Below are 72089 nucleotides of genomic sequence, written 5' to 3'. Positions count from 1 at the left end.
GTTTCATATTATTAATTTGATATATATAATTCTAGATTAGGTTTTACATAATACACAATCGTAAATTAACAACGTATACATCTGTATCATATTTGTAGATATTTGAAGTTATTATTCTAATAATAAAACAAATTGGAAAACCAACCAAGGGAGGTAAATCTCCCAAACCTACTGACTTCATTTTTAAGGGAGGTAACTCCAGTTCGACTCTGTCGACTATCTGAAATACAATTATCTGTAAAAAAAAAAAACGGAAAAATAAAACAAAAGATACATACGATTGTAAAATCGGATAATGAAGATTGAAGATATTTTGTAATATCTTATCTCACCCCATATAAATTTGATGTACAACAGGAGACTTCCCCGAACACCAACTCTGGTTAGGGCGGGGTGTTTAGACAGGAGTTAAGGTGTGTTGATAGGGAGTTATAGTCTAACACTGGTAAATTAACTCAGGTAAATCAACTCACCTGTTAGGTGATCAGAAAATCATCATACTTTGCTTTGATATTTGAATTATCAACATCTTGGCATACATATTTACTTACTGAATCTTGACTTGTAAAACAATTGTATCGCTTTGAACCATATTTTCTGTTAAAAGCTTGATCAAACTTAACATTTTGTTAAATGTGTCATATTGATTGTATAATGTAGGCTATAGCTAGGTCTAATGTCAATAGCGAGGGCGCTATATGTGACACAGGTCATTATAATATTTTAATTAATTGATTCTCGTTAACTTCTAGTAAACTAATCTCAGATGACTATACTGAGTATACGATTGATATATTGGTAATAAATTAGATTCACTAACACTGATATATAAATTCCTTAATGAGTCAGTTTTAGTTTGTTAACTTTGTACAGTCATGCGTATCCTAAGTTAATTATAAGTTTTACCACACCTAAGTTTCTTTCATTTGGACAGAATTATCAAACTTAGGACATGTCAACATTTGTTTTAACTTTCTAGGTTGTCGTCTACTGTGTAAAATTGTATTGTTATCAGAAATGTTCCTAAACCTTATCATGAGGCCATATAATAAAACAACCATCAAGAAATCTGAAAAGTTTGTTTTTCTTTTAGAAATTCAGTAAAAGTTTCTTTAAACCTCGCTTCAACTTTATAACGAAGAGGTTTATCTACGTATCTTAAAGCCAGGATAGCATTAGTAATATTAAAAGTAACATTGTGACTGGTATTTTCTAACATTGATTTAGTGAAATACTTTCAAATGAGCATGTAATTTAAAAAAAAAAAAGTATGTGGGAATCACAACAACAACAACAACAACAAAAACCCACAAAAAAAAATAAAACAAAAAACAAACAAACAAAACGAAACAAACAAAAATACTCTGTTAATTATATGAGCTTTTCTATATACAAACTATGAATGCTGTCCCTGGGTGATGGTTCTAGTCAAACTCACTAATTGATATGACTAGTCATTACGTGGTAGGGAACGCAATCAATCGGTCGGTTAAAGTGGGACAAAGAAAAATCCGAAGACCTGTTTCATTTGAAGAAATTTTAGCTCGCCCCGCAGGAACCATCAGCATCAGAAACAAGTCAGAATGGTAAACCTGATGAAACAAAGCTCCCTGGTGGTTGTCAGAATTACAAAACTACATAGATTAATAGATAAGTTTGATGTACATATAGTTTAAATTACAAAATGCATCAGCATAATGTTATGGGTCGCCAATTTTTTAAAGTTGTCTTTGTGTTACAGCTAGCAAACCTTTATTATATCTAAAATTAATTGATCTAACAATGAAAACTCCTAACTGTTTCCAAAAGCATTTAAAAAATTCAACTGTAAAACCATCTGTACCCGGACTCTTATTTCTTTTCATGTTAATTAATTAAATTTCTCACTGGATATATGAAAGTTACAACTGTACCATCCTATAGTGTAGAACATGGTTAGTCTCCAACCCTCATATATACAAAATACAAGATATTACTTTCAGGAGAATTAAACATACTATAACAATGCTGTTGGTATATATTTCCTGCATTTGTACGTATTAAAAATGGTAGCTGCTAATATAAGCTATCAGAAATGCTATCCATTATCATTGATATCTACAATGATTAAAATCTATCGATTATCATTTTATCAATATCACACTTATTTTGAGGTTCAGAGACTAACATTAGTCTGTAATGGTATTATCAGGCAACATACATCAGCCTTGAATTAAGTAAATTCCATAATTGTACCGTATATCAACGAGCAAATTGCTCAACTTAGTAATTAATTAATTCCACAAAAACTATCATGTAGTGTAGAACATAGTTAGTCTCTGGCTAACCCTCATATATTACAGCATACAAGATATTACTTTTAGAAGAATTAAACATACCAGGGTTCACGCAGTATGATACATATACTTTAACAATGCTATTGGCATATTTTTCCTGCGATTGTACATGTTAAAAATGGTAGATGCTAGAAAATGTGGCTCTGCACTCTGCAATATACAATTTAACTTTTCTGTATCACTCATATTATCAAAAGAGCCATTTTCCAACTGCATTTTGGTAAAAAGGCTATGCCTGATATCTGAATAAAAATCACAGCTTATTAAAAAATGTTTTTCATCCTCCACCAACCCTTTTTTACAATATATACATAATCGTTGGCATAGAGGGGTTATCGGTTTGGTATATCTGCCAGTTTCAACTGCCAGTGGTAAGTTACCACATCTATACGAGGCTAGAATGCGACGGTGGTTTCTTGGAATATTACATTCTACATATTTTTCACGTGACAATACATGTACCTGTTGCTGGCTACTAAAACTCACCTGGCACAGTTCTCAGGTGTGTCAGGACAGAGTCAGTCATGTGTAACGCAGTTGCGTTCCGCTCGTTTATTTTTGGACTCGTTTCGGAAAATTGTAACATCCGGTTACGTAAGATACCCGTGCTGCTGTGGGGTCAATGACTGTTCGTCCGGGTGTCAGCAGGGTAAGTGGTGTTGACTTTTAATCTGTGAAATTAATTAGATAACCGTCGCCCATCCTTTCCTAAATTTCATATTAATTCGTCTGCTGGATATTATTTGCCACTATTGTACATGTATTTTTATTTTCACGTGTAGTATTTTGATGTATTTTCGATGTATAGAACTTTGTTTAATTTGAGTCTCGCGTGCCTGTGTCATGTCGGAAGTCAGGTTGTTGCTTGAAGGAATTATTCCATTTTGAGAGCACTCGCGGAGTGGCTAGTGAATATTTCCGCCTCTCGGGCTGTTTCTATACCGGTTAAGCGAGTGTTGTCACGCTGTGAGAGGGGTGAATTTGGGCCTATGGGGGAAAAACATAAGGCCAGCTTCAATGTACGTGTCGACCATGTTTATTTTCTTCCTCTCTATCCTCTAAACAACAAAACATAGGCCGGACGGACTAATTCCGGAATCAAGTACAAACTAATAAAATAATAATGAAATGGAACTAAAATATCCGGAAAAAGAGTTATCTACCCTTTGACCGTACATGAAATAGATAGAGATCTCACCGACCAGTATTAGCATAAACATAACATGCCCCCCCCCCCCCCCCCCCCCCCCCCCTTTAAAAAATTGAACCCAGTGAAATTTAAACTGGTCGTGAGAAATCTAACCATTACATGTCATCAATCATAACAGTAGACTATAAAGAAGACAATGTTCATACAATGACAAATCAAAATTTAGAACCTGGAAATGTTCTGATAAATGTACATGATAACTATAAATTGGCAATACATAATGATGAAGCAAAGAAAAATTGCTTTCCCTTGATTCATTGCAAATACAATTTGATCAAAATCAGTAAATGAACATTCAAGAAAAATTTGGAAGGTAGGATTAGAAAAATGTAAAATATTGTATTGAATCCTTTCATACAATTCTATTTTAATTAGTAAAATATCTAACACTCGCACACCCACTTCCCATTGAGCTCATAATGGATCATACATTTAACTTTTATACAAAATAGCAAATACTGAAAATATCTCTACAAGTTATAGAATGAAAAGACTGTTGGAATAAGCATATTAAGAAAACATGGAAGTTTGTTTTCTGCATTATAAATGGTATTCATTATTAATATAGCTCACTTGTTCAAATCAATGCTACACCATGTTCTGACAGAGTAAAATAATTATGCATTACATCATTACTTAAGGCATTATATTATCAATTCAAATATGAACCTCACTAAATTACAATATGTTACCAGCTCAGAATATCATATATGGTAACAACCTAGCAAGTTCCAGATTTAATCTATGTCAATAAACAACAATGGTAAATGTGTTTAGGCAATACTCAACTTATAGTGCTTATAAAATAAACAGTATCATCATGCTGTGTCAATATGACCATGTGATTGCAATTTATATATGTTGAGTATTAAACCTTCACTAAACTTAGATATAGCTTTACAATGCAAAAATTTACTGCATTTGGATCTCCAAAAATAAATCTTCATTGTAAGACAAAAAAAATGAAATTATTCACTACAAAATTACAAATCAATTATGACATCATACAAACATAACCCTTGATCCATTTGGCAACACTATTCAATTTCCATTACTTGTTCATCAACAGAAACATCAGCAGAGATTGCGCTCTTTATTATTAGTGTATTTCTGACATATTACTCTGAAAAACCTTCTTAAGATTAGGAAAACACTGATGTTTTGCAATGTAACAAGTATAGTCAACCAAAAACATAACTGGAGGATTATAAACAAAGTGCATACAATATACAATAGTCAACCTCAATACAAAGATTATGCCAAAATATTCCTTATGGAAAACAGTTCAATTCCACAATGATATAAAATTGTAGACACAAACATTCATGATAATGCTGAGTTATTTTAAAAGTACCATCATAGAAAAACATAAATGAAGTTATTGATCAAATGAATGCATGGCAAGTCTGTAACCCCTATGGTAGAACAAGTTATATATTTGAATACATATTATGAGATGAAAGGTGGCGGCTTGCGTTTGATAACCAACTTAGTCTTCGCATCTATTTTCGAAAGTGGAAGCCACAGTGCATTTTGGGCAGGTTCCCCAACAAGATGAACCAAAAATTCACATTTGTTGTCCTGGTTACGTTTAGCCAACACCCGCTTTACTTTCTGACAACTCGAGTCTGTTGAAGACAGCAAAGGAGTAATATGGTCGTTGTCCCGAAAACGAACAGGCCGCTGGATAACACGATGTGGACGGTTAAGGTTAGATGGTAAAGTTGGGAAAAAATTCTGAATCCGGCTATGGCCTGGGGGCTCATGGTTGGATTTGGGAATTGAGTTAGTGTGTTCATCCGTAGTCTCATCGTTGTCTGTGCCATCAACCTCTGTGGTTTTATCAAAGACCGATAATTGATCTTCTACAGAATGGTCCGTTGGTGCCTGGTCAGAGGGTGTTTCAGTATCCAGGACAGTGGAGTTTGCAAAAACGGACTCCTCTTGACCTGTGTCCATCTCTGTAGTAACGTCAAAAAGGTTAGGATCTCCGACTGGATGATTGTCATTTGTAGTAACTGGACCCATGAAATAATCTGTAGGTTCAGGCATGAATGTATGCCAGCTTAAGGCGATTCAAATGTACCGGGCGATGTAATGTTTTCCCGGAAACTTTGTTCCTAAGGATAACTGTGTGTGGCGTAGGGCAACTATCAATGACAAATGGACCAGTGTATTGATTTTGCAATTTCTGACCCTTGCCGGTAGGTTCAGTTTGTAAGTAAACATAGTCACCTGGTCCAACGTCCAGTGGGTTCAAATTGGTGTTCATCCGTTCCAGCATAGAACGTTTTGCATGTTCTGCATTTTTGGTCACCTCCTGGCGAATCACATCAAGGCGTTTGCTGAAGTCCTTGATATATTGGTGAATACATGTAGGAAGTCTTGGATAGTCGGTGTCTTCAACGTGGTTCGAGAGTGGGAACCGAGGTCTGTAACCATACACAATTTCATACGGGGAATACCGTAGGGTTCCGTTCACAGTATTGTTCATCGAGAAGATCACAGATGGTAGGACATCATCCCAGTATGATCCTTTCTGTACGAATGGTGTCATACGTTCTGCCAATGTGCGATGTGTTCTCTCCACTGATCCTAAACAGTGGTGGACAAAACTTGGGGTGTATTGTTGTTTGATGTCAAGCTGTCGACAAACTTCCTGAATACATCGCGAAATGAATTCCGAACCTTGGTCCGATATTAGGGTTATGCACACTCCATATGTTGTAAACAGTGTATATAGCGCATGTGATACAGTTATTGCATCTTTGTTCGGAATTGGTAATGCAAACAACAATTTGCTGAATTGATCTACTGCAGTGAAAATATATCTATTACCCTTCTTTGTGATGGGTATCGGTCCATATAGATCTACTTGCCAAACATCGAAAGGTTTGGACGGTGTAGGGTATGCCACAATACTGGATTTAGTATGAGCTCGTGTTGTTTTTCTTTCCTGGCATTGAGGGCAAGATCGAACATAATCCGCAACTACAGTGGCCAACCGAGGAAAGTAATAATGATCCTTTATTGAGTCGACCGTATGTTGAATGCCTCCATGACCTCCCATGGGTGTGTCATGATACAGCTCAATGACCGTTTTGATCATTACGTCTGGTAGAACAAGTTGGTAGTTGTTCAAGGACTTGGTTTTTGTAGAATTCGCTTTGCGCGAGTGAAACAACAGCCGGTCAATTATTAGGAAATCAGCACTTTCTATCAAAATCCTTCTCGAGTCTTTTTGAGATTTTGGCAGTAATCCGTGCTCCAGATAGTCAACCATTGATTTACACCGAATATCTAAATGCTGAAGAGCAGAAATGGTTTCTGGATCAAAATGTCCCCGGGAAAACAAATCAATAGATTTTATGTTGGCTTTTGCCGAATCAATTTCAACAGAGCTTGAAGTAGAATCATTAATTTCGGTGTTTGAAACAGTCAAAATAGTCAGCGCTGTGTCCTTTCCATTTTTGGCATCCCCAACAGAAAAGTCATCAGTTGCGAAATCAACTGGTTGTGAAATGGTTTCTGAAGAAATATCTGTTGAACCAAGTTTTGGTGATGACAGCAAAATATCAGATTCCTCATAATTGTTCTGGTCGGAGCTCAAAATTTGTGGTGGTTTAATTGTTAAATCCACAGTTTGGTTCTTGAACGGTGTCTGATCAGCTTTCAATTTGTTGTCCTCATTGAAACAGGAACAATGTTGGTGTCTTGAATGTGAGCGTCTTTTTCGCACTAGCTTTGGTAGTGTTCCGAACATGTCTTCAGAGTCACCATCATATCCGTCATCATGATTGTCCAAAAGTAACATAGAATTTTGAGATAGATCAGGCAACAAAGAAATAGCAGGACGTTGAAACTGGACATTATTGACTTCCTTAAGAGCAACACAGTCAGATGAAGAGTCTGCAAACACATTTTGTAATGTTTGTCCATCTGGAAGTTTTATAGTGACAGGTTCCTCCTTTGTGTATGGGAAGTAAATGTCGTCTTCATCTGGACTGTGGAAGGTTGTCTTGGAGTTGTCAGGGTTACATCTCGACAAAGCATCTGGTACTACCATTTGTGTCGCTGGTTTGTAACGCAGTTCAAAATTAAACTGTTGCAAAATTGCGATCCATCGTTCATAAATGGCACCCTTAAGTTGCTTTTGAAAGAGCGGCCGGAGCGCTTGGTGATCACACTCAACTACAAATGGTCGTCCTTGTAGGTATGTCTTGCAATCTAAAATGGCTGTTACCATACCTAAAAGCTCAAGTTTTGTTGGTCCATAGGACCTCTGGTATCTGCTGAGTGATTTGGACCCGAACCGGACAACTCGTGCAACAGCGTCCATATTGCTGTCGTCAGTTTGATGTTTCTGATATAACATATATCCGATCCCATGAGATGATGTATCAACAGCCAAATAAAATGTTTGTTGATAGTTCGGGAATGCCAGTACATCTGAATGCACCAAGAGATGTTTAAGTTTTTGGAAAGAATCTTCCTGATGTTTGGTCCAATGAAAACGTTCACCTTTCCGTGTTAGTCTAATTAACGGTTCGGCAACCGTGCTGAACATGGGAATAAATTTCCTGAACCAATTAAACATTCCAAGTGTCCGTCTCAGTGATTTGAGATCTATAGGAGCAGACATTTCCTCAATAGCTTGAACTCTGTCAGGAGGTGGGGCGATCCCATCTTTGGATATGTGATGGCCTAAGAAAATGCAGGAAGTTTGTGCAAATGCACACTTCTTTGGGCCAAGTTTCAGACCGGCTTTCTCGAGTCGTTGTAGTACCTCTGCAAGATCTGTCATATGTTGCTGAAAACTACTTGAAAAGACTAGAATGTCATCAAGGTAACACAAACATGATGCAAATGTGAGGCCGTGGAGTATATCTTGTCCATCAGGAGCTGGAATGTGCTGGGTGAACTACTCAAACCCATAGGTAGTCGATGAAATTTGTAAGTCCCAAAACAGGTGTTAAATGCTGTATGTCTTGCTGATTCTGGGTCAATTTTCATTTGAAAAAATCCTGAGCTCAAATCAATAGATGTAAAGTATTTTGGAGAAGATTCCGAAAATGATTCTGTAAGTTCCTGTAAATTTGGAATCTCATATTGGAAATGTTGTGTCTGCGTGTTGAGGTATCTGAAATCAACGCAGAAACGGAATTGTGATAAACTGGACTCCTTGGTTATAGGCTGGCTAGGTGTACTACTTTGTGACCGCTTTGTTACAAGTACCACAGGGCTAGTAATCAGAATTTCTTCTGCTTCACTAACGGGCGCAATAATGCCTTGACGAAGCAACTCATCAAGTTGGTGTCGTAGTACCTCACGTTTATCCGGTGGCATGCGGTATGGGCGTTGATACTTGGGCTTAGCATCATGCTTCAGCAAGATCTTGTGCTGTACTAGATCTGTAAAACCAAGATCAGGATTATCTTTTGTCACAAATAAATTTGCATGTTGAAGTAGCAAAGATTTCAGTGAACCTTGTTCCTCCTCAGTCAAATGGTTTGGGATACTAATATGTTCAAAGAGAGACTTGCTAGATCTAAAATCAGCCGACTTGGATTGTTTGTTGGTGTCCGATTTGAGTTCCACATTTTGTACGAAATAGTCTGAAACATCAGTAGCTTCATGGTCCACAGACGTGTATTCAAACTGGGCTATGTTTCTCCCTGGAAGGATGGTAATGGCAGCATTAGTAGGGTTCAGTAATTTCAGTGGTACAGTGTTCTCGCGCGAGACAGTTACAAGACTCTTGGCGACAAGAAGATGTTGATGTAGGGTGTAACTACTACCAGAACAAATACCTTGTGATCCATATAAAACATGTTTTGGGAGTTTGCCCCAAACAATCTGTTCTGAATTGGCCTGAATGACAGTTCGGTGTGTACATTTCACTCCAATTGATCCAAAAGTATATGAATGATCAGAAAAATTCAGAATCACTCCATTTTCTTTCAGGTATTGAGTTCCTAAAATCAAGGGATGTGAAGTGTTAGGTAAAATATGGACTGGAACTCTGCGTATTTCCACAAACAGTTATCTTAACAACAGCAGTACCAATAATAGAAATAGTTTGATTATTTGCCAGGACCACATTTTCATCTGTCAAGCTTTGAAATGAAAATTTTGCAAAATTTGGGACATTTGAATAAAATTCCTCACTTATGATGTTCAATGAACTGCCTGTGTCAATGAGAGCTGATAATTTGGTTGAATGAATCTGTACCGGTAGGAATAGAAATTGTTGTTTACTCTGTTCAATGGCTTTGCTCTCTATGTTACCATTTGAAGCAGATCCCGTGTTGATTGAAGTTACTGGTGTCCTGAGGGGAAGGGTCCTTGGCTCCTCAGGTGAAAAGCGTTTCCCTGGTTTGGTGGTGGGTGTTGTGCCAATAAACGGCATGAAAGTGCAGGGTGCCCAAATTGAAAACAAAGCTGGCATTTTAGAAAGGATAGGGATTCGCCAATTCCATTCCAATTACAATCTCTACGCATGTGTCCTTCTGCTCGACAGGAGTGACAGATGATGTTATTATTTTGAACTTGCTTCTGGAAAGGAGGCTGTGCTTGGTACTGAGGTTGCCTTGGCGACTGTTGTTGTCTTTTCCTCGCCTGGGGATTTTGCTGTGAATCTGAGCTGTTATGGTTAACAGATAACCTAGAAACAACATCTGTTAGTTGTTGTATCTGTTGTTTGATGTCAGTAAGTTCAGATTTTTGTGGTTGTGGGTGTAGAGTACTAGTGGCACTAGCACACATCTCGGCGGACTGTTGAGTTGAGAAGGGAACAGTGTCAGTCCGAAAACCATTTGCTTCTCCAATTTTAGCAGCTGTAAGTGCTGTATCGAGATCTCGTGGTAAACCAGCACGTACAAAAAATGATAAGCCACGAGGTAATCCTGCTAAAAACCTTGCCAAGACTTCATGTTCCGCTTTATGTATGAGTTGTCCCTTTTCAACAAGCTGGCAATGATAATCCTCAATTGGCTGGTTTTGCTGAAGAGATATTTTCTGAAAGTTCTCATTCTCTAGCATCATTTGTGGGCTATGCCAGTCAAGGGAGACAAATCGTTCGCAAAATAATTTCTTCAGGCACTCCCAGGTTGTTTTGGCACCAGTGTCTGATATACTGTTGAACCATGTTAATGCCGGTCCTTGAAGATGTAAATGAAACGCTGCTATTTTTCTGTTATCATTGTCAGCTTTCAGTAAAATTGCATAAGATTCAAATTCTGACAAAAACTTGTGTCCATCTTCATGAGGGTATCCAGAAAACTATTTACATGTTAATTTTGCCATGGTGTGAAGATCATCAGTAGCTGAATCTGTTAATGGTTCATAATCAGAAATACCAGCACTGGAAAAAATACTTGGGACATCAGGCAGAGTTATATTGTCTGGAAAGTCTGTAAAAGATACTGGATTAGACCTAGAGTTTTTATATGGTACAAAACTGAATTCATGTAAAGCATTCGTTGCTAAAAAGTGTTCATCAAAAATGTGTAAATCATCATTGTCATCAGAACTTAGGCTGTTATCAGTAATTTCACTCAGAATGTCTATAGAAGTACTGGTACTAATTTGACGAGTTGACATATGTTGGCCGGGTGGATCAGCAATATAGAATTAGTAGATAGACAGGACATTTCATACATATGTTGGCCGGGGGGCTTTACAACATAAATTGTACATGTATGACCTGTTAATATGACTTGCAGAGTCTGTATACATCCTGTATAATGAAATACAAATATGTCGGCCGGGGGGCTTTACAACATTATTTGTATACATATATATAAACATACATCACACATTGTTCATAAGTTGCCAACATCCCACATATTATAATTCTCAGAACATAAGTTAATGACACTGTAAGATGATTAGATACAAATAAGTCGGCCGGGGGGCTTTACAACATTATCTGTATACACATATCACAATTAATGTTTATAATACACATGTTAAGCTCATGACAGAGTTATATGACACCATTTACAAATATGTCGGCCGGGGGGCTTTACAACAATATTTGTATTTTTGTGAACCAGGCCATCTTCAACCTTTGGTCTGGATGAATTCCATCTCCCATTGCGCCATAGAAGAAACGAGATGTCCTGCCTCTAGATCTATGTACCCGCATGTCTGTGTGTAAAGGAAGATGCTGGCCTGTGTAGGTTTCATTGAAATTGTGAATGAAGTCATTGTTGATTCGCATAACAAATTTTTCAAATGCTTTCTGATGATCAAAAGTAATATTGTTTATGTGTAAATTTGATTTATGAGGAAAGGTGCTCGCACATTCATACAGATGTTTAGGGGCAATTGTTCCAATAACAATGCGAGCAGATGGAGACACAGCAGAAATTAATCTATGAAAATCATTTGTAATTTTTCTATACAGCCGATCTAAAACATGTGGGGGAAGATCGAAAATATTGTCAGGTACATCATTGATTCCAAGGCATATAATACATAATTTAACTGAAAACTGGCTGGTATGATTTGTAATATAAGTCAAATGAGAAGAAATCTTGGATCCTGGTACAATATTGCAAAAAACATTCGGTTTAACAACAGTTTTATTTAGTCCACGAAGACGCGAGTCTCCCAAAATGACTGTAGTCATAACGAGAAAAAAAAATGTCACATGGCATTACATGGCGCGAAAAAAAACCGAAAATGGATCAGCTAACACACGTACAACTTAAATTAAAAGAGAATCCAAAGCACTGTAAAGTTACCACTTTCCGTCTCGCTGTCCTCAATTTAGATTCTCCACCATGTTGTCACGCTGTGAGAGGGGTGAATTTGGGCCTATGGGGGGAAAACATAAGGCCAGCTTCAATGTACGTGTCGACCATGTTTATTTTCTTCCTCTCTATCCTCTAAACAACAAAACATAGGCCGGACGGACTAATTCCGGAATCAAGTACAAACTAATAAAATAATAATGAAATGGAACTAAAATATCCGGAAAAAGAGTTATCTACCCTTTGACCGTACATGAAATAGATAGAGATCTCACCGACCAGTATTAGCATAAACATAACACGAGGGATGGTTGTTGGTAACCTCGTAAGTAGATACGGGAGAAAAGACGGGTGGTTAGCAAATGTTGAATTCTGACCGGTGTCATGCATAATATGTACCTCCTGCATAATAAGTATCCGGATACTTTTTATTCTGCATAAAAAGTAACCGGATACTTTTTATACCCCTACCAAAACGTACCCCCCTTGCATAAAAAGTACCCCCCTACCAAAAATCTTTAATTTTGACTTTATCAATCTGAAATTGGGAAGATATGATAAGAGGACCCAAGGGATGTCATTTTCAATGTTTCTCACCCCATCCCACCAAATCCCCACCCCAGGGGCAAAAAAATGAAAAAAAAATTTTTTTGCTTAAACTTCCAAATATGACTAAGGATCAACATAGGAAACCTTCAAATGCATATAAAAGACAATTCGCAAATTCCCCACCCCCCGGATACTTTTTATTCTTCTGCATAAAATGTACCCCCCGGATACTTTTTATTCTCCTGCATAAAAAGTACCCCCCTACCAAAAATCTTTAATTTTGACTTTATCAATCTGAAATTGGGAAGATTTGATAAGAGGACCCAAGGGATGTCATTTTCAATGTTTCTCACCCCATCCCACCAAATCCCCACCCCAGGGGCAAAAAAATTTAAAAAATTTTTTTTTGCTTAAACTTCCAAATATGACTAAGGATCAACATAGGAAACCTTCAAATGCATATAAAATACAATTCGCAAATTCCCCACCCCCCCCCCCCCCCCCCCCCCCCCCCCCCCGGATACTTTTTATTCTTCTGCATAAAATGTACCCCCCGGATACTTTTTATTCTCCTGCATAAAAAGTACCCCCCTACCAAAAATCTTTAATTTTGACTTTATCAATCTGAAATTGGGAAGATATGATAAGAGAACCCAGGGGATGTCATTTTCAATGTTTCTCACCCCAAAAAAAGTGTCCTTTTAAAAATGTAGTTTTTTGGCTATATCTAGTCATCAGTCCTTTTTTGTTTCAGGAGAAATAAATGAAACCTTAATATGTATTAAATTCCACAACATCCCAGGTGTTCTTTATTCTCTTAAAGTAATATAAAAGGTTGTCATGACAGCACTTATTGAAAGAAATTAAATCAATTGTACAGTACCTCTCTGGAGTACCATGGTAATTGCATGTCACACTGGTAATGAGTGACATCAATTAGGGTAGAGACGAGAAGTCTCCCCAGGTAAGGACCAGGTAGTTGACTGGACTGACAAATAGTTGAATCCTATTTACCTATAGATTGATATACAATTAAAATGACATGAAGTGCTATTGTCTAAGAGTTGCCCTAAGACAGGGAATTTGGCCGTAATTACTAGAATTGTTATTTTTTAAATATCCATGTTCTATTGAATTTTTTTTTATCTTAGAATAAGCATATAATGTTATGATATTTCTGGTTATAATTATAGGCACTATCAGAAATTCTTCATATCCAGAAATTAAAATACTGACAAATATCGATAAATAATGTACATTATTTTTTTTATCTGAATTATAGATGACACATTTAAGATTAATATGAGTCACTATCTGTTTACTCTGAAGTTACAGGTGATAACCATAGCAAGTTAATTTTTCCAAACTTGCTCAAAGATCAATATTGTAAAAAAAAAATAAATAAATAAATAAATAAAAAATAAGAAAAAAAAAATTTCTTTTATTTACACTAGGAAAAGTTTAAATAATATCAGTATATATGAGATATCATGTTATTCTGAAGTAAATGTCATTCTTGATATTCAGTCTTCTTTTTAAAGTACATATTTATTCTCAGTTTTTGAACATGATAAACAATATATATAATGTTCTTATATAGTACTATTGTACCACACTTTTACTACATTTCCTTTCTTACATGTATAACAGTTGGCGGTATCTAAAACTGATGATTAAAAAATGGCTATCGATTGTTCAATTTTAATTGTTTGCATTTTTTAATATTTATATCAAGTAATAAACTAAATGTATTTACTAGTTTCTAAACTTAATATCTTTAGAACAATGAAATAAAGGCATTACAAGTTAATACTGTTTCTTTTAATACCTGATGATCAATTTTCGACTGTGTATCAAATGACTCATATCCATCATTTCAGGTCACAATATCATAGCAATTAATACACTTTGTAAAAAATTTCAACAATAAACTTTAATAACATAACCAGGTATTAATAAATGTATTAGTTTAATTAATTTCAGATATCCTTATGTAAACTCTACAAATCAGTACATCACTAAATTATGTTAAATAGGATACTAGAAACTATGTAAATATAGGAACAATGCTATATATCGTGATCACATTTTAGATATTATGGATACATTTGATCTTGTAGATATCAGGCGAGAATAAATCGAGAAGTACATTTATAAACTTGGCATATGGTCCAAATAATAAACAAGCAATGTTAACTTATTTTTTAGTATATTCAGATTTGGCTCCATTAGATAATATATGTGACAAAGAGATAAGTTACAAGTCAGATAGTCCAGAGACCTATTTACTTATAAGTATAAATCTATATGCAGAAAATCCAGAAATAGATAATAAGGACTTATTAAATTTTAGAATCAGCAACTCTTTACTAATTTATTATAAGAATTCAGTGTTAGGTGAATGACTATTGCTTATAATATGTATGGCACAGAAAAAAAGAGATAGGTGAAGGAATTTTAGGAGAAGCAGTTAGAATCCAGATATAGACAAGTAGAACATATACAGTAATTAGAAAATGAATTAAAATTACTAAGAGAAAAGAAAATTAATGGTACATATTATCCAAAAGTAAAAGCAAGATGGAAGGTTGATAAAAGTACTAAATATTTTTGTGATTGAGAGAAAAGACAGAAAAAACTAATTCTAAAAATCATAACAGATGTCTTACTTGAACACAAATTCTAATATGAAAAAATATAAATGATTGATATGATTAAAATAAACTGTTTTTAAAAGAATTGGAACTTTTTTCCATTTTTTATCATTTGACCTCAGTGATCTTAAACAAAATTAAGTCAAGATAAAATTTAAGGAAAAGCAATAAGTTTTGTAGGCCACAAACATGGTGTCACTGTGCCAAATATCACTTTAATATTGTTTATTTGGTCACATATCGAAGGACATATAATTTTGAAGATGTATGAAACGTTTCAAGGCCGCATCATCAAAAATAACATAAATAAAAATGTTAATATCATAATAATACATGATACCGAACATTGTGCTGTTCATATTACACCAACATTTTGGTGATCATTAAAAATTATTTCAAAGATCAGTGTCACAGATCCAAAAACAGATTTAAAAAAATGTTTTTTGAACAACCATAACCTTGTCAACGTTTGTGCTATTTCATGCATGCTAATATGTGTCCACTACAGGTGTCCCCAAACTCCCCTGCAGTGGTAATGGTATTAATGTTCAGCATATATACCCCACACCCCATATATTAATTGTTGTTCATCATATCTCATAACCCCTAATTTTTAGCTCAACTGGTCCGAAGGACCAAGTTGATCGCCGCCAGCTTAATGCCAGTACCGTGGCGTCCGTCGTCCGTCTTCATAACCCCAGATCGGAATTTGACCAAATTTGGTCAAAAGCATCCCTATGGGGTGGGGACTCAAAATTGTACAAATGGTAGGCTGACCCCCTGAGGTCTTAGGGGCAGGGCCAAAAGGGGTTGATTTGGCTAAATTGATATAAACGACTTCCCCTCTAAAACTAAGCAATGGATATTGCTCATATTTGCCTGGTTGCATCTCGGGGTAGGGATTCAAAATTGTACAAATGGTGGGGCTTACCCCCTGGGGTCTTAGGGGCAGGGCCAAAAGGGGTTGATTTGGCTAAATTGATATAAACAACTTCTCCTCTAAAACTCAGCAATGCTGTGGATATTGCTCATATTTGCCTGGTTGCATCTCGGGGTAGGGATTCAAAATTGTACAAATGGTGGGGCTTACCCCCTGGGGGTCTTAGGGGCGGGGCCAAAAGGGGTCAATTTGGCTAAATTGATATTAACAACTTCTCTGAAACTAAGCAATGGATATTGCTCATATTTGCCTGGTTGCATCTCGGGGTAGGGATTCAAAATTGTACAAATGGTGGGGCTTACCCCCTGGGGTCTTAGGGGCAGGGCCAAAAGGGGTTGATTTGGCTAAATTGATATTAACAACTTCTTCTCTGAATCTAAGCAATGGATATCAATCATATTCGCCTGGTAGCATCCCCTTTGGGTAGGGGCTGACCCCCCAGGGGGCTGAGGAGGCCAAAAGGGATCAATTTGACTACATTGACATTTTTAGAATTACAATAAAACCAATGTTCATGTACCCATATAAAATGCTTATGATATATTGACATAGCAATACCAGTGACAAATATAGTTCTTGTTTCATATCTCATGAAACTAAGTGAGCGATACAGGCCCTATGAGCCTCTTGTTATCTTAATCTGAAAATATCTAGATTTTGGCCAATCAATGGCCTCTGTTTTGTTACCATTGTAACCAAAGATGTTTCCATGTTGTTCGGCATAACTCATAACTCCTATGTACCAATTTTCACCTTAAACAGACGATATCTAAATTTCGACCAATCAGGGTCCTCAATTTGGTCACTGTGGCATCCAATCTTTCTGAAAATGTAACCACGTTATTCGACATCCCTAAAAGCTCCTATGTACCAATTTTACAAAAACATGAAGACTTAAATCAAAAACACGAAAAGGGCTCTGGCGGCCATCTTTGATTTCCAACCATGAAAAACTCAAATGTGTGCACACACCCGCCCCTAATAAGTACGTATGTCTCTGAATTTTCAGAAGATCCTCCCAGTAGTTTTTTAGGTCACCTGAGACCAAGTCTCAAGTGACCTATTCTAATCCCCTTTTGTCCGTCGTCGTCCGTCGTGTGCCTTCCGTCCGTAAACAATTTACATTTTCGACTTCTTCTCCAAAACCCCTTAACCAAATTCAATGAATTTTTTTTTCATTTTTTTGGCCCTGGGGTGGGGATTTGGTGGGATGGGGTGAGAAACATTGAAAATGACATCCCCTGGGTCCTCTTAACATATCTTCCCAATATCAGATTGATAAAGTCAAAATTAAAGATTTTTGGTAGGGGGGTACTTTTTATGCAGGAGAATAAAAAGTATCCGGGGGGTACATTTTATGCAGGGGAATAAAATGTATCCGGGGGGTGGGGAAGTTGCGAGATGTTTTTTCTATGCATATGAAGGTTTCCAGTGTCGATTCCAAGTCATATTTGGAAGTTTGTGCAAAAAATGTTTTTTCATTTTTTTGGCCCTGGGGTGGGGATTGGGTGAGATGGGGTGAGAAACATTAAAAATGACATCCCCTGGGTCCTCTTATCATATCTCCACGATTTCAGATTGATAAAGTCACAATTTAAAAAAATTTGGTAGGGGGGTACTTTTTATGCAGGAGAATAAAAAGTATCCGGGGGTACATTTTATGCAGGGGAATAAAAAGTATCCGGGGGGTGGGGAAGTTGCGAGATGTTTTTTCTATGCATATGAAGGTTTCCAGTGTCGATTCCAAGTCATATTTGGAAGTTTGAGCAAAAAAAATTTTTTCATTTTTTTGGCCCTGGGGTGGGGATTTGGTGAGGTGGGGTGAGAAACATTAAAAATGACATCCCCTGGGTCCTCTTAACATATCTTCCCAATATCAGATTGATAAAGTCAAAATTAAAGATTTTTGGTAGGGGGGTACTTTTTATGCAGGAGAATAAAAAGTATCCAGGGGGTACATTTTATGCAGGGGAATAAAAAGTATCCGGGGGGTGGGGATGTTGCGAGATGTTTTTTCTATGCATATGAAGGTTTCCAGTGTCGATTCCAAGTCATATTTGGAAGTTTGAGCAAAAAAATTTTTTTTAATTTTTTTGGCCCTGGGGTGGGGATTTGGTGAGGTGGGGTGAGAAACATTAAAAATGACATCCCCTGGGTCCTCTTAACATATCTTCCCAATATCAGATTGATAAAGTCAAAATTAAAGATTTTTGGTAGGGGGGTACTTTTTATGCAGGAGAATAAAAAGTATCCGGGGGGTACATTTTATGCAGGGGAATAAAATGTATCCGGGGGGGTGGGGAAGTTGCGAGATGTTTTTTCTATGCATATGAAGGTTTCCAGTGTCGATTCCAAGTCATATTTGGAAGTTTGAGCAAAAAAAATTTTTTTCATTTTTTTTGGCCCTGGGGTGGGGATTTGGTGGGATGGGGTGAGAAACATTGAAAATGACATCCTCTGGGTCCTCTTATCATATCTTCACAATTTCAGATTGATGAAGTCAAATTTTAAAAAAATTGGTAGGGGGGTACTTTTTATGCAAGGGGGGTACGTTTTATGCAGGAATAAAAAGTATCCGGATACCTTTTGGTAGGGGGGTACATATTATGCATGACACCGGACATGCCACGTGCTTGAGACTCGGGGTAAACTACATTTATTTCATTTATATGGTTAGTTGTGATTAAACGATGGTTGGCATATGTTTTAGGCTAGACGTATATAACCGTAAACTCCTCACTGTGTCTCTCGGGTGTTATTTTGGTACTTTGTTATTTTTACACATGTTAATAAATTGTTGAACTTTATATGACGAGTCTATTTTCCTTCTCACCAGTTTACTAAATATTGTCTATTACTTGAAAATTCCTTTGTATTTGGAATCTGCAAGCGAAAGCGGCAGTCGAACCCTGGGCAAAAACTTGGTAGCAGTCCGACACACGTGGCACCCCTGCGGTACACGTGCTGCGCGTTACAATTGGAACCTCCAGCGGGACTGGTTTATTTTTGTGATATTGCGGTCACCGTTTTTTTTTAAAGTAGAGCGGTAGTTTTTTAAGTAATAACTTTGGAAGTAATATTGTAATATTGAGCTTGCCGGGATAATTTTGTTAAAAAAAAAACTGGTGAGAATGGAAGGTTCTGAAAGGATGGGCGACGGATTTATCGAGGGGAAGCCACTCGTTAGTAGGGGGGTGGGGGTAATATAGATAATCCTTTGGAACTTAAGCCGGAGTTTGCATTTATTGGGATACCCAGCCCCTCGGGCCGGGGGACGTCGGAGGCGTCCGCCCGACTGGATGAGGTCTGGGGCCTATGACCTCACCTAATTAGAATTTTCACTTCCTGTAGTGTAGGATATTTATCATGTGAGAGAATGTTTTAAGTCATAATTATACAACTAATAGATTGTTTGTTATTTACTTTCATGTAAAATCCTGTGTTGCTGGCACCCCCTCTGACCTGGGGGAGGGAACCATGGAAGAGGACCCAGGCCCCTGTGACCATATGGAGCTCCAACACCACTGCATGCAGTAGACCTGCCCGGACATAGACACTCAGCTTCCAGAGGTACCATGATCATGACCTTAGACAGCACATGGCGTTTGATCAACTGATGGTGCATGTGAAATAAACACATAGGAATTGCATACAAACTTTTGCAAAATACCTTGTGCGGCCGCCAGGGTTGAGCTGTATGGTGATGGATGTGAACACAGGACATTGGGGTAGTCAACTTTGCCCCCTGGTTGACCGTGACCCCCAACCGCGCAGTGCTTTATATATATATGTGACTGGAAGGTCCATCCGAAGACGTCTGGAGGAACTTTCATAAAAATATAACAGGTACAGTTGTTCTAATACATGTGGTGGTTGAGTAAAGTTGTTCGCATGGGCAGGCAACATGGGCAGGGGCCTGGAGGACGCTGGAGTCGACCCCTGGAATTCCTTCCCTTCCCCAGGAGGTGTGTCGGTGACATTTTAGTGACAGTAATACCATGGACAGTAATTATAGTTGTATTACTTCAGTAATCTGGATGTGAGGAGTATGGTAATGTATTGAAGTGAATTCTGTTATATTGTGGGTTGAAAGCTTAGGTTTTTAAGGGGGGGGGGGGGGTCTGAAGTAGATTGAATGGCAGACCTGCCAACTACTACTATTTTGTGGTGGTCGTTACTCTTTTTTTCTCTCGAAATAGTAGCAAATTACTCTTTTTGATGCAATAGATTTGGCAAGAATTGTTAAGAATTACTCTTTTTTGCTCAAAAATGGGCCAAATTACTATTTTTGAATTTGAAAGGTTGGCAGGTCTGGAATGGGGGGGGGGGTGGGGTAGACATATACTGGAGGAGGGAGGGGGAAAGAATTTTTCAATAGTTGGTGTATGGAATCACTTTATTTGTAGTATTGTGTAAGTGATCACTAAATGTATTATTTACTAGATATTGGGGCTCAATCAGAGATGACCGGGGGGGGGGGGGGGGTGTTCAGTAAGGGGTATTATAGATTAGGGTTTTTTTTCTTAGCTGGGAGGTCACCGGTTTGGGGTTGTCCCTTCGGTGGCTAGCGTTGATATGACCAACACTGAGAAGCAAACTCCACCAAGACACTCCCTCCCCTAAATTGTTCGGGTGGGTTTTCTTTGGCACATAGGTTAGTGTAACCGTTGCAGGAGCTCTGGTCCTTGTGGCTAGAGTTGATATGACCAACACAGGGTATGGGCGACTGCATGGTTATAGATAGGTTGGGTGGGTATAGTCTGCTACTGCGTCAACTCTGATCGGGCAAGATATTTAGTTCAAGGAGGAAGTTGAAATTGTTTTAGAATGTCTATAGTGGTTAATTATATACAATGGGAGTGGCTTCCCCAAATTTAGTCAGGGTGGAGGGGTTAAGTGCTGACACCGGACAAAAGTCCATGTTTTTTCATTTTTAAACGAACATTAATGTTCGGTTATTGCCATCAAGAACTGGACTGAGAAATATGACCATATTTGGTAGCCACATTCACCAATACGCCATCTACTGTCCGTTTCAATGAAATATGGCTGCCCCCATTGCCTTACGCTTCAAATAATTTACTTGTTGGGTTTTTATGTTTGTATTGTAGTGTGTAATGTGTTATTTTTTTGGTGTAATATTTAGTTATGGAGGTGAACTAAAGCTAAATCCCTGCAAACTAACAGTTGTTGCTGGACCCCTGACAAATGTGCTTACTCTACATTTGCGAAATTTATAAATAAATTACATCCTTGAGGTTTCTCTCCAATTAAATTTAATGTCATTAAATGTTCTATAAGGAACACCTAGTTCTCCTAAAATTGATATTTGGCCACAGGGTTCCTGTAAGATAAAGAAATTACCAGTTAATTACCTAGAATTTGATCTCTGCTAATGAAATAAGGCACTTGTCTACATATTATTGAGTATAACCCAGCATCAACTGTGAGAGTCTCGGTTTTTTATTGTGTCGAGTTTTGTTGCACAGTGGAAAGTAACATGTGCAATTTGTTAATGTAATGTGTAACTTATTTTTTTTATGTGACTAGATGTTATATGGTTACTATATCCCTATTGAAGAACAGGCTGGAAAATAGAAAAGAAATGTCAATATTCATTTTTGGAATTTGAAATACTTATAACTATGTGCTCAGGAGTGAATGCTCAAGGGTCAAATATTCAATGCTCAAAATGCTCAAGGCCCAAACATTGAATCTCAAAATGCTGAAAGTCAAATGTCAATGCTCAAGGCTTAAATGCTATACAAATATATATGTGTTGATATAACTAAAATTGTGTGATTGTAAAACCTGATTGCAGGGAGTCGCCTCCATTTTTTTCAATATGTTGTACCAGTTGTTACCTGGTGTATGTTTGTGAAAAATGAAATGTATCGTGGGCCAGTGAGGAACTTCTTCTCTTGTGAACGTAATTTTTTTTTTCCTGGTAAGCAGTTAGGTAACATGTTGATGTGGCAACTGATGTCCAGCTTTTCCACCTAGATTATCTCCCTTTGGCTGTTACCGGCTACGGGTCGTAGCCTATTCAGGTGGTTGGGGGGTATGTAACGCAGTTGCGTTCCGCTCGTTTATTTTTGGACTCATTCCGGAAAATTGTAACATCCGGTTACGTAAGATACCCGTGCTACTGTGGGGTCAATCACTTTTCGTCCGGGTGTCAGCAGGGTAAGTGGTGTTGACTTTTAATCTGTGAAATTAAACTACAACCAGTCAAACAAGCGTCTGTGGGACCCCGTTGAATAATGGAGAAAACAATATCGGAAAACTATGCCAAAAAACAGTAAATTCTTGTCAATTCTTTTGATTTTATTATCAATGTCGCTATATAACCTTTTGGGGAAATTAATTTAACGTTAGAAATCAACGACGATTTTTATATTCAATCAATATACAAAATGTAGTTAGGTAGCAACAACGCAGCTTTAGCGCCAATATCAACACAAGAACCCTTCAGAGTACATGCACTCAAGCGTGACTACAGTATTTACATGTTTCATCCACAAGCTGACAAACAACCAAATAGTTGAAATCATTCTGAATATTTATTTGTTGAACCGTAGTGATCAATATTAGACGACGCAAATTGAAGTCCCAAAAATATGCTAATGATATTATTATACAGTACAGGTAAATGATAAAATTCACAATCAAACACACCTAAATCAAATACACAGAAGTACATAGTAACACTACAGACAATACATATCTGTATCAGGCCAAGGAAAAAAAATGTTGTGTTTCCCCTTTCGTCTCTCAAAAAATTAGGGTAGGTAGGTAGGGATTTTTTTTTTTTTTTTTTTAAATAAATAATCAAATGTTCATATTTGAATATTTATATATGCTGTATATATCATTTCAATATCATTATATTTCAGTGTTTGATCATTCTTCTACCTAACTTCATTTTGAAATGCAATGTATTGGGAGATGAAAATGATATTAAAAGTATATCAAACTTTATTTGCAGTGTTTGTTATCTCTTTTCAGATAATCTCAAATAGGAGCATCATATTAATAGTCAGAACAGTAAAACCATGTCATTATAAACGCAGTTTATTGAGAGTTTCCACTCTTCGATTTTTTTCCGTATGGACGATAACATGGAGGCTGTTCATGTTCGAGACATTCTAGACACACGGGCAGAACAGTTTTATATTGTTTCTTTAATTCCTGATCAACCTCCCCATCACAACCACCACAATAGTAGCACAAATCGAGTCGTCCAAGAGATGCACTGTAAAATGGTACTTCGATGGGATTAGCGCAGGTGAGGGTCATTCTAACCAATGCTTTGCCATGAAGACCGTCGCCAACAGACAGCCCTGGTCCAACCTCAAAGGTAGTCGACTGTCCAACCTCCCTCCCCAATATAACACTATCACCTTTTACAATTTTTTCGTGATATCTATAAAATATATCTCCACATAGCGTTGTATGCGGCAGTGATGTCATAATTCGCTTTTCGTCCATGTGTTTACATTTTTTTATCGTCAGTGCCAAAACAGACGACGGCGTGCAAAAAGCCGCCATGTTTTTTGAACATCGAGGTCATCAATACGCTTTAAAACCAGTGCCCGTCATATACAAGCGTTTATAAGACTAGGGTGTGTGTAATAATAAAAAGGAAAACGGGCTAAATTTACGAAAATTTCCGGATTTTCAGTATTTGAAACAAAAAAAAATTAGGGTCGGTGGCCTAAAATTAGGGTCGGTCGGGAAAGGGGAAACACAACATTTTTTTTTCTAGGCCTCACAAGAAAATAAAAGGTAAAAATATCATATCTCGCTTATTATGAATATGCAAATACATAGGATCTGAATTATTCAGAACAATATATATACATAGTGTATATTATGTCCTGGGGAAGTCTAATAGGGCAGAAAGGCCTGAGTCCTGTTTTGGGGTTTTTTGTTCTATACATCAACCTTCGCTAGGATAGATTCCACTTTCTTAAATATATAATTATAACATATATATACTTAGCACACAGACGATGAAGGAAGACAACTTTATGACTCGTGCCCTGACCGGGCCTCGAACTCACGATCTACGGCACCCAATCGCCTAGCCAGAAATACACGCAGCTTATACCGCTGCGCCACATCGGCGTTCTTAAAAAAGAACATTTCAATGGCACAGTGATGGTCGGCCCGATACCCTGACATGATCATTGTGGAAGCCGTCTATAAGATGATATGAATACCTTGATCGCAATGTATTTACATACATGGATACGAATTGTACATATATCATATATATTTCTCTCGGTACAACTACGACAGGAAATTCAAATCTATATCTTCGGATCACCAACACATAGTGTATATGATACATTGTGCTTATAAATATTATTTAGAGATGTTGATAAAATATTGATCAATTGAAAGAAAATAGACAAAAGATATGAAACAAATTACTAATTTGGAATAGATAATTGATAGTCCATATAAACAATTCATACCAACATAGGCATGTTTGAAATAAATTTGTTAAACTTACTCGGTCTATGGCACAAAAGATATCAACATTTTGTAAGAAAATGGTACAAATTAGTAAAGAGTCTTTCTGGTTCAAATCCAAAATAACGAAGTCAGAAAGGAAAGAAAGCTTATAATTAGGTGGGAACAGGAAGAAAAAAATGGGCAGCCTATGTCACAGATCAAGTGGTCAGTCACAGTACATAACATACACGACACATACAATGTGATTGGAAGAAAATAGACAACAGATATGAAACAATTAAATCACTAATTTGGAACAGGTAATTGATAAGCTATATAAACAATTCATATCAACATAGGCTTGTTTGAAATAAATTTCTTAAACTTACTCAGTCTATGGCACGAAAGATATCAACACTTTGTAAGAAAATGGTTCAAATTAGTAAAGCGTGGGAAAGGTGGGAAGAAATAATTGGACAGCGCATTTCACAGATCAAGTGGTCACTCACTGTACACAACACCTATATATAACAAATTAACAATACTTATAGTATACAAATTCGGGACCTATTACTATAACGATGCATACAAAGGAAACAAAAGTAAAATAGCAGGTACGGAATACGCAGGTAAACGACATACAAATGATAAAACACATTATACATTATACAATTCCAGATGCATGCTTTAATTTTGTTGGATTTTTAAGGTTCATGTAAATAGAGTAATATTTTACCGGAGTGAAATCAATATTTTGTTTCAATTAAACTGAAGTAACTTTTCCAATAGTTAATGTGTATCATGGGTCTTGATTTTGAAATTTAATTTGTTAACTACCTGTATATTTGGGTAGTAATGTGTAACAAGCAAAGAAAGCTCATGTGGATCAGACACATAGCGCAAATAACCTGTCATTATTCTTACTAGTGTCTTAAGGTCTCACACAGCTAATTATTTCACTATACGTTATTATACTAATGACTCCATCCCCTCAATCGCTCATTTGAAGTTCAAATGTTTCGGAATTTATATCAAATTAAAGTTTGAAGATTTGCCTACCTGAAAAATGATGTTATTGGATAGGTTTAACAGCATATAAGACCACACCTGTACTTGGAAGAAAGTAACCCTGATATTTACAGTGGACAGGGGAACCCCCAACTTGGGAATTCCTGCCTTTTTACACCTGGATTCCTACATCTTTCTATTTATACCAGGAGTGTATACATATGTATTTTTGATTTTTTAAATCTCAAGACCCAACTGTTTATTCTCGTATATTACCCATTGCAGGTGTTATTTATTCAGGAAATAGCTACAAACCAAAGAAACACATTTCTTCACGGACTTGGTTCGGGTGAAACACCAGCTGATTGGATGAAGTAGTTTTGTGATACCTGAAACAGGTGGTAGTTCGAGCGTTTGATTGACCAGATTTTACTCTATAAAATATAAATATTGATTCTCTTTTTACCCATCTTCGCTAACCAAGGGTTACTTTACGTTAAGCTCCATTTCATGTATGTGATGAAATGGAGCTCAGCATAGAGTAACCCTTGGTTAGCGAAGATGTTTTTTGACCAGATTTTACTCTATAGAATATAAATGTTGATACTTTTTTGACCATGACATGCGTTTGTTTGACAAGATTTTACTCTATAAAATATGAATGTTGATTCTCTTTTGACATTGAAATGCAAATGGCGATTGTAAATTATACGAAAATTTAATGACATTCTGTACTGTAGTAGTTTATAGCTATCACATACTGCTGTATTGTAGTAGTTTATAGCTATCACATACTGCTGTACTGTAGTAGTTTATAGCTATCACATACTGCTGTACTGTAGTAGTTTATAGCTATCACATACTGCTGTACTGTAGTAGTTTATAGCTATCACATACTGCTGTACTGTAGTAGTTTATAGCTATCACATACTGCTGTACTGTGGTAGTTTATAGCCATCATATACTGCTGTACTGTAGTAGTTTATAGCTATCACATACTGCTGTACTGTAGTAGTTTATAGCTATCACATACTGCTGTACTGTAGTAGTTTATTATAGCTATCACATACTGCTGTACTGTAGTAGTTTATAGCTATCACATACTGCTGTACTGTAGTAGTTTATAACTATCACATACTGCTGTACTGTAGTAGTTTATAGCTATCACATACTGCTGTACTGTAGTAGTTTATAGCTATCACATACTGCTGTACTGTAGTAGTTTATATCTATCACATACTGCTGTACTGTAGTAGTTTATATCTATCACATACTGCTGTACTGTAGTAGTTTATAGCTATCACATACTGCTGTACTGTAGTAGTTTTACATTGTGGAACCCAAACACTGCCCACAGGACATCCTTCCTGTCTACACCTACAGCCCATGTCCGGTTTGTGTCTGTGTGTATGATCCTGAGGAACTCACCCCCACCACTGAGGAGTAGGACCCTGTTGTTGTAATAGTCCCCTATGATGAGGTTTCCCACACTATCATACACCACACCACAGGGAATAAATGGTTTACCTCCTGTTTGTGATGTTTTATATGTACTGGGGATATCACCTCTGTATACAAACAATTCCTGAAAGTCAGTATCCATGACAACAACATGCTGGTTTCCATCACCACCATGACTTTTATCCCTGAAATCAATCACTGCGACATTGTGAGTGACAGGACACTCTGTGATCCTGTATGGTGTACACACTAATGGTTTCCCTACAGCCATTGTAGTGAGCACCATCTGACCTTGTGTGGTAAATTTACAGATGTGTTTCGCCATGCCCACAATGACATGGTTACTGGCTGTAACACATATACACATGGGTAACTCATTGGTTTTAAATCTGTGTGTCAGTTGTCCTGATACCAGCTCCAGGATGTTGTTTTCTCTGTCACAGATCCACAGTGTGTGTGTTGTAGGTGACAGACTGATGTTACTGATCACAGCCTTGTGTGTGACCTTCTGTATTACTGTACCCTTCCTGTCCAGGAGAGTTAATGTTTTACTGTAGTAATAACTGGTCCAGGCCTGGTCATCAGTGGTGGGACATATAGATATAATGTTACAAGAAGCCTCCCACTCCTCCACCACCTTGGTCTCTGACAGTAGTTTATACCTTGTCACTGCTTTCTTCCCTTTATCTCCTGACTGTTGTTGTTGTGTAGAGAATTGTCCCCGACCATCTGATGTTGTGACTGACCGGTCAACTGACCGATACTGGTCAGTTGATATTTGACCTTGACCTGAGATGACAACTTTCCCTACAGCAAGTTTTAGATGACCTTGAGGATTTTTGTTTGGAGTGAAGCTGACATTACCCAGGACAGGTTTTACAGGGAAATGTATTTGGGAATCTATTTCACATCTTGTATCGTAAATGTTTAAGTCAGAACCCCGTTGAAGTGCTGTCTTACATTCCTGTATTTGTTGTTTGAGTTGTTCGTCGTACATCTCCAGGTCCTGTCTGTATTTCTGTATGAGCCTGGTATTGTCCTCTTTCATTTTCTGATAAAGAGAGAGTGTTTCGGCTGTAAGCATGTCAAGGTTTTGTTTTAAATTATCTGTTTGTATCCTCAACTGATGTGACAGTTTCTCAAATGTGCTGTCATTGTCTCTGAGGAGTGTATCAGTAGAGGTGATGTATTTCCTGATTTGTACCAGGTCATTTTGTTCTGTTCTGTCGATAAAGTTTTTAATGTCTTGTTTCTTCTGAGGAGTGATTTCAATGAGCTCACACATAATGTGACTTTGATGAACAGAGGAAAGGCATTTTAGACACGTCAGTTCTTGACATTTTTTACAATACAATTCCAGTTGTCTCCCCTTGTGATGAACACAGGTTGTCTGACCTGTTGTACGGATAGGTATTTTGGCTGTTGCCATTTTGATGAAAATTGTAATATCTGTTGTTATAGCAACACTGTAATGTTTTCAAACCAATAAGATTTTTGTTTGATGCCAGAGAAGGAAATCGTGGTAATACTGCCTCGTCCAGTATATGTTTATGTTAAACAATCAGTAACGTAAAAACACAAGAGAATAACTACCTCATGATGTCACAGGGTTACTGTGATGATCCAAGTTGTCAATCCACAGCATCAGAATGTTAATTTACACTGTCCATATTTCTCTACCTTCAGAATTCACAGCCACACTAATTTCCATTGTCCATATTTCTGTACCTCCAGAATTCACAGCCACACTGTTAACTTCAACAGTAACTTCCTTCTTGTGATGTTGATAAATCTGTTACTTCCTGACTAACATTCCAGTTTGAACCAGAATTTAACTCTGTAAATTTGTTATTTTCATTCTGACAATACCAGTTTTTGATCAAAATTTAAATCAACTGCACTAGAAAATCCTTCTGATCAGTCACTAATGTAAACAAACGTCGGATCTCGGGATAAGCACCCCCAGGAATGTGTAGATCTACCTGTTCTGGTGTTATCTGATATACTTCCTGGTTGTGTGAGGTAACCGACAGACATACAATTGTAAAGAAATAAAGGTAGTAGGCCATTGTGGGTCATGTTTATCAACGGTTCACCTGGGATGTATTGTCTGTTAGGTATGTGTATTGGGTAAAAATATGTACATATGTCTTATATTCCTGTCTTGATATACCTGTACTGTAGGAAGATACATATGTGTGTTGGTTAATAAGACATACCTGTACTGTGGGTAGATATACCTGTGTGTTGGGTAATAAGACATACCTGTACTGTGCGTAGATACACCTGTATATTTGGTAATAAGACATACCTGTACTGTGGGTAGATACACCTGTATATTTGGTAATAAGACATACCTGTACTGTAGGAAGATACATCTGTGTGTTGGTTAATAAGACATACCTGTACTGTGTGTAGAAACACCTGTGTATTGGGTAATAAGACATACCTGTACTGTGGGTAGATACACCTGTGTATTGGGTAATAAGACATACCTGTACTGTAGGAAGATACATCTGTGTGTTGGTTAATAAGACATACCTGTACTGTGTGTAGATACACCTGTGTGTTGGGTAATAAGACATACCTGTACTGTGGGTAGATACACCTGTGTATTGGGTAATAAGACATACCTGTACTGTAGGAAGATACATCTGTGTGTTGGTTAATAAGACATACCTATACTGTGGGCAGATACACCTGTGTGTTGGTTAATAAGACATACCTGTACTGTGAGAAGATCCACCTGTGTATTGGGTAATAAGACATACCTGTACTGTGGATAGATATACCTGTGTGTTGGGTAATAAGACATACCTGAACTGTGGGTAGATACACCTGTATATTGGGTAATAAGACATACATGTGCTGTGGGTAGATACACCTGTGTGTTTTGTAATAAGACATACATGTACTGTAGATACACCTGTGTATTGGGTAATAAGACATACCTGTACTATTTGTAGATACACCTGGGTATTGGGTAATAAAACATACCTGTACTGTGGGTAGATACACCGGTGTATTGGGTAATAAAATATACCTGTACTGTGGGTAGATACACCTGTGTGTTTGGTAATAAGACATACCTGTACTGTGGGTAGATACACATGTGTGTTGGGTAATAAGACATACCTGTACTGTGGGTAGATACACCTGTGTGTTGAGTAACAAGACATACCTGTACTGTGGGTAGAAACACCTGTGTATTGGGTTATAAGACATACCTGTACTGTGGGTAGATACACCTGTGTGTTGGGTAATAAGACATTCCTATACCGTGGGTAGATACACCTGTGTATTGGGTAATAAGACATTCCTGTACCGTGGGTAGATATACTTTTGTGTTGAGTAATAAGACATACCTGTACTGTAGGTAGATATACTTTTGTATTGGGTTTTAAGACATTCCTGTACTGTGGGTAGATACACCTGTGTATTGGGTAATAAAACATACCTGTACTGTGGGTAGATACACCTGTGTATTGGATAATAAGACATACCTGTACTGTGGGTAGATACACCTGTGTATTGGGTAATAAGACATACCTGTATTGTAGGTAGATACACCTGTGTATTGGGTAATAAGTCATACATGTACTGTGGGTAGATAAACAAATGGTTGATTTGTAGTCATCTTGGATGTTATTTTGAAATACCACTGGGCATGGAGAGCCACAACATAGATCGTGACAGCTCTTCTCTTCTTTATAAGCAGATCCCACTGATGTATCCCATTGCACTGCCTCAAAATTGGCGTCTTTCAAGTAGAGACGTGATACCTGCTTGACCCTTAACCCTAAAAGGAATAATATAACGGCCAAGACCTGTACTCGTAGAAATGACAGATGCCGGACAAATAAGTCTGAGACGTAATATATCAGTAAAGCCATACTAAAGTAAGTCGGACTTATGTAAGTTGATAGCTTTGTCCAACGACCTTATTTTGATGATAAATCCTTAAACAAAACATACTAACCAACATGAAAAAAAAAAGTTTTCATAAACAACTCCTCAACTAAATGTCAATAAAGACACAACCAAGTTCACTCTTTGCGGCCTGATTTGAACTTCCTTGACCTTTGAACTGTAACGGTTTTTAATTATACAAAGAACAGGTATGAAATTACTTACTTAACCAGGGATTTCCCAGGTACTATATACGTACTTATTACGTGGAATCAATTATATCTGTACTTTCCTAAGATGTTTATCCGTTATATGTACACAATTCGAAAGTGCGATTAGTTAGAGTTTTCCGCGAGATTAAACAACGGTGGCTGAGAGATCAAATGTTGGTGAGGTAAGTGTTTTAATAATTTTAACATATTTAATTCAGAATTTTATTGTCCCCATTAAATCTCTTTTGAAATGAAGGAGTCAAATTCTAACTTGAGAAGTCATTGAATTTCGAACAAAATGTATATAGCATGCTTTATCCTCCATGGACCATATTATATACCAGGTATTTAGATGTATAATTGATATTTGAAGGTGGTGCCTGCATCCACTCCTATGTCGTCTGCCAGAACAGAATAAAGTTCATCACCAGGTCATCTCGATGCGTTTGTTTGTTAAATGTGCGACGAACCCTCAATGGCGGGGATGAAATTGAAATTATTACACAGCACCCCCTCCCTCCCGTAACGAAGTAAGGGTGTGTGTGTTAGAATCAGGTTGTCCGTCCATCCGACACAACCACAATGATTTCCGGCTATTCTTCCTAAACTACGGAAGAATTTTCAACTAAACTTGCAACACACATGTACACACTAAAGGTGTGCGTAATGTATATCGGGTTTCCGATCGGTCAGCCAAGATAGTAGAATTTACCGCCCCGTTTCGAAAAGCTAAATCAACCCCGACCCTTGACTAAAGACTGTGCAATTAATTTCACTTTTTTTTACAAATAATCTCACGGTCGGCGATTTGGGAGCGGGTATGATTTGGCCTCCGGATGACAGTTCTAGCTGCCTATGTTTCGGTTGATATCTTGTGCTGGTTGGTTAGGTAAACATGGTAACCAACTTTTTTGTTAATTCTATTAACGGATAAATTTAATGTCATGCACCCTGATTGGTTTTCTCTCTTCAGAGAAAACTATTTCACTAATATCGACAGAATAGGTGAAATGTTGAACGAATGCAATTACAAGAATAATTAAGACCCACTTATATGATTGGTTCTGTTAATTTTCGTTACAGCCAATTACCTGGTGTCTAGTATAGCTGCAGGTCAAGAAAGATGTACAAAAGGCTTTTTTTTACAAGGATACATAGAAATGAAAGAAAGAGCAACAAAAACAATTGTAAAAAGAAAAAAAGGGGAAATTTTATTATCTTTATTCGACTCCTTCGAGCAACAGGATATACTTTTTCTAATACTCAGAAGACATTAAACAATGATTGTCTTAATCAACTACAAACTTTACCTTCACATGATGATATGTTCATGGATAAAAAATTATTCTAATTATGAAATTTAACGATACCTGCCAAAAATTACGCAACATTTGGGTAATATATATATATACATACATGTATATATAACCTTTACCATGGCTATTTCAAATAAAATAGCTTCGCTTTGTTATTCAGTATTGGGAAGCACGGCGATAGTGTATTTGTAGTAGTGATTTGAAGTGGTGCCAATAAAATTTACCTTTAATAAGCTAATGAAGTCCACCCAAAACACATTGAGGTGTATTTATATATATCGCAATACCAGGAACTATAGCTGAAAATACATCACACCCGAGGTCACCTGCTCGATTCCTTATAAGTAAATATTACAGTTGTTATTAAAATGTTAATACTGGCATTTGCGGTCGTTAATTCATAGCCTGGTGTACTGCGCCATGTTCGTTGTTTAAATTGATATCGATTTGATAATAGTAAATACTAGCGGAAAAAAGAAACACAAAATTGTTTATGTACAATTTTCCTGGTTTTATATTGGATTCTTTTTCTCAAATCAATACGCAACGTCAATTGTCGTATTGTGACGTCACATTTTTCGCGTATTTCCCAGTTTTTTGTTTTTTTTTCAAAGTGACATGAACAAAAATCTCAACCAATCAGAAGGCCGCATTCCGCATTTTATAATTATAAAAAATATGAACGAAAACTTTCTCAATTATTAATACAATACGAATCGCGAATAGAATACTTCGGTGTCAACAGAGTCTCTCGATCGACCTACGGTACACCTATTGTTTTACGGTACCAAGCTGGGTCCGTGAAACACAGTATAACCCGACGTCGTGTAATCGGATTTACACACACATCATAGATGTCGAAATATAACTTAACAACAAAGCATTATTTCATTATCTATCGATCAAAGAATAATCCAGCACTGATTTACTGGGGTTCTTTCTACACTTAACATTTAGGACTTCACCTTCGCTACACTATTCAATGTTAAACATGCATTAACTATATATAAAGTATACCTGCAGAAACTACTCGTAAATTCTGAGAAACAGCGCCAACGAGCTACAAAATGGAAATTCAAAATGACTGTCTGTTAGCCATCTTGATTTTTGAACAGTTCCTAAATTAAATGTGCATAACTAGAGACCACGGGCAACCTAAATGTGAAGTTTAAAAACACAAACGGCAATGAATTAGGCAAGAAATACGAGTCACGGCTCTAATATTAAACAAATGACCCGACTTCGTCATAATTGGCAATTTTAAATCTATTTTTAAATCAGACCATTCACGTACATATTTTTCTTTGATGATCTGTCTGTATTGAAAGGAGATAAATAATGAAGGCAAATCATATATCTCGCTCCCGTCTGTTTGTTTTTACTTCTTGTGCTGGTGTCCAGATGCCTATCCTTATACGAATATGGTGTAAATAAATATTGAGCATGTTTTGTTTCCTTTTCTTTGTATTTAAAAAAAAATCCTACTTTTCTTCGACTGTTTTCCTTTATTTTTCTATTGTTTCTAATTCTAGATTTCCACGGCTCCAGTAAAACCTGATTTTATTTAAAAAAAACACGTCTCGGCTTCATGGATTTTATGGACGACGTAAGTGGTCATCGCCTGCTTTTATCTTGAAATATTCATATCGAAGTTCAATGACTTTTAATTGGACATTTGTATCGTGATAGATGTTCTCGGTTTTAGTCAATTACGGATCTCATTGAATTATTTCATAATTAGAGAGAAAGGATAAGGCCTGAAGCAACATTCATAATATCTTACAATGAATATCTATCTACAAATCGTTATCGTAGTTTTTATTAGTTATCCGAAAATATTCAAAATGAGGTACCCGATAATATAGTTTTACATTTCCGTTTTTCAACATTATGATATACATGTATGTTTTTAAAGCTGTGATTCTATGTAGTATGAGCTGAACAGGGTAAAGGTGATGGTAACTACACCTAATGCTGACCAACTCTCTGAATTTCATACGTCACTGAGGATATATAGAGAATGTAGAATAGGTCAGCCATACATAGGAATGGTGTATTCTATTTTGTAATATTTTTTTTAATGATTTGCAGTAATTATTTTACATATAATATCAACCGTGGAAATATTTCATAAAAGTGTATGCTTGAATGAAAATCGTATGTAACTAATTACAGAATGGATTTATGCTAGCACAATCATTTTACATACTTTTATTTATGATTTTATACTCACCATAGATATCAGAAACAAGCGGGATCTCCGCGGATACATGGTTCACAGAAACTAATGATCAATGTAAGTGTCTTCGTCTTCAAGTTGATTTCAAATACCTTTTAGATATTCATATTTCATATTTGACAAAATATGAATTCGTCTTCATTTCATTGCTAATGCAATTCGGTTACAGATCCTAAAACTCAAATAGCGATAGATTCTCAGGTTTTTGATACACAGGTACCTTATTGTTTTATTTGAATTATTTAGGACCAAAATTTAACAGATTAGAATGACGTTCAAAGAGAGCAACATCAAACTAAAATGTTGAAAAGTAGAATTCTAAAAATAAGTTACATCATGTGAACTGCTTGCGTAAGACATGACAGTTTATGGAGCGGTTATACATTTACTTCTGAAAAGTTTTAAACAAAGATGTCAGTGTCAAGTTCGGGATTTAGCAGCATTGCTCCAAAATGAATATTTTTCATCCGCAAAGTCCGTCTTCATTATGAATTATAATATGGATTTTTTTTTAAAAACTGTCCATCCAAGTGATGCACACTAGCCTTTATCAGTAAATGTATTCAAACAATAAGACATTTCTACCAAATATTAGAGGAGGTGTCTTTTTAGCTCGTCTCTTCGAAGAAGAGTGAGAGCTTATGTCGTCACTCCGGCGTCGGCGTCGGTTTCGGTGTCGGCGTCGGCGTTGGTTTTCCAAATGTTAACTTTTTGGTGCAAGTGTTGAAAGGCATAGTAATTTATGGTAATATGGTCCCTGTGGGGATCAAACTATCCCCTGCCGGAGTTAAACTAAAAGATTTTTTGGAAAAAAGAACAGATTTTTGAAAATTTTTGGACTTAAGTTAAGTTTTTGGTGCGAGTGTTGAAAGGTATTAATACATCACTTTATAATTGTACTAGGGTGCTGATAATTGGCAATAAAGTCCCTCTGGGGTTAGACTATCCCCTGCCAGAGTTAAACTTAAAGATTTTTTTGGGAAAAACCAGAACTTTTCAAATTTTTGGACTTAGAATATTTGTGCGTTAAGTTTTTGGTGCGAGTGTTGAAAAGTATTAATACATCACTTTATAATTGTACTAGGGTGCTGATAATTGGCAATAGAGTCCCTCTGGGGTTAGACTATCCCCTGCCAGAGTTAAACTAAAAGATTTTTTTTTTAAAAACCAGAATTTTCAAATTTTTGGACTTGGAGTAGTATAAAAGTGAGGGTTCTGGCGCAGTACCTCCCCTATATAATCCTTACCACCTCCCTGGCACCCCCCTAGTGGCACCCCCCTTGACAGGGGGGTACCGATGACGTCACAAATGGAGGGTTATACAGTGAATAAAATCAGGGGGGTACCGATGATGTAAAGGAGGGTCACGCCCCCTCTCCCCATCATGGGGGGGGGGCGTCATTGATGACGTGTTGGGGTTTTCCCTTTTTGTACACCCTTTTCCACTAAGCAGGGTCCTGAAATGAGACCTTTCTAGGATAGTTCACTCTCCTGATATTCTCCAGTGTCCGTACGCGTAGCTAGTGATCCCATCGTCTAGCAGATACCGTTTGTCGTCAAATGGCGATAGACCCCGTTTGAAGAGAAAAATGGTGTACATATACACAGATCATCCTAGTACCATCAAAACGGGTGATAGATGGCTCTCGTGTAGTTGTAAATATTCATTTGTCCATGATAGAGTAGGTATTCTTTGTAAGGATGGATGTGGGATGGCTCTCCGACCTACATTCATTCAATCGCGACGGGGAAAATAAAATGTTGTACATATGAGGTGTCTTGTTATCTTATATAATGTTGTAGAAGTCTGACCGCGATACAATCGGTCGAAATAGATTGGAAAACCCTAACACGTCATCAATGATCCCCCCCCCCCCCCCCCCCCCCCCATGATGGGGAGAGGGGGCGTGACCCTCCGTTACATCATCGGTACCCCCCTGATGGTCATTTTATTCACTGTATAACCCTCCATTTGTGACGTCATCGGTACCCCCCTGTCAAGGGGGGTGCCACTAGGGGGGTGCCAGGGAGGTGGTAAGGATTATATAGGGGAGGTACTGCGCCAGAACCCTCACTTTTATACTACTACTTGGAATATTTCTGCGTTAAGTTTTTGGTATTAATACATCACTTTATAATTGTACTAGGGTGCTGATAGTTGGTAATAAACTCCCTCTTGGGTTAAACTATCCCCTGCCGGAGTTAAACTAAAAGATTTTTTGGGGAAATAACCAGAATTTTTCAAATTTTTGGACTTAGAAAATTTGTGCGTTAATTTTTGGTGCGAGTGTTGAAAGGTTTTAATACATCACTATATAATTTTACAAGGGTGCTTATATTTGGCAATAGAGTCCCTATGGAGTAAGACAATCCCTTCCTGGAGTAAAAATTGGATTTTTTCTTTTTAAATCTGTGTTTTTTTGTTTTTGTTTTTAAATCTTTGGACTTTGTGTTAACTTTATATTGTGAGTGTTGAAAGGCATAGTTATACATGGTATTAGGTTCCCTGTGGGGGTTGAACTATCCCTTTCCTGAGTTAAACTGAAATATTTTTTTGAGGAAAAAACTTTTTTTTTTTTAAATTTTCGTGCAAATGTTGAAAGCTTTTTAACACATTACTTTATGATTGTACTAGGGTGCTGATATTTGGTAAAAGAGTCCCTATGAAGTTACACTATCCTTTCTTGGGGTGAAACTGAATATAAAACAATATGAAAACGTCACAATAGACAATTTATACCGGTCACATTTTTCAAGGGAGACAACTCTCATTAGGATATGTTGTCAAAAATTGAAGAAATATGTCCAAAAGCAATTACATTTGTGTTTAATATCTTCATTTAATCTACAACAGCATAGCTTGTCTCCCAAATGCATGAATTCACAAAACATAATCTGATCAAGTAAACAATATAAATATTATTAATGCAATTTGCGAAACCATTCCAATTAATATATTTTAATTATTTATTGACAAACATTTGCGAGACGAGCTATGCTGTTCTCCAACAGCTCTTGTTTTCATAACGGTTCATTCCAATGACAAACTTAATGAAATAACAAATACTTTAACTGTAATTCGTTCCTTACTACTGATGTCAGTTTCCAGGTATGCTTTAACGACTCTATCTGGCTGTATCATTGCTTTAAAGCTTTTATTACATAAGAAAGGATTTATCTACATGTCATAAAAAAACATTTGCGTATTATCGATTTCCGCTGATAAACATTTATTTCTATAAGAATAATTCAACTATTAGATAGTGCATGCTGTTTTGACGACACTGATAAAGGTGTCATTTCACTGCTAAACGCTTTGTAAACAAACAGAAGGAATTCTTACTTTGCACAAATCATTATTGTATTCCAACACACTACTTAGTTTATTGATGCAGGTAATACTACTTCTACTGTTCGTTACTTACTCTCTTGCTCTTATTCCAGTAGGTTTTTTACGGGTCAATGTGACTATAATTGTCAGGTATACGTGATTGGGTACAAAACGTATTAATGTGAGTAAAGTGTAGATCGCCATTACACACTACCTTAATGGGGTGATTACAATTAGCAGGATACGGATATGGAAAACGTATAAGTATACACGTTTGCTAGGGAGGGTGCATTATTCCAATATTAAAACTAAAAATTTTAAACAAGGGAAATGAGTTCTTCAACATGTACCAACTATTCGAAATTGTTATGTGTGATTAGAGAAATGATAAAATGTCTCGCCGTAGAGATGTATTGGTCTCACAGTGAAATCTATACACCTGGAGCTATCCGTCGACACACACTCATCAACACTAAGACAGCGAACGTTCCACGTGCTGAGCCAGGAACGCTCATTCTATGGGTACTCGTTAGTGACAGTCTGAGACCATATTTAAGTAATGAATGTTTCAGCAATTGTTGTTACAGTCCTATAACACACATTGCTATTGCAGTGGCGTAGGAAGTCGTCAAAAAGTGTGTGTGTGGGGGGGGGGGGGGGGGGGCAATTTTTTTTTTTAACCTTAAATTTTACGCACTAAACAAATCGTATGCCATCTCCGCAAAATTAGCCAATAATTATTATTTCAACATCCCATGATAATTTATGTAGTACAAAATAAGTTATTTACGCAAATCAGGATATATTATTTATAGTAAAAAATAAATCACCAGGCCGGGATCCATGATTTTCGAAAGGTCGGCGGGAGGAGGTCCAGTAATTTAGTAATAATGCGAGCGCCGAAGGCACGAGGTGATTTTTTTTTGCTTTTTTTGTTTTTTTGGGGTTTTTTTTGTGCGAGGTGTCGGAGGGGCCGCCCTGGTAGGGGGGGGCTAAGCCCCCCGCGGAAAATGAATATAGCACATTTGCAAGAATTCTGGATCAGGCGTGGATTCAGGATTTTTCGAAAGGGGGGTCAAGTAATTAAGTGATAATACGAGCGCCGTAGGCGCGAGGCAGTTTTTTCCGAGGGGTCTGGGGCCGCCCAGCGGGTCCCAGCGTGGCGAAGCCCCCCTTTGGAAAAATGAATATAGCAAATTTGCAATCTGCAATTGAAAGGGGGGCAGTAATTTAGTGATAATGCGAGCGCCGTAGGCGCGACCCGATTTTTATTTTATTTTAAGGCTATAAAAAAAATTTCCTCCTCCGAAAAAAGGTAAAATTTACCTAGAATAAGTATTCACTTTAAAAACTTATTATTTTTCCTTAATAATTGACAGGTTTTTAACTTTTCGAATCTGATAGAATGTGTATCTAAAGCGAACCCTATATGCTGCTAATTTGTCGACAACAGATGCCAGTGCCGTTTCATGTTATACGGTGTTCCTCGTTCGTATCTGTCGGTAATTAGTATCACTCTATTCACGTTAAAACCGCGCATTCTTATTCATGTTGTGTTTCTGTCTTGTTCTCATTATGAACTCAACCTGTCTTGTTCTCATTATGAACTCAACCAACTTCACAAATTATCATCAACTTATCGAATCTATGTGATGAAGTTAAGCAAAATTTCGTATTAAGATATAAATATTGACTTACCAGGCCAGTGCAGGCGACCGACACACAGGTCTGAGGATTGATATACTAGTATAAAAGTCGTAATGTTCCGGATGTACAAGATAAAGTTTTATCGTTGCCTTCAAGAAAACATTTTCGGTTCGAAAAATTTAAATTTACGGATATTTTTCGAAATGAATATAAAAATTCATGTTTTTTCCCCTTTTTTTTAGATTTTGGATGTCAAAAGTGGGGGGGGGGGGGGGGGGGGGGGGGGGGGGGGGCAAAAAGATATGTTTGCCTCCCGCTTCCTACGCCACTGTATTGGTGACAAACATGATAAAGCCTAGTAATACATTTTTGTCAGCAATAACAATGTGTGTTGTAGGAATGTAACAACATTTGCTAAAAAGTTCATTACTTATATTTACATTTTGATAGAATAATTGTGCTTTATTTAGTCATTTCGAACAGATTTTGAACAGCAGATCCAGTGTACACAACAATGAAGTTGATGACGTCACAATACCAAATGCCGTTACAGTATTAATACAAAATTTGCCTTCACTAAACATTGCAATGAAAGGGATATTTTTTAGAATGTGCCTGTGTTTATTTTCTGTCGGATATAGTCGGTAAATATCCTCCCTATTTCTGTATGTGTTTATTCACGGGAAGATCCGGATTTAAATCAATGTCATCTTAGCTATTGATTCAAAGCCATAATACATGTTATCAGAGGCGGTGTGCAAAGCTTTGATATCACGTAGTCCACCATGGCATCAGAATAACGTCATGTGATGCGGTATTGCAAGCTGTAGTTTATAGTGTGATATTCTACAATTTGGTTTACTAATGATATTTAGGCGAAGATAACACAAAATTTGAATATCAAAAATAACCGTCCTTATCGAGGAATTTTTATTTGATGCAATGGCTATCGACCAAAAAACAGTAAAGCTCTCCGCTGTGCTAGACAGGCACAGAAAGTAACAATTTGACCTATTGAGTTTCTTCTTTGACGAAACAGAGTGCTAATAACTCGAAAACCTTTCAGTTAGATTCTCCAGATGACGACAATGTCGAACTGGAGGACGTTCGATTTGTAATGGCCGACCGATTGGTCGAAAAAAAGAAAAAGAGCAAACGTGTAAAAAAAATAAAAAACAAAAAAGATGTCGGAAAAGAAAATGAAAAATTGCAAAACAAGCTATTGAAGTATTATATGCAAAAAAAAAGAGAAAGAAAGGCGGATTTAGCAGCAGCAGTACCCCTGACTCAAGTACATCTTCTGATGATTAAAAACTTGCTTTTACATATAAAAGTTCGATGAGTACTTTTGCGAGTTTTCCCTTTCAACAAAACTTAAAATGCTGAAAAAAACTACAACAACAACAACAACATATGATGTATATAATTTCTTTCGGTAGAATGCAATGAATTAAAATGAAATTGATTTCTCCTATTATGGAGAGGGCCACTTGGTAGCGTATCCGTGTCGGGTAGCGGAAAGTGCCGAAAGTTCCCGAGTAAGAAATTAGGTGTTCAGTGAGACCACGTTGAATGCTTCACACCTGTTATTGTTACGTAAAAGGCGAAAAGGAGGAATCTTGTTTTATGGGTTTAATTTTTTCTTAGACATTGGTGATTAAATTCAGAGAGTGGTGTATGTTGATGTATAAAAGTATTTATTATGTTTGTGGTTAATAAACGAACTAGCACACGGCATGGTCGAGCCCTTGCAATTTATTTCAGTGTTGTGTTATTTCTTGATATTGGATTATGCGTACACTGTAGGTGTTTGGACCGATACAGAGTTATAGGAGAACAGTTGTTCTTTTATCCTTGGCGTAGCAACGTTACAGTCCTGTTGACAATGTCTAAAATGTAAAATATCATGTTAAAGAACTTCAAGTATTAACTATACACCATTCTTAGATGAATTGCACCTATAGCAAGGATTTTTTCGTTATTGTAAATTATCAAGATTCACATACATATGTCATTTTCACCGAAAAAGACGCTTTCCAATATTTTTAAATACCGATATTAAAGTAATTGTAAACCAACTTTGTAACGAAAATGGACATACCTTAATGGGACAATTTAGTCAAGCATGCCTTTTATAATTCAGACAGAATCGATAACACTTATACCCAGACAAAATAATCTGCGGTCAACAGTCATCTGCTACTTAGCCGATGTCCAGTATGGTCAGTTTAAGTTTGGGGAAAGCCCACGTCGAATATAGCGATACTTCAAATATAGTGCAACAGGTTGCGCCCTCTGGCGGGAACAGAGTTGCTTGTAAACACATCCACGCGATCGAAGCACTGATTGACGACACGGTAGATCTAATTAGTCCCCTGCCGTTTGAAAAACGGGAGGACTTTAGGTTTACCCTCCCTCCGTCCGTCCGTCCGTCCGTCCGTCCGCACTGGTGGAGACATACTTGTGAGGAGATTCACCCGTACATACACCCGTGAGGAAAACCCATGACTTCACCTAGTTGTGAGGAAAACTCGACTTGTGCGTTGCACCTCATATAAAAACTGCTTAAAACGGTTCGGCGGACAAATTCTGGATAAAATCACACATGTTTAAAAACTGCACCCCACAGAAAACGGACCACGGACAGCCAATCATATTTTCGGACAAGACCATGAATCGACTCTGATTTGTTTACATTTTGAACGTGTTTTCGGAATGTGATGTTTTTTTCGTGTGCCCTCGGGAGCTTTCATTATGGAACACAATAAAGGGGAATAACTCTAAACATGCACGTGACATTGATTGGCGGCAAATTAAACAGCTGACTGATCATGATCATAAAACCCAGGGACGTAATATAAGGCCTGTAGCATGCTGGGGTAAAGGACTACCAAGTTTGTTCAAATGAATGACCTTGACCTTCATTCAACATCACATCGGTCAAATAGGCTGAAATCTTTAAACAACTTCTTCTCAATACCCAAGAGGCACAGGGACGTAATATTAGGCCTGTAGCATGCTGGGGTGAAGGGCTATCAAGTTTGTTCAAATGAATGACCTTGACATTCATTCAAGGTATCTGTTGAAATGACCTCAATTTCAAATTTGCTGTAGAGCAAGGTGAGCGATACAGGCCTATTGGGCCTGTTGTTTCTTTTTCATCTTTAGCTCGTCTCTTCGAAGAAGAGTGAGAGCTTGTGTCGTAACTCCGGCGTCGGCGTTGGTTTTTCCAATGTTGAATTTTTGCTCCAAGTGTTGATAAGCATAGTAATTTATGGTAACATGGTCCCTGTGGGGGTCAAACTATCCCCTGCCAGAGTTAAACTAAAAGAATTTTCGGGGAAAAAACGACAGATTTTTGAAAAATTTTGGACTTAGAAAATTTTCCGTAAAGTTTTTGGTGCAAGTGTTGAAAGGTATTAATACGTCACTTTATAATTGTACTAGGGTGCTGATAGCTGGAAATATAGTCCCTCTTGGGGTAAACTATCCCCTGCCAGAGTTAAACTGAAAGATTTTTTTTGGGAAATAACCAGAATTTTCAAATTTGAGGACTTAGAATATTTTTGCGTTAAGTTTTTGGTGCAAGTGTTGAAAGGTATGAATACATCACTTTATAATTGTACTAGGGTGCTGATAATTGGTACTAGAGTCCCTCTCGGGTAAACCTATCCCCTGCAGAAGTTAAACTAAAAGATTGTTTTGGAGAAAAAACTGAATTGTAAGAAAAAAAATGGTTTCAGTAGTAGTTGTTCCAGGCTTGAGTCGACCTGATGGTGGATGATATTGTGGAACGTAATCACTCTAAGCATTCCAATAAAATTTCTTAAAATGTAGTTTGATGTTAGAAATTGACAATTTTTAGATACAATCGATATATTAAGTCTCCGCAAGGCAGCTTTAACGCCAATGTTAACATCAGAATCCTACAGAGAACCCGCACTAAAGCGTGACTATTTACATCTGTTCTCATTGTCGACCAACTGACAAACACCCAACTAGGTGAAGTCATGGGTTTTCATCGTCGACCAGCTTACAAACGACCAACAAGGTGAAGTCATGGGTTCTCATCGTCGACCAGCTGACAAACAACCGACTAGGTGAAGTCACGGGTTCTCATCGTCGACCAGCTTACAAACAACCAACTAGGTGAAGTCATGGGTTTTTATCGTCGACCAGCTTACAAACGACCAACTAGGTGAAGTCATGGGTTCTCATCGTCGACCAGCTGACAAACAACCGACTAGGTGAAGTCACGGGTTCTCATCGTCGACCAGCTGACAAACAACCAACTAGGTGAAATCACGGGTTCTCATCGTCGACCAGCCGACAAATGACCAACTAGGTGAAGTCATGGGTTCTCATCGTCGACCAGCTGACAAACAACTAACTAGGTGAAGTCATGGGTTCTCATCGTCGACCAGCCGACAAACGAGCAACTAGGTGAGGTCAAGGGTTCCCATCGTCGACTAGCTGACAAACAACAAACTAGGTGAGGTCAAGGGTTCCCATTGTCGACCAGCTGACAAACAACCAACTAGGTGAAGTCACGAGTTCTCATCGTCGACCAGCTGACAAACAACCAACTAGATGAATACATAGGTTCTCTTCGTCGACCAGCTGACAAACGACCAACTAGGAGAAGTCATGGGTTCTCATCGTTGACCAGCCGACAAACGACAAACTAGGTGCGGTCAAGGGTTCCCATCGTCGACCAGCTGACAAACAACCAACTAGGTGAAGTCATGGGTTCTCATCGTCGACCAGCTGACAAACAACCAACTAGATGAATACATAGGTTCTCTTCGTCGACCAGCTGACAAACGACCAACTAGGTGAAGTCACTTGTTCTAATCGTCGACCAGCCGACAAACGACCACCTAGATAAATACACAGGTTCTCATCGTCGACCAGCTGACACACGACCAACAAGGTGAAGTCATGGGTTCTCATTGTCGACCAGCTGACAAACGACCAACTAGGTGAAGTCAAGTGTTCCCATCGTCGACCAGCTGACAAACGACCAACTAGGTGAAGTCACAGGTTCTCATCGTCGACCAGCTGACAAACAACCAACTAGGTGAAGTCACGGGTTCTCATCGTTGACCAGCTGACAAAAACCCAACTAGGTGAGGTCATGGGCTCTCATCATCGACCAGCTTACAAACGACTAACTAGGTGAAGTCACGGGTTCTCATTGTCGACCAGCTGACAAACGACCAACTATATTAATACACACGTTCTCTTCGTCGACCAGCTGACGAACGACCAACTAGGTGAAGTCACTTGTTCTAATCGTCGACCAGCCGACAAACGACCACCTAGATAAATACACAGGTTCTCATCGTCGACCAGCTGACACACGACCAACAAGGTGAAGTCATGGGTTCTCATTGTCGACCAGCTGACAAACGACCAACTAGGTGAAGTCAAGTGTTTCCATCGTCGACCAGCTGACAAACGACCAACTAGGTGAAGTCAAGTGTTTCCATCGTCGACCAGCTGACAAACGACCAACTAGATTAATACACACGTTCTCTTCGTCGACCAGCGGACGAACGACCAACTAGGTGAAGTCACAGGTTCTCATCGTCGACCAGCTGACAAACAACCAACTAGGTGAAGTCACGGGTTCTCATCTTTGACCAGCTGACAAAAACCCAACTAGGTGAAGTCACGGGTTCTCATTGTCGACCAGCTGACAAACGACCAACTAGGTGAAGTCACAGGTTCTCATCGTCGACCAGCTGACAAACAACCAACTAGGTGAAGTCACGGGTTCTCATTGTCGACCAGCTGACAAACGACCAACTAGATTAATACACACGTTCTCTTCGTCGACCAGCTGACGAACGACCAACTAGGTGAAGTCACTTGTTCTAATCGTCGACCAGCTGACAAACAACCAACTAGGTGAAGTCACGGGTTCTCATTGTCGACCAGCCGACAAACGACCACCTAGATAAATACACAGGTTCTCATCGTCGACCAGCTGACACACGACCAACAAGGTGAAGTCATGGGTTCTCATTGTCGACCAGCTGACAAACGACCAACTAGGTGAAGTCAAGTGTTCCCATCGTCGACCAGCTGACAAACGACCAACTAGATTAATACACACGTTCTCTTCGTCGACCAGCTGACGAACGACCAACTAGGTGAAGTCACAGGTTCTCATCGTCGACCAGCTGACAAACAACCAACTAGGTGAAGTCACGGGTTCTCATCGTTGACCAGCTGACAAAAACCCAACTAGGTGAGGTCATGGGCTCTCATCATCGACCAGCTTACAAACGACTAACTAGGTGAAGTCACGGGTTCTCATTGTCGACCAGCTTACAAACGACTAACTAGGTGAAGTCACGGGTTCTCATTGTCGACCAGCTTACAAACGACCAACTAGGTGAAGTCGAGTGTTCCCATCGTCGACCAGCTTACAAACGACCAACTAGATTAATACACACGTTCTCTTCGTCGACCAGCTGACAAACAACCAACTAGATTAATACACACGTTCTCATCGTTGACCAGCCGACAAACGACAAACTAGGTGCGGTCAAGGGTTCCCATCGTCGACCAGCTGACAAACAACCAACTAGGTGAAGTCATGGGTTCTCATCGTCGACGAGCTGACAAACAACCAACTAGATGAATACATAGGTTCTCTTCGTCGACCAGCTGACAAACGACCAACTAGGTGAAGTCACTTGTTCTAATCGTCGACCAGCCGACAAACGACCACCTAGATAAATACACAGGTTCTCATCGTCGACCAGCTGACACACGACCAACTAGGTGAAGTCAAGTGTTCCCATCGTCGACCAGCTGACAAACGACCAACTAGGTGAAGTCACGGGTTCTCATCATCGACCACCTGACAAACGACCAACTAGGTGAAGTCATGGGTTCCCATCGTCGACCAGCTGACAAACGACCAACTAGATTAATACACACGTTCTCTTCGTCGACCAGCTGACGAACGACCAACTAGGTGAAGTCACAGGTTCTCATCGTCGACCAGCTGACAAACAACCAACTAGGTGAAGTCACGGGTTCTCATCGTTGACCAGCTGACAAAAACCCAACTAGGTGAGGTCATGGGCTCTCATCATCGACCAGCTTACAAACGACTTACTAGGTGAAGTCACGGGTTCTCATTGTCGACCAGCTGACAAACGACCAACTAGGTGAAGTCAAGTGTTCCCATCGTCGACCAGCTGACAAACGACCAACTAGATTAATACACACGTTCTCTTCGTCGACCAGCTGACGAAAGACCAACTAGGTGAAGTCACAGGTTCTCATCGTCGACCAGCTGACAAACAACCAACTAGGTGAAGTCACGGGTTCTCATCGTTGACCAGCTGACAAAAACCCAACTAGGTGAGGTCATGAGCTCTCATCATCGACCAGCTTACAAACGACTAACTAGGTGAAGTCACGGGTTCTCATCGTCGACCAGCTGACAAACGACCAACTAGGTGAAGTCCCAAGTTTCTTATCGTCGACCAGCCGACAAACGACAAACTAAGTGAGGTCAAGTGTTCCCATCGTCGACCAGCTGACAAACAACCAACTAGATTAATACACAGGTTCTCTTCGTCGACCAGCTGACGAACGACCAACTAGGTGAAGTCACAGGTTCTCATCGTCGACAAGCTGACAAACGACCAACTAGGTGAAGTCCCAAGTTTCTTATCGTCGACCAGCCGACAAACGACAAACTAGGTGAGGTCAAGTGTTCCCATCGTCGACCAGCTGACAAACGACCAACTAGATGAATACACAGGTTCTCTTCGTCGATCAGCTGACAAACGACCAACTAGGTGAAGTCATGGGTTCTCATCGTCGACAAGCTGACAAACGACCAACTAGATGAAGTCAAGAGTTCTCATCGTCGACCAGCTGATTAAAAAACTAACTTGGTGAGGTCATGAGTTCTTATCGTCGACCAGCTGACAAACAACCAACTAGTGAAGTCAAGAGTTCTCATCGTCGACCAGCTGACAAAAAACCAACTAGGTGAGGTCATGGGTTCTTATCGTCGACCAGCTGACAAACAACCAACTAGGTGAAGTCACGGGTTCTCATCGTCGACCAGCTGACAAAACACCAACTGGATGAAGTCACGGGTTCTCATTGTCGACCAGCTGACAAACAACCAACTAGGTGGAGTCATGGGTTTTCATCGTCGACCAACTGACAAACGACGAACTAGGTGAAGTCATGGGTTCTCATCGTCGACCAACTGACAAACAACCAACTACGTGAAGTCATAGGTTCTCATCGTCGACCAGCTGACAAAAAACCAACTAGGTAAGGTCATGGGCTCTCATCATCGACCAGCTTACAAACGACTAACTAGGTGAAGTCACGGGTTCTCATCGTCGACCAGCTTACAAATGACCAACTAGGTGAAGTCATTCTGATATTTATTTTTCAAACGACAGTGATCAATATGAGGCAAAAATGAACCAAATTAAGTCCCTAAAATATACAAATAATACTTATTACTATACGGTAAATAGAACAGGTACACGCCTATATCAATTCCACACTTACAAAGTACTCAGTAACACTACATATCTTGTTTAACAAGAAACAAAAAAGGCAAAAATACTACGGGTATATAGCTTTTGTATAGATATGCTCTACATTACTTAAATACATACATATAGGTTAAACATGAATGACAGACCAATTATATGTATAACCGGGTATTTAAGAGGTTGATCTGACAGCGACATAGACAACATATATGAAACAGTTAAATTACTCATTTGGAATAAATTATCTTGATAAACAATTTACATCAACATAGACATGTTAGAAATATAATTTTAAAAAATTGCCCTTTGTATGGCATAAAGGACATTAACTCTTTGTAAGATATTGTACAAATCAGTATATTGTCTTTCTGGTACAAATCCAAACTAAAGGAGTAAGAAATGGAAGAAAAAGTTGGACAGCGCATGTCACAGGTCATGGTGGTCAGTCATTGTCCAGCTATCACATACTGTTGTACTCTAGTAGTTTATAGCTATCACATACTGTTGTACTGTAGTAGTTTATAGCTATCACATACTACTGTACTGTAGTAGTTTATAGCTATCACATATTGCTGTACTGTAGTAGTTTATAACTATCACACACTGCTGTACTGTAGTAGTTTATAGCTATCACACACTGCTGTACTGTAGTAGTTTATAGCTATCACATACTACTGTACTGTAGTAGTTTATAGCTATCACATATTGCTGTACTGTAGTAGTTTGTAGCTATCACATACTGCTGTACTGTAGTAGTTTATAGCTATCACACACTGCTGTACTGTAGTTGTCTATAGCTATCACATACTGCTGTACTGTAGTAGTGTTATTATAGCTATCACATACTGCTGTACTGTAGTAGTTTATAGCTATCACATACTGCTGTACTGTAGTAGTTTATAGCTATCACATACTATTGTACTGTAGTAGTTTATATCTATCACATACTGCTGTACTGTAGTAGTTTATAGCTATCACATACTGCTGTACTGTAGTAGTTTATAGCTATCACATACTGCTGTACTGTAGTAGTTTATAGCTATCACATACTGCTGTACTGTAGTAGTTTATAGCTATCACAAACTGCTGTACTGTAGTAGTTTATAGCTATCACATACCGCTGTACTGTAGTAGTTTATAGCTATCACATACTGATGTACTGTAGTAGTTTATAGCTACCACATACTGCTGTACTGTAGTAGTTTATAGCTATCACATACTGCTGTACTGTAGTAGTTTATAGCTATCACATACTGCTGTACTGTAGTAGTTTATAGCTATCACATACTGCTGTACTGTAGTAGTTTATAGCTATCACATACTGCTGTACTTTAGTCGTTTCACATAATAACCATGAAACACTCCCCACAGGAACTCCTTCCTGTCTACACCTACAGCACATGAGTGGTCACTAAACATAGCCTTTAATAAATTCATCATGTCTAAAGGTGTCCAGTCTGTGTCTGTGTGTATGATCCTGAGGAACTCACCACCTCCACTGAGGAGTAGGACCCTGTAGTTGTCACTGTCCCCTATGATGAGGTTTCCCACACTATCATACACCACACCCCAGGGGTTAAATGGTTTACCTCCTGTTTGTGGTGTTTTATATGTACTGGGGATGTCACCTCTGTATACAAACAATTCATGGAAGTCAGTATCCATGACAACAACATGTCGGTTTCCATCACCACCATGACTTATATCCCTGAAATCAATCACTGCGACATTGTGAGTGACAGGACACTCTGTGATCCTGTGTGGTGTACACACTAATGGTTTCCCTACAGCCATTGTAGTGAGCACCATCTGACCTTGTGAGGTAAATTTACAGATGTCTCCGGCCATGCCCACAATGACATGGTTACTGGCTGTAACACATATACACATGGGTACCTCCTTGGTTTTAAATCTGTGTGTCAGTTGTCCTGATACCAGCTCCAGGATGTTGTTTTTTTTGTCACAGATCCACAGTGTGTGTGTTGTAGGTGACAGACTGATGTTACTGATCTCAACCGTGTGTGTGACCTTCTGTATTACTATACCCTTCCTGTCCAGGAGAGTTAATGTTCCACTGTAATTACTGGTCCAGGCCTGGTCATCAGTGGTGGGACATATAGATCTAATGTAACATGGAGATCTCCACTCCTCCACCACCTTGGTCTCTGACAGTAGTTTATACCTTGTCACTGCTTTCTTCACTTTATCTCCTGATTGTTGTTGTGTAGAGAATTGTTCCCCGACCATCTGATGTTGTGACTGACCGATACTGGTCAGTTGATATTTGACCTTGACCTGAGATGATAACTTTCCCTAAAGCAAGCTTAAGGTGATCTTGAGGATTTTTGTTTAGAGTGAAGCTTGCAGTACGCAGGGCAGGTTTTACAGGGAAATGTATTTGGGAATCTATTTCACATCTTGTATCGTAAATGTTTAAGTCAGAACCCTGTTGAAGTGCTGTCTTACATTCCTGTATTTGTTGTTTGAGTTGTTCGTCGTACATCTCCAGGTCCTGTTTGTATTTCTGTATGAGTTTGGTATTGTCCTCTTTCATTTTCTGATAAAGAGAGAGTGTCTCGGCTGTAAGCATGTCAAGGTTTTGTTTTAAATTATCTGTTTGTATCCTCAACTGATGTGACAGTTTCTCAAATGTACTGTCATTGTCGTCTAAGGAGTGTATCAGTAGAGGTGATGTATTTACCAATTTGTACCAGGTCATTTTGTTCTGTTCTGTCGATAAAGTTTTTAATGTCTTGTTTCTTCTGAGGAGTGATTTCAATGAGCTCACACATAATGTGACTTTGATGAACAGAGGAAAGACATTTTAGACACGTCAGTTCTTGACATTTTTTACAATACAATTCCAGTTGTCTCCCCTTGTGATGAACACAGGTTGTCTGACCTGTTGTACGGATAGGTATTTTGGCTGTTGCCATTTTGATGAAAATTGTAATATCTGTTGTTATAGCAACACTGTAATGTTTTCAAACCAATAAGGATTTTTGTTTGATGCCAGAGAAGGAAATCGTGGTAATACTGCCTCGTCCAGTATATGTTTATGTTAAACAATCAGTAACGTAAAAACACAAGAGAATAACTACCTCATGATGTCACAGGGTTACTGTGATGATCCAAGTTGTCCATCCACAGCATCAGAATGTTAATTTACATTGTCCATATTTCTCTACCTTCAGAATTCACATCCACAGTAATTTACACTGCCCATATTTCTTTACCTCCAGAATTCACAGCCACACTAATTAACTTCCTTCTTGTCATTTTGATCAATCTGTTACTTTCAGACTTAAACATTTCCTGTTTGAACAAGAATTTAACTCCATAATTTTGTTATCTTCATCTTGACAATACCAGTTTTTATCAAAATTTAAATCAACTAAATTGAACAATCCTTCTGATTGGTAAATAATGTTGCCAAACGTCGGACCTTGGGATGTACGCCCACAGGAACGTGTAGATCTAGCTGTTCTGACGTTATCTAATATACTTCCTGGTTGTGTGAGGTTATCGACAGACAAGGCCATGGTGAGTCATGTTTACAAACTGCGACATATCTAAATACTGTGGTTAGTGGTTACTCGGGGATGTATCGTCTGATAGGTATGTGTATTGGGTAATAATATGTACATATGTGTGTTAGGTATGTGTATTGGGTAATAAGACATACCTGTACTGTGTGTAGATACACCTGTGTATTGGGTAATAAGACATACCTGTACTGTGGGTAGATACACCTGTGTATTGGGTAATAAGACATACCTGTACTGTGGGTATATACACCTGTGTATTGGGTAATAAGACATACCTGTACTGTGGGTAGATACACCTGTGTATTGGGTAATAAGACATACCTGTACTGTGGGTATATACACCTGTGTATTGGGTAATAAGACATACCTGTAGCTGTAGGGTAGATACACCTGTGTATTGGGTAATAAGACATACCTGTACTGTGGGTAGATACACCTGTGTATTGGGTAATAAGACATACCTGTACTGTGGGTAGATACACCTGTGTATTGGGTAATAAGACATACCTGTACTGTGGGTAGATACACCTGTGTATTGGGTAATAAGACATACATGTACTGTGGGTAGATACATCTGTGTATTGGGTAATAAGACATACAGTGGACCCGCGATAATCCGGACGCCGATAGTCCGGAAAACTCACAGTCCGGACGGAAATGCACGGGAACGGATTTCCGTAACGTTATTTGTACTCACCAGTCCGGAAATTCGGATTCCCATTTTGGGAACGGAACGTACTTTTCATTAGTAAATTTCCCTCAATAATCCGGACGATTTTTTCACCACGAGGAGAAAAAAAATGTCGGGGCAAGTCACCCGTGTCGACAGTTGTACAGACTATCGCTTGACACTGTGCGTAGTCATAGCGACCGCTGCCAGGTCATAGCCCCGGGTGTTTACCTGTGCTACAATGTGTAGCTTTTGTTTTTATAACGGTACATTACTTTTTAGCTCTCTGGACGTAGTCCAGGAGAGCTTACGCAGTCATTCTCATGTTTTTGCCGGAAGTAGAATTATTAAAATTTTGTGGACAGAGGATATCAGAAACAGTGGGACTGTCAGAATGGATTTCAAGACACATGATTGGGGTCGACACGAACTAGATTTGACAAGAAATTTGAGTTGTTAAATGTTTTCATTTTCGAGTAATCGTCAATTTACGGTGTCATTTTGGACATACTCGGTGTCACAGGGACATGCCGAACGTTATTCTGAGGAGTTATAAGGCAAAGTTCCTATATCAACCAACTGTAATGTGTATATAGTAATGTGCTGCAACACACGTATCCCTGTGCCGCTGCAAAATTTGCTGCTATGCGTGTTACTTTATACACATTATGTCGTCTGCTACAGTGTATAGGGTGTCTCGCGAAGTATACGTATACGTCCCTGGCAAACACTGATATGAAACATTACTATGTATTCTTAGTAGTTCCAATTGTTTATCTTCTCTCATAATATTAACTTAATTTCTTGAAAGCATGGGAATGGAGCCCTATCTCCAGAGCTATTACTTAGTAATGAAATATGTCCTGTTACCCAGTGTATAGCTTTAAATCACTAATAACTGTTGACAAATGTGTTTTGGGTATAAAATATACCATGTGTAAATATGGTAGATATCAGAAATCGGAGAGAATATAGGTTTCTAATTGATTATAGTCATATGCATATGTATTGATGATTTGTATTATGTAGTGATAATATGCAAGCTGAAGCATGTTGCATTGATACTATATTGATGACCAATTTGACCTGTGACCTTTGATGACTTATAAATGTATATGATTTCTCCAGTCATATACATCGTAAAACAGTGAAAATATTATGAGATGAAACAGGAAACAATTCTCTATAAGAGTACAAGATTTCATTTGAAACGATCAATACACAAAATCAAGAAAATTCATTGAAAAAGTTGAAAATACAAAGAATATATAGTACGTCCAGAGAGCTACGAGGCCCTTGGCCTCTTGTTCTCTACGACCTAAATGTTACAGAATTTATGCACAAACATACAGTACGTGATACGATAATTCATCAATCTCAAATACATGTAGAACTAATAAATTTATGATCGGTAATTAACATCATTAACACTTGTATTGGGTAAACACGGATATCGGCTTTGTAACACCGTTACGTGAAACGACGACTCATTGAAAGATGCATGTTATTAATTACATACACATTTACGTATTAAGCAGTGATCACAAGAACTGGGTTGATTACACACAAATTAGTCAATAGTCGTCTGATACTTAACTTAGCGTCACATTGTTAAGTGAATACGGGTTTAATAATTATCGGACATCTTGGGTAGTTCTCGCTGGTGTCGCGTACTTTTAAATAGATAGCTTGGGGTTTCTGGTACGTAAAAATCATTAAAAAAAAACATGGACTGACAGTAAGTTGTAAAATCCGTGTATTTCATTTAAGGTATTTAACGTTTGTAATTTCTACTTTTTTGTGAACCTCCGGGACGTGACACATGTGTGTTGTTTGTAGGTCACAAATGCCCGCTATAAATAAAACAACTTTCACTTTACATGTTCTTTTAAAAACATCAGAAACATAAGATATTTATTGTTAAAAAGTCTGACAATTAGACGTGTTTATGAAACGTCCCGGATTGTATATAATCAAGGGAGATAACTTTTACACGACAATTTTTTTGACCTGGTACACGAAATTCGGCAGTCCGGAAAACTCGTAATCCGGACGGTTTGGACTGGGAACAAAGGTGTTCGGATTATCGAGGGTCCACTGTACCTGTACTGTGGGTAGATACATCTGTGTATTTGGTAAATAAGACATACCTGTAATGTGGGTAGATAAACCTATGTAAAATTGGGTAAAAATTCTGGCTTTTTTTCCCCAAAAAGTCAACAATATACAATGATTGCCTTTTGTTGAGGTGTACACTAAGGTTTTATGTTAAGCTCTTTTGTATTAGGCTGTTTCCGACAAACTTGGGTTATAGGTGTGCGTTGTATAGCTGAATACAGTACACTATTTACCAGCATTTCTACCATTTTTGTATTTTGGGGTAAAACAAAAGTTTCTGGACTTAAAAGAAAATCAATGAATTTCATTAGTTTCTTCAAATATATCCCTGAGTTCCAATGTAAAATGCTTAATGTATTGACAAAGCAGGACAAGCAATTTATAATTACGCGTAATTCTTATTCTCTAATAATTGGTGGACTAGTAGATTTCTCATTTAGACGAGTAGATTTTTTTATGTCGGACTACTAGCCATGGCCTGGTATTGTGATTACAGAGAAGTTTGCATCTTCATGATTTCATCATTTGTGCATCTTTATGATACAAACAGAGCATGCCATTTGATTAAATACATTGATAGATGTGATTTTTACAACACCAAACTGTAGTACTACTTCTGCTGTACTTCGTGGTTATCAATAGATCGACTGATTAGTACATAACTTTAAAAGTTTGAAAAGCATGGCTGTCGAGTACAAGACTCAATTTTATAAACTTTAGTTATTGGCTGTGATATTGTATGAGAATGTTGATTTTATTGTGTCATACATTATATATTATATATTACCAGATGAGATGATAGAAATTTGATTGAAAGCTGCGGCTAAATTTAGACTACATATTGTGATTATAATGATAAGCCGACTTGTTAAATACGAGAAATCTTCAGGTCTCTACACATGAATAAAGAACAAATTGAAGATGGACAAACGGTTAGCCCCATTTCGGAATATGATGATGATTTGTGAGTCGAAACAATTTTAAGATGATTAATAAATATAAGTTAGCTTCCTTTTCCTTTTCTGTTCTATTACCTGAAATTTTAAAGGCTTCCTAGCTGATATGCTCAGATTACCTGGTAACAAGTTTTATTTTCCCAACATACCCTCGGCCTTGGTATACGTGTATGATCCTCCATCACGCGATATTCATGTTTTAGGAACTGCTGCTTTTATATCGACTATATTGCACGTAAAGAGTTTATCAATATTATTATTAATAAGGAAAAACTGTAAATGTTATCGAACGTTTTTACAACATGTACATCATGTTGGTATTCCAGATGAAGAGATGACATATAAGACAAATGATTGAATTCATCATTTGATGATGTCAATGTATTTATTAATTCTACATAAAATAACTATCTGTATATTATGACTGATATGCAAAACAAAGCTGTAAGAGAAACTAGATCCAAACTAACTTGCGCAAACAGGCCAAAGGCAAGTTTATGAAGCTGAAGAAGATATAATCAAGGACACTAAGAGCAACATATCGGGGCGTAGAGGATTATGTATAATAGATGGGAGAGTGTGAGGGGGTGGGGGTGGGGGGGGGGGGGGGGGGGGGGGGGGGGGCAATCCTACAGTAAGGAACCACACTATGTGTTCGACACTGTTGATGGATAGATAAGATAAGGATGAGCAAAAGCAATTAGAAAAAAGAGTGAAAATGTGATAACCTTGATGAAACAAATGAGAGAAGAGTGATAGACTGCAGGACAGTAGATGTTGATAGAATGGTTACTGGAAAGACATTAAAATAATGATAATTGTTATTTTTTTATAATTGATTATAGGATATATATAGAAACAAGAGTTTAATCGTCGGTAATCCATGAGACTCTGACATGTTAAAAAGGGATAAAATCTGTATATGTAGAAGTATGTTGTAGGGTTCCAACACTGGTTTTCATACGGGAGAGATTTAGTCTATTGTAGATCATGATGAATCTATATTACTTTCTGAAATAAGTGTCCTTCATGACTAAAAGCGGTTTTTTTTTATAGAATATAACGCATAAGTTTTTACTGTACGTGTGTATCGTCTTTTCTCACAAACCAGAGTATCCAGAACTGTTGTATTGTTGGTATGTTTATTTGAATATTAATTTATTTATTGGTGATTGACCGATATTGGATCGTTTATTAACATCTGTATGTCCCTGGTACGCAAGTGGTCTTTTTTCATTTCACTAAAATTTAATCTTTTTAAAATCTGATATTGTTGGATTCCGACTGTTCACACTGTCGTCTAAGCTGCTAGCCACCATTTCAGTTACTCCGTTAAACCTGTGACGTCATACCCGCCTACACTGTGGGCGAATAAGCAATAATGAGAAGTGTTTTTCCTGTCAATTATCCTCGCAAGTTATATCCAGTTTATCATATTGTTCCGTGGTCGGGTTATTTTCCTTGAAGGACAGCATTATCACATCAAAAGAGAGAAAAAATATCTCAACCGTTCATCCGATCCCGTCTTCGGCGTTTATTTTCTATAGAAATTATCGTTGCCCGGGTGTAAATTTCATCGACGCCCAGGTGTAATCACCGGCGCCCAGTCAGTACGATTGAACCCGGTGATAGTGTCTCTGTCACTTAGCTGACTTTGGTTCAGGTTCGAGGTAGAGCCGTGGCTTATCACGCAGGAGACCTGGGTTCCATTCCTTTCGGGGAATGTGTTTTCATTGTTCTCTTTCACACAATAAATCCCATACATTACATAGGTATTTTAGGAATATTTTCAATACATCGCATGAATATTTAACATGTGTTTGGGTACGGGTATTGCGTCAAGATAACCCTTGGTTAGGTGATGCCTGTAGAATGTTCCAGGATTGAAATAATGATATACACAGCACAATTTCTCCTTTCGTCCTTTCCAGAGTTTAAAGAATATAAATAAGTCTTCAAATGTGTTCCTAAAGTGTTGGTTAACATTTTAAATAATTTTATGTATTTCGATATGTTACTTAGGTAATATCATTTGCAAGGTCAGTCATTTCCCCGCCGATTAGTACTGCGTAAAATAAAACGATTTATTGTAGATTTCTATGTGGAAGACGTCTATAATTTGGTATTAGATTGTTTGTTTTATTTAATGGAGGTCTCATATTGAGTCACTTAATTTTACGCAAATTATATTGGTTGTAGTACTGAAATATGCATTAAGTTGATGGAAAAGCCACATTTTAGTTTAATTTGACCCATCAACGGCTGTGGTCATTTAGGGCCATGGTGATTCATTTACAAATATGTGTGTGGCGACAACAAAATCAGATAAAAATGTTAATTTTTAAAAGCATTCATATTATATATAGATCATTAAAATATAAATGGGTTAAAATAATGAAAATACAAAGAATAAATAAAGTTAACTTTGTGATATATATATAATGTCAAAGGGAGAACGGTAAAAGGATATCAAAGTCTATAGAATAGATTGATGTCTTGCATAAAGCATTTTGGTATTATTACAGTATTTTATGGATAATTTGGAGAATAAGATTATTTTTTGATAATTTGTGTTAGTTTACATTGATTCTTAAACTGACAGTTAATTGTCATTCGATTTGTTAGGTATTGGTAGTTTTGTGTAAAATTCAACGAAATGAATAATTATTAGAGATAATTGTCATTTCCCATATATAGATATATGATAAGAGTTATGATACAGTAATGCTAATTAGACATTAATTGATATTCTACTATTCTAGAGATGTGACATGCTTATGTGGTTAGTTTTGGCCATATGTGAATTACTCTTTTTAGTCACATATCTGTAGTCACGATGATAGCTTTATTATAGAAATGTTGAGCTATTGAATAGACACATTTTGTCAAGGTTGACTGGTTGTATTGATTTAGTCACTTAAATAAGGAAGTCACACCTAGTCACATTTCGTCACATTTTGTCACTTTTTCCATTTATGTTCCCATAGACAGAAGCTAAGCCAGTTTTATTTGCTTTGATAGTTGAAGAAAGTTTATAGAATCACAAGCCTGTAGCATATAATACTCTGTAAGATTTATTATCTCCGTGTAGAATGTTCCAGGATTAAAGTGATGATACACAGCGCTCATTCTCCGGTCATCCTTAGAAGCTTCCGTCTTCTTTAATCAGACATTTGCCCGAAGTTACAATTGCAGGTCACAGCCCTGGAGTGTGTACCCATCACACCAAATTGGGAACTATAATACAATTTTTAATGCTGCCTGTCACATTTCAATGTAAGTAGCCCTCATTGAAATATGACAGAAGGTTCCAAGCCCTTGTAAATAGGTTGATTTAATCAATGTTATTGTTACAAATAATTATCTGACAAATATTTTTTTAACGTGTCCCGTCATTGTTATAGGTGTTTAAATTGACAGACGCTGAATTAAAATGAACACTTCTGTAGTTCAATTGGCCAGAATACCCTCCACTGGGAGATCCAAGTTCAAATCTTGGCAGAAGTTGAACTCAGATATTAGTTACTATTAAGGCCCTGTATGACTGATGTCCTTTTGTAATCACAATGTCTGTCCCTCTCCAATGTGTGATTTGTCTCCTTGTGTCTTTTGAGATTTCAAAAACAAATATTGCAATCGACTGTTAATATGAAAAATACAACAGTGATATTTTAAGCCAAACAGTGATTTAGATTTAATTAATCATGCGCTGCGTTAGTTTCATTTTGTGAATTTTGCCGACATATTTTTTATTGTATTACGAAATTGCCCAAAATCCTACCAGCACAGAGATGCAAAACCATCTACTTAGTTTACTGGAAACAATTAATCCCGTCTATAGATTTATTGTTTATTTTTGTATAACAAATTATCCTAATGAGAGTTGTCTCCCTTGAAAAATGTGGAACTGTATAAATTGCCGGAAGTTGTCTCGCGTGAATAGTGTGTATTACCTAATGTGAGCATTTTCACATTATTTTTTTCAGTTGCTCTCCAAGAAGGCATAGCGTAACTCCAGAAGGACCCTATTACCAAATATTAGCACCCTGGTCCCTAGTACAATTATAAAGTAATGTGTTAATAGCTGTCAACACTTGCACCAAAAACTTAACAAAAAAATATTCAAAAATTTAAACAAAAAAACTTTTCCCAAAAAATCTTTTGGTTTAACATCCCTTTTATATGTCAGATTTTGAAAAAAAATCAAAGTTTACATTGCCACGAATTTAAAAATAACCTACAACAATTTTGTGGAGTGGAGTTATCTCCTATATATTTTATCATGTTGTCGTCATTTTCAGGAGGTACCAGCTGTACGCAGATCTTGATGTTTAATTTCAAATCTTTTTATATATTTAATATTCATGCTGATAAAGAAAAGGTTTTCACAAGTTCCTTAACCTAAATATTCATTTTCAACCCTTTCAGCAGTAGTATCTTGTTTTGAAACTTTGCATCATTGATTTTGAATAACATTCCAAGAAATAACAGGACTCCATTCCCTCAATTGCTCATTTGAAGTTCAAATAATGTGAAATTTATATCAAATTAAAGTTTTGACTTGAGTTTTCAACTTTTGTCTGTCATTCCATTGTTGGTAGGGGTTTATATCCCTTTTATAGAATCTATTCTATAATTTACTCAAGAAAATAGCTACAACCTCAGCAATTAAAACATTTTCTTTAAGGATTTAGTTTTGATTAGCTGTGTGAGTCCTAAACAAGAGGCAAAATGGTCCTGTACCGCTCATGTGGATATTTCAGTAATTATGGCAAAACACTGGAAATACTTTTCCCATTCTGATTCCCTTTCACACCTCAACCCCCCCCCCCCCCCCCCCCCCCCCCCCCCCCCCCCCCCCACTTCACTCTTCACTATATTCACTACAATGTAAGTAATTATGACACCAACATTGATATATAAATTGTCATTTTGTAGAATTAAGTGTATAAATCCACTGATGCCAGAAATTACTGAAATAAACGGCAATAACTCAAATATTAAATCCAAGTTGGAGATTATCTTGGATAATGAATAACAAATTCTTTGTTGTTTTCTAATCTTATTTATTAACCAGGAAAATTTCAGGTGCACCTTGTGCATACAGGCACTTTTCACACTGCCAAAGCTTGCTTTTGCCTCAAACCAGGTGTATTTTCCGAAGTGATGAGACAAGTTAAATTTTACAGTGGTAAAATTAAAATGACTGTTCGTTTAAATAGAACAAGTATTTTTCACTTGTTTCTTATTCATTGCTTTCATCTATAAAACTGCTGTCTCGGACGAGCGACACTGGGCCTAATGCTTTCATTGTTCATCTGAAGAGACGCACCATCAAACAGACAGGCTTTATCTGGGAATCCTGGGGCACCTCCAGTACTTCATGAGAGAGCATGTCAAAACAAGAAAAGAGATTAGGTTATTTGAATAAAAAGTTGTCTTCCCTTATCTAATATCAGTCTTTATATATAACAAGAGGCCCAATGGGCCGGACCAAGTTTCTCTGAAAATTATTCCCACAATGCAACGGCGGGTTACAGTCCATACAAAATGGTGGAACGCCGAAATCATGGACCTGGGAAAACGCAGACAGATTCTACCCAAAAAAGATACAAACGTGAGTGGAATCAGCAAAACCTGAGTATTTCCTTACGAAAGGAAATGATTCGTTGGAACTTAACGAGAAACGAAAAGGGAATAGACTCGAATTCCGATTTTGCTGGACGTCTATTGGATTGCTGGTTAGCTTTTGAATTTTGTCAACTTCACCGATCTAAAATGTTATCGATGTTTTGTTGTATGCATATTGCTACATTTTAAGATTAAGTATTTAAATGTAAACTGTGTTTATTTTGTTCAGTTATTACGTGAATATTCTGTTAATATGTTTAAATGAAAGTATATTATTATGCTCGACATGTTGTTATAGCCTCGTTCTCGGCTCCGTGACAAATCTCAGGATAAATATAAATGCGGCGAGTTATTTATATACACTGATCTCTCGAGGACTCCCCCGGTCAAGCGTCCAGGCCAGTGGTCATTATAATGTTAGGAAAGCGGGAATGAGCATCTTGGAATGCCATTAATACACATGTGCAACTAGAATTTTAGGTTGTTTTGGAGTATGTGGTTAAATATACTGTAGTCATAGTCTTAATTCTATGAAGCAAACAATATTCAAATTATCAAGTAAAAAAATTTTTTAAAGATGGTAGTCATGGTGACCATCTTGAAATTTCTTTTCATGATCAATCACTGTTATATATAAACTTATATAGTGGTATAAAACCCCAACTATCAACCACTGTTATATATAAACTTATATAGTGGTATAAAAACCCAACTATCAACCACTGTTACATATAAACTTATATAGTGGTATAAACCCCAACTACCAACCACTGTTATATACAAACTTATATAGTGGTATAAACCCCAACTACCAACCACTGTTACATATAAACTTATATAGTGGTATAAACCCCCAACTATCAACCACTGTTATATATAAACTTATATAGTGGTATAAAAACCCAACTATCAACCACTGTTACATATAAACTTATATAGTGGTATAAACCCCCAACTATCAACCACTGTTACATATAAACTTATATAGTGGTATAAAACCCCAACTATCAACAACTGTGACATATAAACTTATATAGTGGTATAAAACCCCAACTATCAACCACTGTGACATATAAACTTATATAGTGGTATAAAAACCCAACTATCAACCACTGTTACATATAAACTTATATAGTGGTATAAACCCCCAACTATCAACCACTGTTACATATAAACTTATATAGTGGTATAAAACCCCAACTATCAACCACTGTGACATATAAACTTATATAGTGGTATAAAACCCCAACTATCAACCACTGTGACATATAAACTTATATGGTGGTATAAAACCCCAACTATCAACCACTGTTACATATAAACTTATATAGTGGTATAAACCCCAACTATCAACCACTGTTACATATAAACTTATATAGTGGTATAAACCCCCAACTATCAATCACTGTTATATATAAACTTATATAGTGGTATAAACCCCAACTATCAACCACTGTTATATATAAACTTATATAGTGGTATAAACCCCAACTATCAACCACTGTTATATATAAACTTATATAGTGGTATAAACCCCAACTATCAACCACTGTTATATACAAACTTATATAGTGGTATAAACCCCAACTATCAACCACTGTTATATATAAACTTATATAGTGGTATAAAACCCAACTATCAATCACTGTTATATATAAACTTATATAGTGGTATAAACCCCAACTATCAACCACTGTTATATATAAACTTATATAGTGGTATAAACCCCAACTATCAATCACTGTTATATATAAACTTATATAGTGGTATAAACCCCAACTATCAACCACTGTTATATATAAACTTATATAGTGGTATAAACCCCAACTATCAACCACTGTTATATATAAACTTATATAGTGGTATAAACCCCCAACTATCAATCAGCTATATAAAAACTTGAGCCTATCTGTCTAACACCGCCAACACCAAGGAGCAACATCTCCACGGGACTTCATCACGGAACTTCATCCCATGGTTGGATATTTTGTTTTCAGATCAATCCCAACAATTTAATATGTACAATTAAAGACCAAGGGGAGTCTACAAATGAAAGATAAGAAAGATCCATCTAGTACTCTAGCAATGAAGACAGACATTATGCGATTCCAGTATACCACACTCCTAACTTCATTACTGGGGGTATATAAAGAATCATGATAAATCACTGGGTGATCTTGTTCTTACCATGAGGACTTGGCACTCATATGCAGCCAATCGTGGAACTCGCTCATCTCACTGTTGAGGGAAATAAAGATAAAATCAGCACAGAGTGACAAAGGCAGAGAACACAGACACACTGCTAACCTCTACCTCCCTAAATATACAAATGTCAACTCTTAGCAAGGCATCTCACTTGATAACAAACCTCATTTCTATTCAACATTAATATGCAACAAAAGATAGCAAGAATTGTTTAATCACAATATCACGGAGTAAAACACTGCTTACAAGAGACAAAAGTTATTGAAGTAATAAAACTATATTTATCACACAGGCCCGTTCTGCAATATGTGTCATACATATCGCAAGACACGTGTAATAACACTATTGTGACATCATAATAAATATGTGACGTCACACGATTGTTTGGGTAGACGGAAACATCCCATCTGAGCCAAATTTTTACTGCGTAAAAAATATATAGAAACGAAAATTGAAAAAAAATTCTGATAAGTTATATTCTCATAAATAGTAGATATGTCAAATAGAATCTTGCACTCGTGGCTATGTCATAAGAAATTTATTAAACAAATTCAATAATTTTGTGGCATATAAAATGTATCAAATTATTGAACTAGTTTAATAAATTCCATACGGCATAGCCACGAATGTATACTGAAGTTGGTAGAACACGGACGATGAAAATCTATTTTTAGTAAAAGTGACCTAAATTTGGATCCAAGGAAATTGAAATTGAAATTCATTCAATGATAACCAACAGTAATATACCCAGGGCAAAATGTACAGGACAATACACAACCCAGTACAAAGTTAACAGGATAAGGTCAAAACATAATTTACTTGGTTCTCTGGCCTGAAAACATTCTCATTTAAGGGTACTTCATTGACTTGTTGATCTTCAAAAAAAAAAAAAAAAAAATCAGGAATGTGTCAGTCACACTACTAAAAGGTGATCCCAGAGGGATTTTGGCACCCATCATCAAATGACCTTAACTAGATCTCTATACTCTCATTTGATGACAAGAGGAACCTACATAATAAATCTGTGGAAGAACTCTTGAGAAATGGGGATAACAAAAACTTGAATACACAAAAAATTCAAACAAAATGAAAAACAAATTTTATGAAGAACTCAAAATGGACCAATGGAAACCATATTACCTGTAGGGGAAATTTCAGAAAAAAAAAATCCATCCAGAACTTTCTGAGAAATAGCGCAAAACAAACTTCAACTAACAAATTCAAAATGGCCGCCTATCGGCCATCTTGTCATCTGATCAGTATCAAAATGGAACATGCACAACTAGTGATAAGGAGGTACCTACTGGTGACATTTGATAAAGAACAAGTCACTTTCTGACAGAAAGCGAAAACCTTCAACTCTCATAATCCAAGATGGCCATCTGTCAGCCATCTTGATTTCAGATCAGTCTCATAATAAAACATACACAACTAAGGACCAGGAGGTTCCTACTGGTAAAAACAAGCTTCAATCGTCAAAATCCAAGGGACCATCTGTCAGCCATTTTGTTTTCCTGATCAATAATCAAAATTCAATTGGCATAACTAGGGACCAAGAGGACCCTACGCATGAAGTTTGAGGAATATATCCAACCAAGACTTTTCAAAAAATAGTAATAATAAGGATTATTTACGGACACAACGGACCAAAAAAATCATAAACAAGAAATGTCTTTAAAGAAAAGATAAACAGAATAGTTTGAATGCTGGTGTTTATAATAACAAAAACTGCTGGTGAAATAAACGAACGAACTAATATGTTTCAGTACAGATAACAAAATGATATCAGTTTGAATCATTTTGGTGATAATACCATGCGCATAGCCAAGTTATTTTGTATGTGTATGCAGAGAAATGAAATGAGGGGTGAATGAGTTAAGTTAAGTGTTTGGACAATTTAAGTCCGTCATTTAACGATGTCCGAATAGTTACGTTGTCCTGTTTTTTTTTCTTTTTTTTTTTTTCTTTTTTTTTTTTGAAACGACGAGCCTTGTGCAGCATTTAATAGAATGATAATTTGTGTTGACTTTACCTTATTGCTTGGAACACGTTTACATAATGTCCGAATATGTGTTCAATAACCATACGTACATAACCATAGTCCATTGGGCAAAGCAATACCTTTCCTGTGGGAAGGGCTATAAAAGAAAGAAATCAAGACCAAAAACCTGAGATCAAACCTTGTATTTAAGTCGCGTTACCGTAACACGACGTTTTGGAATGATCATTGCGACAATGGGTGTTTTCATGACGATATGTGTTGGTAAAATACATTTATATATAAAAATACAGTTATAAAAATTCGATTCCAGTAACGTCGAATTGAATTTAATATAAATGAAACTTTCAACTCTACCGGTGGTCATAACATAGCTCGACATTTGTTCTAGTTTTAAGTTAAAAGTTGGAATTATAACGATCATCATTATACTCAGAGAGAGGTTGATTGACGAGGATTAATGTCCTTGTTCCGGTTATAGCCGAGCCTAGGACACTCTCTCACATAGGGGTCAGAGTTCAGAAGCTAAACTACAAGGGAACTGTGTTCATGTGACAACCCGGGCAAGCCAGGAAAACCACACTTGGTCTCGTTTGGAGACGTTAATCCCACTATTTAGCAGCCTTCATATATAAGGCAAAACATTCGTGACAGCGTTGGTGTGCAAACCTAATGATTAAAAAATACATTAATTTACTAATTTCATCGAAGATCAGACAGCGGGTTCATACATAATATCAAAAACTGTACATTTGAAAATTAGATTTCTGTGTCTATCTGCGTTCAGAAAGCTGTGTTTAATTATATCAAATAACATTCTTAAGCATACGTATAGTAACGTTCACCTAACGTTTGAAAGCAAAACGATTTCCTTAAAAGGATTGATTCATTTCTACATCTTACCAACTGTCATGTAGTGAGGAAAATTCCAATAATGAATTTTGTACTCTATGTGCATATATAACTCCGGACCTGTTCTTTTGTTTAATGTTTTATAATTCATTTTAAGATTAACAGTAACAAATATGTAAATCAGAATTCACCCTGGTTTCCGGTTGTAAGTAGTCCTTTATAGGAATGGCACCAAAGGGAGGATGGTGGGCTAGATCAGACCCCAGAAAAAAAATTAAATGTTACTATGCCCAAATTTTAAATCATATTTAAATGAGCAATTTAAATATGTAAATGAGATATTATCTCCAATTTTCACTATTCGCTCATTTACTACATGTACGTTTAACAATAGATGATATAGGCGCTTATTTTACTTTTCCTTATTGAGAAAGTGTCAGATTATTTTTTCTACAAGTTTCATGCAATTTGTGCCGAAATACACACACACATAAAAAAATAATTTGAATGAAAAGTTTTTCTCGTTGTGTATAATTGTTATAATGGAATGAGTTAAATTATAATTCTATGTTGTATAGTGTTTCGTCATATTATCGTGATAACATATCTTATATAAGATAATAAATACATTTTAAGGGATAGGAGATCTAACAATGCTATATAGTTTACATTCAGCACGTATCTGAATATGGCTGTTAGATTGTCTGACATTTGTAAAAGAGCTTTCAGATACCCCTTTTCCTCGTGGAATCAATTGAAATCTACTTTTACCTGAAATGGTTTTACATGAACGTCTAACTGCAAAAAAGCAAATACATGTACTTGAGACATATTTAAAAATATAATCTGTTTAGTATAAAAAAGATAATCTGAATTGTATAAAATAAATATGTATTGTAAAAGGGAATGGTAGGAGAGATAAACAGAAGAAAATTAGGAGAATTTAGAAATAATTTGCTCTATTTTGAAGGTACAATACCAAATAGACTGATTGATCAAGACAAGAGAGGTGGAGGACGCCAACCCGGAATCAAGTTAATAATCATTCAGTAGTATACTACAGTGTATTTTTTTCTTTTAATTTAAGTTTCCTATGTTTAGGACTTAACGTTTTTGTATCAAAGCTCATTTTACACTTATCGAAACACCTTTAAGTCTATATTAGTATGTATATCTGGCATCTTTTTTATTTGACAACTAATTTTGAAATTATTTGGATTTATTTTCATTTTTCCGATATTTTGTGTAAACCGTTGGACATCAAAACTAAGTTTTGTGTGCTATTTAGAATTTGCTTCAACCTCTCATATATACATATATCTTGCAAATTTTGTATATAAAATGCATAAATTTGGCATTGATCTTTAATGTCCTGAATGCTCTAAAATGTTAGCCACCAGGGAGCTTTGTTACATCAGGTGTACCATTTTGACTTGTTTCTGATGCTGATGGTTCCTGCGGATCGAACTCCAAACTACATTACAAATTTACTTCCCTCTACAGTCGGTGAAAACAGACAGGGTCTAAGAAATAATGAAAAATATAGAATCCCAAATTTCAGACTGTCTATTACAAACCAATCTTTTCTACCTTCCTCTTTGACGATGTGGAACTCTATACATTCTGATATTAGATCCATGCCTTTTTCTGCTTTCAAGTCAGCTTTAGCCCCTAGCTTGCCATGCTCAGTACCCCCTTATTACTTAATTGGTGATAGAAAACTTAATATTATTCACACTAAATTAAGACATGAATGCAGTTCCCTTAATCATGATCTTTACCGTTCAAATCTGGTCCAAAACTCAAATTGTGTAAATTGTGGCTATTATTGTGAGAATGCCTATCACTTCTTCTTTGAATGTCAATCTTACACAAATGCTCGAGTTGTGCTTTTAAATCATTTAAGTGATTTAGATATAAATATATCTTTAAGATTATTACTTTTTGGAAATGAAAATATGTCTTTGGATTTAAATTGTGTTGTATTTAACAAAGTACAAAATTTTATAAAATCCAGCGGAAGATTTTAACAAGATTTTAACAATATTTAACATGTTTGAAAATGTTATTGACTTTGTTATATTATTTTGTGTGAGTGCCTAATGTTATGTAGGCCTATATCTCTTTCGTACTGCAGTTGATCAGTCTGTAATATCATCTGTTGTCTATGTAACTATTGTAAGGAAATGGCTTCATAAGTTGTAATAACTTGTGCCAAATCCTATTTGCAAATATGTGTAAATAAAATATGTTTAAAGTAATCGAGCTGAACTTCCAAAGAAACAGGTCTTCGGATTTTTCTTTGTCCCACTTTAACCGACCGATTGATTGCGTTCCCTACCAATGACTAGTTATATCAATTAGTGGGTTTGACTAGAACCATCACCTAGGGACAGCATTCATAGTTTGTGTATAGATAAGCTCATATAAATATCAGAGTTTTTTTCTTTCTTTGTTTTGTTTTGTTTGTTAGTTTGTTTTGTTTTGTTTATTTTTGTTGTTGTTGAAAACTGATGTGTACGCTACTGCGTATTTGCGTATAGGCAGCTACGCGCCTTAATACGACTGCATTTCAATCAGGAATATAATTTTATTAATTTGTCATTTAAAAAAATGTATCCACTTATTCAGCTTCCATTTAATCTTAACTCTGTTCCGTTTTTAACTGCATATCCGAATTTTGCATTTACCGCTACATTGACCAATCACATACTTCATCTTGACCAGTAACGCCACCTGCCGCGTCATTTCCGGGGACAAAAGAATATTATACGGCTATACCGAAAAATTCTTTCAACGTTGGAACACAACTGTATTTGATACATACATCATTAGCATTTTAAGTACATATTATTTTTTGTAATAAATTGCTTGGTGTACGTAAAAGTACAAGTAACGATGTGGTTTATCTTGAAGTAGGTAGGTATCCATTAAGAGTGCTACGAAAAAAATTAGAATTATGAAATATTGGATGAAACTGAGAAACCCCCGAAATTATATTTCACAGTCTTGCTATGACGACATGTTAGAAAATCATGATAGATGGATGTTGAATATCAAGGAAGAATAATATAGAAAAGGTTTCGGATATAAATGGGAATCACAAAAGGTTGACATTAATTATATGAAAGAGTGTGTAGAAAAAAATATATTGTCCTCTAAAGGAATTTTATATCAACATGTTTACAACAGTTATAGTTTACAGAATTATCTGAAAAAGTCCATATCAGTTGAATACTTGAGAGAAATAACTAAAATTCGACTATCGTCGCACACTCTAAATATTGAAAAGGGTAGATATCATAACATTGAGCGACACCAAAGAGTTTGTCATATAGGTGACATGAATGATATTGAAGACGAGTTCCTTTTTGTATTAGCGTGGCCTTGTTTTGCAAATTTAAGAAACACATTCTCCAAAAGTTATTTTGTAACAAATCCAAGTGTGTACAAATGAGAGGAATTGCTGTATACAAATAGCCCTAAAGAATTGACAAGGTAGATGTACAAAGCTTGCTATAACCTTTGACCTTCCAGTTACTCTGATACTGATTACATACCATATAGATAATCACTTAATTAACCTGACAGTTTTAGGTTTTATACATAACATTTTAAACGAATGCGGTTTAATGTACATGTATACATATATGGAATTCACAGTTTCAAGGCAATTTAAATCCTAAATGGGTAAAAGTTAAAGTAAAGCAAACGGAGGTTGGAGATGTCGTCCATTTTCCGCGCCAGGATCTTGCCTGACTGGATATGCAGTATTTATATAGAAAATCCTTCCGTTATTTGTAGGTATGATTATGCCTTGTTTAATATGGTGATAATTATGTCATACTGTTTCTGTATACTATGACTATATTGTCTGAAATATCAAATTATTTATAAAGTTTCGGCGTCAATTATATTGTATATAGTATCTCTTGTTACACGAGTTGAAAATAATAAATCTTATAAAACGAACAGCGACTGTTTCACACTCTTATCCTCATCCTTTCCTTACAGGACATCTCCAATGAATGAAAACACCCACTTAATAGTAAAGTAGGAACTCCAATGGCTGCCTTCATTTAATGGAGGATATGCAGAAGTAGATTGTAGATGATACGGTGTACTAATACTGCATCACAGTGTTAGTACACTGTATCACCTTACATTTGCATCATGTCAAGCATAGGAAAGGCCAATTGGGGCTTAGGGGATCTTTGATTACACAGCGGTACATATTCGCACCTGTGCTTGAAAATAAAAGTGCAGCTGTTCTTGTAAAAACCTACACATTTATACCAAAGGAAATCGATTTTCCTTTATGTACATATATTTTCGATATATTTATATATCGCTGCAGCCGTTTCATGTTCAACAAATTTGTTTAAATACGTTTCAGAGTATTCTAAACATTCACATATTAATTTGGTTTCAAGAAATAAAAGTGAAGTACTGGGATGAATTGAATTTTACTTCATTCCCTGACAAAAATATAGGAGGTAACTCTTGTTTTGTCCCCTCAGGTAGACTAAGTACAGTTCACCCCTCCCCAGTACTAATCCCTACCCAAGTCAGTACCTCTATATACTAATCCCGACAATTATCTCCGCTGGACACTCCAACCGTCCCGGTAAACGGTGACGAACTACAGTCAGCACTCAATGTACGTAGTATTGATTATTTCTATTTTTTTTTTTTTACATTTTATTTGAATTTTCACGTTAACTGCAACTAGTCAAAAAAGAAAAACAGGGCATCATCTTAAAATCACCGAAACCATATACAAAACAATACCTTGGTGTACATCGTACAAACCCTTCACCGACACAATATCTCTTTTTTTGCAGAATTATTTCGTTGGCATTTCCCATTTATATATAAATATCAGTCAGGTTTCCAATCAGGGAATATTACTGTTAATCTGTAACAGCTGTGGGAAACCGCTACTGTCTAGTTTTCTGTGACATTTACAAGACATTCAACAGAGTGTCAACTGAGGCATGGGGGATTGGAAGTGAAAATGTCTGCAAATATTTGTATCCCATTGTCTTAGCTACCTCCCGTAACTACGACTTTTTCAGGTCAAGTAAATTGATTCTCCCTAGTATAAAGTCTCTTAAAATTTTCTCTATGTATGTCCCCGTTATAAGATAGTTACATCATTTTCTCTATGTGTGTCCCCGTTATAAGATAGTTACATCATTTTCTCTATGTATGTCCCCGTTATAAGATAGTTACATCATTTTCTCTATGTATGTCCCCGTTATAAGATAGTTACATCATTTTCTCTATGTATGTCCCTTATAAGATAGTTACATCATTTTCCACGTCTATGTCCCTTATAAGATAGTTACATCATTTTCCCCGTCTATGTCCCTTATAAGATAGTTACATCATTTTATCTGTGTATGTCCCTTATAATATAGTTACATCATTTTCTCTATGTACATGTTTGTCCTTTATTAGACAGTTCCGTCATTTTCTCCGTGTATGTCCCTTATATTTCCCTGAATTACAGCCATGATCGAGG

The 72089-nt window shown here is 37.0% G+C and overlaps 2 long non-coding RNA genes across 2 annotated transcripts; one reads left to right on the top strand and one right to left on the bottom strand.

Annotated features, from left to right (window-relative positions):
* Nucleotides 1-22997: 22997 nt before the first annotated feature.
* LOC117315451 lies at nucleotides 22998-24546 on the bottom strand. Its single transcript, XR_004529704.1, has 2 exons — nucleotides 24499-24546; nucleotides 22998-24395 (listed from the first exon to the last, which is right to left on the bottom strand). It is a non-coding gene; the product is annotated as an uncharacterized LOC117315451 (long non-coding RNA).
* A 205-nt stretch (nucleotides 24547-24751) lies between these two features.
* LOC117315450 lies at nucleotides 24752-49140 on the top strand. The gene is made up of 3 exons (XR_004529703.1): nucleotides 24752-26760; nucleotides 40335-40338; nucleotides 49068-49140. It is a non-coding gene; the product is annotated as an uncharacterized LOC117315450 (long non-coding RNA).
* Nucleotides 49141-72089: the final 22949 nt, after the last annotated feature.

Source organism: Pecten maximus, chromosome 17, assembly GCF_902652985.1.
Source record: "Pecten maximus chromosome 17, xPecMax1.1, whole genome shotgun sequence".
NCBI classification, from domain to species: Eukaryota; Metazoa; Mollusca; class Bivalvia; order Pectinida; family Pectinidae; genus Pecten; species Pecten maximus.
This window is presented reverse-complemented; position numbering and strand designations above follow the sequence as displayed.